This window comes from Anoplolepis gracilipes, chromosome 11 (assembly GCF_047496725.1).
Source record: "Anoplolepis gracilipes chromosome 11, ASM4749672v1, whole genome shotgun sequence".
Lineage (NCBI taxonomy): Eukaryota > Metazoa > Arthropoda > Insecta > Hymenoptera > Formicidae > Anoplolepis > Anoplolepis gracilipes.
In genome coordinates, this window is record NC_132980.1 from 5,141,631 (window position 1) to 5,211,466 (window position 69,836).

Sequence of the window (69,836 nt, forward strand, 5' to 3'; positions counted from 1 at the left end):
TTCCATTCGGTATAGATTAAGCACAGGTCGGCAACTAAGATGTGTCTTCAGAGACTCAAACGCCTCTCTTTCATCAGTATCAAAACTGAATTTGGCGTCGGCTCGTAAAAGGTTTGAAAGAGGTCGTGCGATTCTCGAATAGTTGGCAATAAATTTTCTGAAATAGCCCGTTAAGCCCAGGAAAGCTTGCACTTGTCGAATGTTCATTGGTTCAGCAAAACGTTTGACTGCCTCAATTTTTCGTTCTGACGGCTGAACAGTACCATTTTCAATGATGTGACCCAGGAACTCAACGCGTCTCTTCAGAAAACAGCACTTCTTTCAGTTGATGTTCAGACCAGCCTTGCTTGCTATCTCAAATATTATGCTTAGCCTTTTCAATCCATCTTCATGGTTGTTAGAGAGGACAATGAGATCATCCATATAGGTTAAAACTATTCCGTCTCGAATGGCGTTTCGAAAAATTGCGTTCACGTACCGTTGGAAAACTGACGGTGAGTTGCACAGACCAAAAGGAACGCGCAAAAATTCGAACTGTCCGTCGGGGATAATAAATGCTGTATACTTTATACTTGCGGGTTCAACTGGTACGTGGAAGAAACCATTTTTTAGATCAAGGGTACTGAAGACCTTCGCGCCCTGCAGCCGGTCCAGCTGATCCTCAATTAGTGGCAACGGGTACCGATCTCGGACAATCTTCTTGTTGAGGAGTCGGTAATCCACACATAATCGATGCGTTCCATCCTTCTTTTTAACGAGCACTACAGGGCTGGCATATTCAGATGTTGAGGGTCGGACGATACCTTGATTTTGCCACTCCGCGATCTGAGTGTTCACGATGTCTCTCTCGGCAGACGCAAGACGCCTTGCTTTTTGATACACCGCTGTATCGTCTTTTAATACGAGTCTCATGGTTATGGTCGTCTCTGTCGTCTTATTAGGTTTGTAATTTTCGATCCACGCCGCAATTCGCTCCTTCGTATCTTTGTCTTCGATGTGAGAAAGATCAACCTTTTCGACATCATTTTCATCAAGCACATTAATCTGTAGAATCTCGGGTAAGTCCTCGTCGTCGGAGTCAATGTAAATCATACCTTTCCTTGCGTGAAAGTTCCTCGACCCTAGAAAATCGGCTCCAATTAATAATCTTTGGCGAGATACAGCATCTGCAACAACACGTATAAGAATTGAGAAATAATGTCCGTCTATTGTAATCTTCGTCTGAAATTCTCCCATGGCTGTGTGGGCGGGTGAGCCCATTCCTGTGAATCGCACTTCGGTCGGCTGAAGGGAAGGGGAACCTATTTTTGTGTATTCATCTTTGCACATTAGGGTCAGATCGCTTCCGGTGTCAATAAGCGCTTCGATGTTCTTGTCCAAAATCGTCACTGTTTTCGAATACTTCTTGTGCGGGATGTACGCTGCTGCGCAGACTTCCTTTATTGTCTCGTTTTTCTTTGGGCATTTCGGCGCGATGTGTCCATATTCGCCACAATTGAAACATTTCGGGCCCAATCCCTTCGAGGGACATTCCGCGCTCACGTGACCTGACAATCCGCAGTTAAAGCAGCTTTTACGATTTGTCTTCTTTCCATCGTTGACAGACTCATCCTTTTCGGTCTCCGCGCGCTTTCCACCACGCATAGACTTCGTTGACATGACACTTCGTTTTTCTTGCTGTGTTGAACTCGCCGTCGGTTGCTCCCGTAATGTTATCTTGTCGAACGCATCAATTAGTGATTCTTTAGTCGTGAAGCACTGTATACGCGCCTGATTGCATAACGCTCGGTCGGGAATTCCCTCGATTAGATAATCTAACATATCGTCTTTGTCAATCGGTACGCGATTACCCATTATAACTTTATCGTGCGCATACTCTCGAAATGTTTCGCCCCTCTTCCATACTCGGGTCTCGAATCTTTTTCGTAAATCAATCTTGTTCTGTTTTGGGCGGTACATTCGTCTTAACTCGTCCATGAGTTCATCGAAAGTCATCGATAAGTGTTCTGCTCTTGAATGCAGCCACTCAAATGCTTTTTTCTTGAGCTTCATTCCGATCAACGTCTTCGCGGCATCGTCTGCTAGTTCGTATGTGGTCTTCATAAAACTCACTTATTTTTGCCACACGTCGAAATTGTCGGGCGTACCGTCGAATTCGCTTACCAATTCGGCGATTGTTTTTATGTTCATACCTGATAATGGACGCGACATCATCGCCGCCTCGCCTCTTTGCTCTTCACGTGTTTCCCGCACTCGCGACCCCCTCTCTGTCATCACTGCACATTCATTTTGTCGCAGTATCGCGATCTCGCGTCGAGCGATTTCGAGTTCGCGTTGCATCAACTCTCTTTCGCGTCTACCGAACTCGACTTCGCGTTCTCGTTTAAGAAGTTCGAGCTCTCTTTCGCGGTCGGCTAGCTCTTTCTCACGCGCACTGGGTTGAACGTCTTGCTCACATCTAACGTCTTCGGCATCTCTCACGCTGTCGTAAAACTCTCCTCCACCGCTGTCGGCTTCTCGCTCTTCATTTTCGTCGTGGCTCTCTATCCACCTGCCTGTCGGATCGTTTACCATCAATCGATTAATAAGATCGGCCTTCGTGCCGCCGATGGCTAATCCATGTGCTTTGGCTTTACTTCGTAGCTCGCTCAATGTAAAATCGGTCACCTCCGGCATGTTGAAATTTTGATCGTCTCGACTCTCTATAATTCGTCGTTAGTAGTGTTATAGTGGGGATTCTAAGCCATGGGGCGCTGAGGGGAGTGCGGGGACGGGGGTATCTGAGAGGCGCGAGGGGTCTGTTAGGGAAAGGGGGGGGGGAAGGGTCCTACACACGTTCGAAAGTAGATGTTTATCTTTGCAGTTGATTTTATAGCCGGGGGGGGGGGGGGTATTTTAGAAGTCATAAAACTGTTTTTTTTTCTAGTTTTATGATCATTTTATGAGCATTAGAATATTATGAAAAAAGAGATTTTAAGCGCCGACGTTCGGCAGCTTTGTACCCTTGCGGAAAATCTCCCATAAAACTGGAGCAAAATATCTTCCATAATTTTTAGGGAAAGAACTGCAACTGCAAGATGTTTACCTTTGTAGTTTATTTATAGTCGGGGGACATTTTAGAAGAAACCATAAAAGAGTTTTTTTTCTTTTTTTTTTCTAATTTTTTATAATCATTTTATGACCATTAGAATATTATGGAAAAAGAGATTTTAAGCGCCGACGTTCGGCAGCTTTGTACCCTTGCGGAAAATCTCCCATAAAACTGGAGCAAAATATCTTCCATAATTTTTAGGGAAAGAACTGCAACGCATCAGCGCCATTATGGAAAAAAAAAAAAAAATTTGGCCGACGCTGCGACGAACATGTCGGAACGTTTTTATAGATGCAAAAGCGTTGACGTTCGGTAGGATGTGTTAAGACAGCATTAGGCGAAATATAAGAAGAATGAGAGCCCCGTCAAACCATAGTACGATTTGAAAGGGCATAGAGGAAACTGTGGAAAAACAAAAAAAAAATTTGAGTGGTTACTGTCAGGCATTAAAATTGTTAGTGACAGTGAATAGTGAATAAATGAAAAATATTAATTTCGAAGCGATAATAGACGAGTCGTCAGACGAAGAGCATGCGTTGTCGGACGATAGTAATTATATTAGTGATTGCAGTAATACCGATTTTGACGACAACGTAGTAGAAAATGAACAACTCCGTGCGCAAAATCAACGTAAGATTTGCGCCATACACTTTTATTATTCAACGGGTGGTGCTCTAGCTCTCTGTGCTTCGTGTATGGACACCTTTCGAGATGACATCGGATTAATATACGAAATACGGAGACATAAAGTTACATCGCCCGATGAGGTGGATATGCGATGGTGCAGTAGCTGTCAAATTTTATTACATATAATAATGTCGCGTAATATGTGTTATGTTTGCACACAAAAATAGAGAGAGAAAAAATGGAAAACGTGCAGCAGAAAGAACGCGACTTGTTGGAGCGTTCCCAACAAGTCACCACATTGGGTGAATATTTTGGATGGCTGCAGCATTGCGAGGAGTTTATCGAAGAGCTTGAAGAACGCAGCCGTGTCAAGCGTCCGCGACTCTCAATCGGAAATAGACAATCTTTGGTGACAAGAATTGCGCGACTCGAGGGTGCAAAAACTCGATTGCAGAGACAGTTTATACCCAGTGGTGGTGATTATAGTAGTGAAAATAACTCGGAGAGACTCATATGGCGAGAGATTGATACGGCGTTTGAGAGCCGCATCTTGACTGGTGCGGTTATAAATTATAATCACATCGAACCTCGTCAATTTTTGGAAGATGCGAGTGACATTGTGCTCGAGCACGTGCGAGACGTTATGCAAAAACATAACAGTGTGAAAGTGAATACAGTGTTTAACGGCGAGTTTGTGGCGGGCGATAAGCATGCCAATAAATCAATCAATACGAGAAACTGTGAACTCTTACATACATCCGATTTACGCGAGTGGTATGAGCGGCGAGTCGTCGAGCCAATCCTTGCATCGCTCGAAGAATTTCAGGAACGCGATAGCGGATGGGCATTATCGCGTATACTAAATTTGACTGTAAATATAAATAAATATAATCCTATGCGCGCCGGATGTTACGTGCAATTATCGCGAAAGATAATAATGAAACGAGCAGTGGTTAACGTCTCATATTGATAGTGCGATGTTTTCGCGCGTTATATTCTGCAACGAGTCGGGATAGCGCGTCGATCCACTTGTAAGTTCCGTTCAGCGTAAACATCTTCCACATGTCGTTCTTCAGCGTGCGATTGAATCGCTCGACGACAGACGCCTTCAATACCGAATATGTGGAATAGTGATTAATGTTATGTTTCCGTATAAGCCGTTGCACATCGGTATTGTAAAATTCCTTCCCGTTATCAGTTTGTATGTTTTTCGGGCATCTCTTGCTATCTCGAATTATTTTGGCGATTGCATCAGCCGTCTCCCTTCCACCTTTACTCTTGAGTGGTGCAGCCCATGCATACTTGCTCAACACATCGATGACGGTGAGTATGTAGTGGTAACCTTTGTTGAAACGAGAATACGGACGCATCTCGACGATGTCGGCTTGCCACAGATCATCGTATCCCCGCACTATGACGTGTCTTCGGGGAAAATTTTTTCTCGCTGGCGCATGCAGTTCGTTCACCAACTGTCGTCTCTCCAAACTATGTTGATTCTTTGCTTTGTCAGTTTTTCTCGATGTCCGTTTGTTGTTCGCATTTTTTTCACTCATTTTCGTTTATCGCCTTTAATAGCCGTTCTTGACCTGTTCTTGACCTGTTCTGACCTGTTCTTGACCTGTTCTGACCTGTTCCTGACCTGTTCTGACCTGTTCTGACCTGTTCTGACCTGTTCTTGACCTGTTCTTGACCTGTTCTGACCTGTTCTTGACCTGTTCATCGCCGTCCTTCATCCATTCGAAAATCGTTCTTGACCCGTTCGCAGCCTTTTTCACAGTCGTTTTTGACTCGTTCGTAGCCGCTTCTGACCCGTTCGTAGCCTCGTTCACAGACGTCTTTTGACCGATCGTAGGAGTTCTTGAGTTGTTTGTAATCTTGAGTGTAGCCGTTAAGAACGTGTTCGTAGCCTCGTTCGAAGCTGTTGCAGCTGCTGCTAGGTCGTTCACTGCCACTGCCACTGCCACTCATTGTAGTTTAGATAGCAGTTCGATAATTCTTCGTAGCTGTTCGATAATTGTTCGCAGCCGTTCTATAATCCTTCGTAGCTGTTCGATAATCGTTTGATAGCCGCTCCTAACCCGTTCACTGATGCTCATTTAGGTTGATAGCTGTTTCTGAGTTAGCGTTAGCCGGGCGTTGAAGTTCGTTTAGCACAATCTGTATTGCTCGCACGTCCTTCTCAAGCAAAATCAGCTTCTCGTCTGATTCTTTCTGTTGATTTATTAATCTTTTAACGCAGGACTCCACGTACAGTTTGTTGACGGCATCGGTGTCAGCCTCTGGTTGCGCTACACGGCGAATCTTACGTGACCTTGCATCGAAGTCTGTAACGACGCGACACAAAGCGTTTTCGTGCACATAACTTTTTACCAATCTATCCCAAGAACCGTTTGTGCCGGTTGCATCATTTCTTGGATCAAATAATCCAAATTTGTTGATAGGCATTTTTTTTCTGATGCTTCGTAAAGTGTCACGCAACGCTGATCGACTGATTAGTTTTGTCGAGACACCATTTAATTTATAATAATTTATAATAATTCCTGCTTCACGAAGTTCCTCGATGATCGACTGGATCGTTGTCGTGAGCGTTGTGACCAGCTTGGCGCGAAGCGTTGAGCAATCGTAGCCGATCCACTAGTTTGTTGGGATCGTCCCAGTGCACGTAATCAATCATATTGTTGGTTAGCGTCATAGCGCGAGGCATAGATATCTCCCCTCCAGATTTTGTATTTTTCGATTCGAGCGACATCAACGGTGCAATTATATGTTTGTACTTGTACCCCCTGTTACCCTTCAAATGGCCCTGCGCATCATAATCGCGTCTATGCGCGTTCGTCACCAATAATATGCTCTTGTATTTTTCCAAATCGTCCCCCCTCGTGTAAAGTTCGTCATCGGGAATTCTCTTGAAGATCAACTCGTACAATCCTGGCGTTCCAATGTACCGCACGTCGTCTATGATAATAGAGTCATCTTTGTTGATGTTGAATTGTTTGTTGCCGAGTCGCAGTTCATTCTTTCTGTCAAAATAGACTCCATACACATGATCAATCTCGTGATTTTTGTCGCCACTAAACAAAGCGCCTATATACTTTTGCCCAAGTGGCCCAAAGTACTCCCGCAACGTTTCTTGAACTTCCGGCGTTTGTAACTTGTTTCGAACAAACGATGATTCGAGCATGTTGCCCGAGGTTTCGAAAACATCTTCGTTTACGCTTGTTGGTGCGGTTAACGGCGTAGAGGCTATCGACGGTTCATACAGTAAAACGTCCGATCGTTTCCTTTTTTCCGGTGTCGCATCTTCCTCTTTCTCTTTCTCTACCTCCTCATCTTTAGCTTCTTCCTTCTCATCCTCCTTGTATCGCTTGATTTTAATCTTTGCGCTACTCTCCGACTTATTTTTCACCGCGAACGAGTTGTCGATAATCTTTTGCAACGGCTCGATAATAGGTTTAAAATGGGTCTTGACCGCGATATCGTCATCGATGTTACCGGTCTTCAAAGCGCGATGTTTCTTGCGGATCGATTCGTTCGTTTTCGCAATCTCCTTCGCCATCTTTTCACGCTCGCGAATATTATCGCTCCCAGCCATATCGATAGAGAGTGTTGAACGCTCGCGTTTCACCCCTCACGACAGAATGTAGGCAACGACTAATCATTTTGTGGTATCGCAAACACGTTAAATCCGTTTCTGTATCGCCCGTTTGTAAGCAAGCTATCCTTGTCTATCACGAGAAATCCATACTTTTGCTGCCAACAAGTACGACATAACTCACTGAAATCCTCGTATGACATGTCGGTATTCACGTGATCGTTGTACACGTGTTTCAAGTTGGTGCCATCCTGTTTAAACAAGATTAGCAGGTTCGCATTGTCGCGTAAAAGATGTTTCGGTATTCTCGCGTATGTCTGGCAGAGATAGAAGCAGTCGACGTTCGAGTGGCGTCCCATTGAGAAATATTCTCTTATCGTATTTTGTTTGTCGCACGCCACGTCATCGAAAACGAAAATCGAGTTTGGACGTGCTTCGCTCGGTGGAATGACGTCACTGTTATTGGAGAATGTAAAATAGCCGATTTCATCGATCGACGTTAACAAATTCTCCAAATATTGATATTTTGGCTGTTGCAGTGACTTTGAATACACGTACACATTTTCAAAGCGGACGCCGTGCGGGCTTTCTATCAAACTAATCAACACGTTAGTTTTACCGCAATTCGAGGGGCCGCAAACGATTGCGCGTATAGTATTCGGCAGCATCGTACCGTGTCTACGCATTGTCACCCATCGAGCGTAATCTGACGTCGTAATTTGTCACGCGTATCGCGAAAGGTTGTCGCACGAATTTCATTTTCCCACTTCCGATTCGGATCGCACGCCTGTCTATTTATAGCTGCGCGGAACTACAAAGTGTTCAGTAACGAAAAAATGTTTGTCCTGCTATCAAGTCCTTACGATATTCTCGATTTGAGTGCCGAACAGCTACAGTTTGTATCTAAAGCAGTTTTATTGCGAATGTGTGGCAATCACGTCCACTACGTGTGGGACAAACTTCCGGAATACATAAAGGCGGATTCGGAGGTTCAGACCTATCGTCGCTGTTTCGAACATTACAATCAACCGTGGCAACAAACGCACATTGACGGTCCAGCGCCAATGATAAAAGATTGTCGTAAATGTCAACACAAATAAGCAGAGGTCTATTAAATCGTGCAATAAACGCGCTTCCTATCGAATTACATATTCCTGGATACCAGTTTTGCGGTCCGGGCACGCGGCTAGAAGAATGATTGGCTAGAGGTGATCGAGGTATGGATCTAAAGACGAAAACGAAGAAAAAGATGGTGAAAAAACGAATACTTCCGGTAGCGAAACGCGGGGGTGTATTACCGATTCTACCATTGTTGGGCGCTCTCGGATCTCTGATTGGTGGAGCGGCTGGTGTAGCAAAGATGGTGAACGATGGAAAAGCTACACAACATCAGTTTCAAGAAATGCTACGTCACAATCGTGCCATGGAAGGTCGCGGATTGTATCTCGCACCATACAAATACGGACGAGGAGTCTCAATGAAAAAGAAGAAAAAAAAAAAAACGTCAAAGAGACGCTAAAAATGCCAGAGGGCGTAACTACCAACGTACAATTGCTGCAACTAGCAAAACGTATGCACATTCCATATTTTAGAGGTGTTTTTATGCGTAACTCATTACCGATCGGTGGTATATATCGAAACGAGAGCGGGATTATAAATTTGGATAACGCTAAAGGCTCGGGTACTCACTGGGTAGCGTATGCAAAGAGGGGGAATTGTGCTATATATTTTGATAGTTTTGGCAATCTTCGACCGCCGAATGAATTGGTGCGATATTTAAATGTGACAAAAATAGAATATAATCACACATCCTATCAAACTTATAATCAAAGCATCTGTGGACAATTGTGCTTGCAGTTTCTCCGAACGGTCGATGCACGCGAATTTAAAGACATACATTGTGCTATTTAACTTAGTATTCGTTAAACAGTTTGGCCAACATGTCTATGACATTCACGCTGACTGGAAAGAGCAGCGTTCTCGCGGCAAACTACTTTCCTAACGTAGATTTAAGCGACGGTGAATACGAGCTTGGTCTAGCGGATTTTGAAAGTTATCACACGATATCGAACGTGAATTCCTCGAATAATAAATTTTACTTTGGCAAAGACGATGCGGAAATTACGATTCCCGAGGGATCGTACGAGCTGCAAGCGATAAATGAATTTTTGAAACATACAATTTTACGAAAACGTTCGCAACACAGAGTTCGTGATGGTGATAAAAAACACACTGACGACGACGATAACTTTGAGCCTGGAGAATGGCCTATAGTGCTCCGCGCTAATTACAATACGATGAGGAGCGAGATCAAATGCGCCTACAGATTAAATTTTAGCAAGCCTAACAATATTGGATCGCTGCTAGGATTCTCGAACCATATACTGCAGCCGCGAAAATGGTACGAGTCGGACGTGCCGATTAACATTATCAACGTGAACATTATCCGCGTCGAATGTAATGTGACCGCGGGTGCGTACAACAACGGCAAACTCGTTCATACGATACACGAATTTTCACCGAGGGTACCACCAGGATATAAGATATCGGAAACACCGGCGCACATCATTTACCTACCGATCATCGTGCGGTGCATTACGGATTTAACGTTACGCGTTGTCGACCAGGAAGGACGATTACTCGATTTTCGAGGAGAAGAGATCACCATTAGATTGCATGTACGGCGGCGGCGGTAAAATTAGCGTGTGATGCTCGTGTTGAACGGATCGAAAGACGTGAGAGACAATACAATCTTTACGACGTCAGCGACAACAACATCGACATTTGCTAATATCCAATCATCCGGCACTAAGAAAAAGAAATTGAACGCATCAAACGTTGCGTTTTTACAATCTTTGGGATTCGTGGTGCGAAACATTTAAACGATGACTGACATTCTCGACATCGCGGATGAGCCAATCTTTGACGATCGCATCGTCAAGATTGAGACTCACTCCTATAACCCATTCGCCAACACAACGTTCGGATACAGTGATGAGATAAGAATACCCATACAACAACAGGATCTGTATACATTGCCGTACGAGAGTTTCTTATACATCGAGGGAGAATTAAAGATAAAGAAGCCAGCTGGAGGATTCAATGTAGTACTGCAAAATAATTGCGTTGCATTCATGTTTGACGAGATTCGATATGAACTCGATGGTGTGGAGATTGATCGAAATAGAAACGTGGGAATAACAAGTATGCTCAAAAACTATGTAACAATATCATCCGATAGAAGCGTGATTATGAGAAATGCTGGCTGGAGTGAGCCAACTATTGTGGATGGACACTTTAATTTTTGCGTACCGCTCTACATGTTATTGGGATTTTGCGAGGATTACAGACGCATAGTAATTAACGCTCGTCACGAATTGATCTTAATACGATCGCGCAATGACAACAATTGTCTGCTTGGAGCTTCGACGCTGGAGCCTGTGATCAACATATTCAAGATACAATGGCGAATGCCACATGTGTTGTTGAGTGAAATTAAAAAGCTGTCTATGCTGCGCGCTCTGGAAAGCGGACGCTACTTCAGCATGGGTTTTCGCTCGTGGGATCTGTACGAGTTTCCGCTGTTGCAGCGTACAACCAAACATTCGTGGGCCATTAAGACCGCGACTCAGCTGGAGAAACCACGATACGTTATCTTTGCTCTGCAGACAGGCCGGAAGAATGTTATGTCCGAAGATGCGAGTAAATTCGACGACTGTAAATTAACAAACGTGAAACTCTATCTGAACTCGGAATGTTATCCGTACGATGACATGAATCTGGATTTCGATAAAAACAGATGGTCGATTCTGTACGACACGTACGCGCGTTTCTGCAAAAACTATTACGGATACGAGTACCTCGAACCGAGTCTCACTGTCTCACTGTTTCTACAGTACGGTCCGTTTGTGATCATCGATTGTTCTCGACAAAACGAATCGGTCAAGAGTGCAACCGTGGATGTGCGATTGGAATTTGAGTGTAAGGAGAATGTGGCTAATAATACGACTGCGTACTGTCTCATCATACACGATCGCGTAATCCAGTACAACCCGTTGACCAACGTTGTGCGCAAAATTACCTAAGTGTTTGCGACAATAATTTAGAGAGAGGGAAAGCTGGATATAAATCCGAGTGTTACGAGATGGTTGTCATTCTTCTTAACTGACGAAAAGAGATCTCATCATGTCTGTACCAACGTTTGTCGATCTGCAAGGATTTGTCGTTTCGAATAAATTCATCGCAAAGGAGGTGGCGGTGCTGAGAAGAGGAACTGTTCTCGCACACTACATTTTTCGGAGTCCTATACCATGGCATCTCCTTACAAAATCCGAAAAGTATCAAGCTTCATGGTTGATGGCGAATCATCATGGACTACAATGGGAGGATGGAATCGTTGCGTACAGCATGGCGAAACGATTGATTACAACAGCTGTAGTTGAAGAAGAAGATGATAAAATGCAGTGTATCGTATACGTTAAAGGATGCCAGAAATGAGAATGGCTTGCTAATATGCTCGGCGACGATGTGAGAGAAAATTTAATCATTGAGACCTTGGATGCTGATTACGACGATATCGAATCTCTAAATAATCTAGATGTTAAAAATACTATACGATGTGAAAAACATGTTAAGAATTGCGCATTACAAAATGTATTCAAAATATTTAACTGGTGGTCGCAACACCAGAAAGAATTGCAAGATTTGGAAAAATAAAATATTTAAACACTAATATGTTTTATTTCTTATTCCCCCTCCTCATTCCCTCCCTCCCTCCCTCCCTCCTTCACGAGTCATTTAAGAATTCTTTTTATCCGAGTATCGTCTCTCTCTCCCTTCTAAAAATTTCAGAGCACTAAAGTATTCTAGAATCTCCCACCACATTTACCACTAATCTCCCACTACTTTGAAAAACGGGATGTCACGTATATTTGATTCTTCATACGGTCAGTGTTGCGTTAACCGTTCGTGAAAGTGGTCCACTTTTGAAATCTGGAAATATGTACTACGTCGAAAGAAGCAGTGGCGGCCCCAGCAGAAGCGTGAATAATTACGTACCGAATCGTTATGAAACTCCATTGTTTGAGAACAAATGTGACAAGTAAGTTTTTGTTTAACTTCTTTCTATTTTTTCACAAATTGTTTTTAAACTAATTTTTTTTTTATTTTATTTTTCTACAGCATTTCGTTGAAGCGTAGTGCGATTCGTATACTAAGTAGACGATACGCATTGACAACCACGGAATTCAAATTCCTTGAAATTGGTATCAACGTGGGTACACCGAGTTACGTGGAAATTGTCATAGGAGATCATCAAGGAAAGGAACTGGTATTATCTCTCGAAACGTGGAAGGGACTCTACGAGCAACGTCGCAATATTCACGATTTACTGCGAAAGGACTCTAAAGATACCTATAATTTTATAAGCGTTGGACCGCTAACAGTGCGAGTTCATACGATTAACGATACTAAACTTATAAGTCTCGAATCTTTAAACGTACGCATGATGATGATTGAACCGACGTTACACCGTATGTTTAATCTCGATCAATGCATCGATGTAACCTTTGATCGATTGGTTAGAATCACCGAGACAGTCGATACTAAGTTTACACAATTCTCCAATATCGCGTCCACTATAACGGATAATAAAAAAGTGTCAAATGTAATATGCGCCAGCGACGCCTTCAATAAACATCAACTCGTCGATTGCGAACTGGTAGCTTTAGTTTTTAGTCACAATATGTAATAAAAAAAATATATATATATATAAAAGAGAAGAATAAAGTTTTTTTAAATTTAAATCATGATATAATTTACTCGCACGCATTTTCCATCCGTGCTTCCTCCCACCCGTAAACAGTCCCAGTTCTCATATGTAGCTCGTTGCGGGGAATGACGTCATGCTGGGAAGGGAGATGCGAAGCTAGGGACCGCGAGAGAGTAAGCGCTAGGAAAGAAAGAAATAGCGCGAGGCGAAGGAGAGCGAGAGAGTAAACGCTAGGAAAGAAAGAGATAGCGCGAGGCAAAGGAGAGCGAGAGAGTAAACGCTAGGAAAGAAAGAGATAGCGCGAGGTGAAGGAAAGCAGAGAGTAAACGCTAGGAAAGAAAGAGATAGCGCGAGGCGAAGGAGAGTGAGAGAGTAAACGCTAGGAAAGAAAGAGATAGCGCGAGGCGAAGGAGAGCGAGAGAGTAAACGCTAGGAAAGAAAGAGATAGCGCGAGGTGAAAGAAAGCGAGAACGCAAACAGTAATTATTTTTCTTTTTTCTTTTTATAATTTTTTTTCTTTTTTCTTTTTATTATTTTTTTTCCTTTTTATAATTTTTTTTCTTTTTTTTTTTTATTATTTTTTTTTCCTTTTTATTATTTTTTTCTTCCTTTTTATTATTTTTTTTTCTTTTTTTTCTTTTTATATTAAAATATTAAGTTATTATATCTAATTATATTTAGTATATGAAGGAAGAAGGATGGGATAGATGAAGGAAGCGCAAGCAAGCAATTATATGTGTTTTAACATAATTTTTTTTATTTAAAAAGTGTGTGTGTTTATTTACAAAAATCTGTGTGTGTGTGTGTGTGTGTGTGAATTTAAAAATAAAAATAAAAAGAAAAAGATAAAAAAAAAAAAAAAAAATATATAAGAGATTGCACGCCGATGGTCGAGCGGTACGGCACGACGGCGACTGCTGCTGCGAGGCGCTGGAGGGGATGACCGGGCGGTCGTGGTGGCGTCCAGGTAGGGCTCCTGCATAACAGAAAAAAAAAAAATTTATTAATATTTTCATAATTTGAAAAAGAATACTTACACATCAAGGATTACTTACAATTACTGATCAGAATCAGTATCAAAATCTGGATCATTGTCGATAACATTTTGTAGATACAACATGTTATCGATATGTTGACGGATTTCCCGATGGATTTCTTGTAACTGCTCAGGACATGCTTGCCGATTTCCGCCTGGTAAACAGCAATTCTCGCAAGGCTTTTCCCTTAGTCTGTTGTTTTCATTCGTCCATATATAACTTTGTAGTTTAAAGATCACTGTTGAGGAATTTTTTATGTCAAGTTCGCGATTTCGTTGAAACTCCACCACCGCATTCAATAGTTTTTTGGTCACCATTTTTCACAGCACTTAATCCTAGCAAATGTCTACAAAAGTTTATTGCTGCGCACAAAAACGGCACACACTACATGCTATTACTTGGCACAGTGAGTGTCCACAATTATTACACGAGTTCCAACCGTGATAAATATATTGTCCTGTTTCATGTTTATACACAATTTTACCTTGTGTATATGAATCTTGAACTTCGATGAAACATCCCGAACAAAATTTTTCACTATTTTCCTCGTCGTTGTCATACTTTTTTACTTCGTAATAAAATATGATGTTACACATTTTCTGCCGTTCAGTTATAATTCGTAAATCTTCACGCACTAACGGCACTACTTGTTCATTTAAATAGTCTTCCGGATCACTCTCATAATCAGAGTCATTCACTATTTCCACTTCTTCATCGCTGTCGTCGATGATAACCACATCTTCATTGTCTTCATTGTCTTCGATGACAATCACATCTTCTATATTCATTTTAGCACTAAATCGAAAGACACTCGACGACTGTTGAATACGTTTTAACGCGGAGACAGATTCTCAAATTCGAGCAGCCGAATGTTGGCGCTGGTGCGTTGCATTCTTTCCTTAAAAATTATGGAAGATATTTTGCTCCAGTTTTATGGGAGATTTTCCGCAAGGGTACAAAGCTGCCGAACGTCGGCGCTTAAAATCTCTTTTTCCATAATATTCTAATGGTCATAAAATGATTATAAAAAATTAGAAAAAAAACACTTTTATGGTTTCTAAAATGTCCCCCGACTATAAATAAACTACAAAGATAAACATCTTGCAGTTGCAGTTCTTTCCCTAAAAATTATGGAAGATATTTTGCTCCAGTTTTATGGGAGATTTTCCGCAAGGGTACAAAGCTGCCAAACGTCGGCGCTTAAAATCTCTTTTTTCCATAATATTCTAATGGTCATAAAATGATTATAAAAAATTAGAAAAAAAAAAGAAAAAAAACACTTTTATGGTTTCTAAAATGTCCCCCGACTATAAATAAACTACAAAGATAAACATCTTGCAGTTGCAGTTCTTTCCCTAAAAATTATGGAAGATATTTTGCTCCAGTTTTATGGGAGATTTTCCGCAAGGGTACAAAGCTGCCGAACGTCGGCGCTTAAAATCTCTTTTTTCATAATATTCTAATGGTCATAAAATGATCATAAAACTAGAAAAAAAAAACAGTTTTATGACTTCTAAAATACCCTCCCCCCCCCCCCGGCTATAAAATCAACTGCAAAGATAAACATCTACTTTCGAACGTGTGTAGGACCCTTCCCCCCCCCTTTCCCTAACAGACCCCTCGCGCCTCTCAGATACCACCGTCCCCGCACTCCCCTCAGCGCCCCATGGCTTAGAATCCCCACTATAACACTACTGTCGTTATTTTCACGTCGATGGTTAACGTACTTCTCGTTTTATATATTGCACAATGCCCCGTCTAAGCGTTGCCCAACACCGTCGTTTTTGTCGAAAAGCACAATGTCTTCGTCGTCTTTCGTCACAATGCACGAGGCCCGTTTGACTCGCGATCCCGGACGAGCCCCCAAATGTGGGATAATATTTTCTTGCTATCTATTGAATAGTTAAACTATCCCGAAAGAAAAGGGACACTAATCAAACGGAAAATTAAATCACCTCAAAAAGAAACCTCGCGATAAAACTGCACACACACTAATGTCTTAATGTCTTCTCCTGATGTGTCATAATATTTTTTTTTTTGCTATTCAATTGTCGCGGACTTATGTCGCGCTCTCATGTATGCATACGCGCGTCGCGCATTTCGCTGCCAATCATGCATCAATCATACGTACACACCAATCACGCGTACATAAAACAAATGCATCTTCTCTTTCTCTCACACACACACACTCTCTCTCACATATATGACCAATCACAATAAAGGAATCTTTATTCTTTCTTCTAATTGGTTAGTCAAATCCTTAGAAGCATTTCTGACTAAAAAGGAAATACATCCAGTCTGAAACAATTGTAAAAGAAGGTACAGACTTATGGACCATATGAGATTATCAAAGTCCTGCGCAATGATCGCTACGTGGTGCGCCGGATAGGAGAAGGCAAAGGACCCAAGCAGACCTCATCTGCCGCTGATTCCATGAAGCCTTGGACAAGCGATGACGGCGAAGACCTATACCAGAGTGAAGAAGAAGATAAAGGCAGCGGACATTCGGGGCGAGTGTCCGGTCAGAATGGCCGAGTGTGAGAGAGAGTGTGTGTGTGTGTGAGAGAAAGAGAAGATGCATTTGTTTTATGTACGCGTGATTGGTGTGTACGTATGATTGATGCATGATTGGCAGCGAAATGCGCGACGCGCGTATGCATACATGAGAGCGCGACATAAGTCCGCGACAATTGAATAGCAAAAAAAAAAAAATATTATGACACATCAGGAGAAGACATTAAGACATTAGTGTGTGTGCAGTTTTATCGCGAGGTTTCTTTTTGAGGTGATTTAATTTTCCGTTTGATTAGTGTCCCTTTTCTTTCGGGATAGTTTAACTATTTAATAGATAGCAAGAAAATATTATCCCACATATATATATGACCAATCACAATAAAGGAATTTTTATTCTTTCTTCTAATTGGTTAGTCAAATCCTTAGAAGCATTTCTGACTAAAAAGGAAATACATCCAGTCTGGAACAATTGTAAAAGAAGATACAGACTTATGCACAATGCTAGATACAGACAATAGGAACAAGGATAACAGAGGCAAGAAAAAAAGAAAAAGATTATCTTTCTCTTTCTTGTTTGTATTATTCCCTGTTCCTATTGCCTGTTACTTGATATTGTGGAAGGGCTATGAAAGTTACTGCAGAACCGTTGCAACAGTGTTAGTACACTCTGTAAGCTACAATAAACTATTTGAGCTCACGTATAAGTTATATAACGAAATTAGTGATATAAAATTAGATAAAAATCAATAAATAAACTACGTTGTGTTTTGTTAAATTTTTTTTCAATGGCGATAACACGCTTGCCCGACGAAGTGATTAAACTCATTCTAGAAGATGAAAACGTTAGCATTGAGGATGCTTTAAGTTTTAGTTCCACATGTAAAAGATTCCAGAAGATACTGACAAAGAAGTTTTGGGAAAAGAAATTTTATCAGGGGTATGTCTTTTTATTTAAAATTTTTTATAATAATATTTTTTATTTTATTATATATAATATTATATTTATAAAATATATATAAAATTATATATAATATTAATATATTTTATATTAATATTAATTTTACATTTAGTTGATGTTTTATTCAATAGATCGTTTTTAATTTACAAAGAGAGTTTTAATGCGTGAAAATTTTTAGAATATTTATTAAATAAATTAGATCGCTCGAGACAACATAAGTACAGAAGTGAGTTGATCATATTTTGATAATTTTATAAATTTTAAAATAAAATTTTGTATTATTTGCGATTAATTATACAAAAGAATCCTATACATAAAAATTATTATCAATAGATTATTATCAAAATATGATTCTCATCTCGATATTTATACGTCCGGCGTCTCGGGCGATCTAATTTTTTAAATAAATATTTTATTAATTTATTACACAGAACTTTTTGTAAAACTATTGTAGAACTCTTAAACTTTTAAAATTTAATAAGAAAAATTTAAAAAATCGTCAGAGAACAAAGTGAGGCGCAATAACTTGGTTGGTTTTAAGCTTTTTTTTATTTAATGGTCAGTACTATTTTAGTTTAATCTATAAAAAACTGTAAAGCTTGCTGCACATGATTTCTGATTTGCATTATAATTGACCAATAATAATTTCGGTTAAAAAAATTGTCAAATTATCGATGCTTGGAATGCGATCCAGCACGAAAAAGCATCGTGTGCCATAAGCTTAAAATTATTAAAAATAAAGCCAGAACTCTCAACAATTAAAAAATTTCCACGAAGATGCCAGCGTCACACACCAGTTATTGTACCTTTTTCAAACATATTTCTTAAAATTATATTTATTCTGTTTATTTAAGCATTATATAGTAACATTAACTTATTAAAAATTGAAAATAAGTTGGTAGAGAAAAATGTATCAATAAGGTTAGGTATAAAAAGAAATAAATTTTTATTACTCTTTTAATTTTACATAACAAATATATTATGTTAATATTTTCAACAAATAAGATTCATGACGTCTACTTTATGTCAATAATAATTAAGTGTAATTTATTAAACATTTTGAGACGTTAAGTTAATTTTAAATAAAATAAATACTGATTTTGATTCAAGTTTAATATTAATTTTAATTAAGTTGTATAAATAATTTTAAAAGCTTAATTTACATTAATAATATTTTAATAATACATTGTATAAGTAATATTTTACTTTAGCAATACATTTTTTAATATGTGTGTGTTACTATCTATTACTATTGTGATTATTTACAATTTGGTTAATCTTTATCTTTATTTAATAAAAAAATAATGTTATATTTATAATGTTTTTAATTTGTCACAAATATTAATATAATTAAAAAATTCATATTTGTGGTTTATAGAAAGTATATTGTTTATCGTTTATTGCTGATAATGTGATATTGAATAATATTTGAAATTTTTTTGTTTAAATGTTAGGTGTCCGTCTGTGAAATATAAGTATAATACAGAGAAACAGAAGAAACTTTTTGACAATTTAGATTTTAAACAACAAATTAAAGCAGGTTTAAAATATAGCAAAAAAATACAGCAATATGTGTCTTTAATGGTAGAAAATGGCTTATGGCTTGATGAGAAAGAAGAATTGGAATGTCTTCTGCGTTCCATAGCCGAAAATCCGAAATCTCTGATTTACTATTTTGTTGTAGATAAGTTAAATAGAATCGTTTCTACACAATCGTTACGGTAAAAATCAATAAATTAAATATTAGTATTATGAATATTAATGCAATTGTACATTCTGAATGTGTAAATATATTTTAGAGAACCCGGTTGCAATTTAACAAGTGCATTTAACTTTGGCATAATTATTCGATGTCTAAAACAATATCGATTAAGACATAAGCGAAACAAATTTATAAATATGCCAGAAAAACAGCAGGTTTTAGAACGGCTACTTACTCTTACAGTACAATATGTTACACCACAAATATCTTTCCTTATAAAAACGTGTTTAGATAGTATTACAAAAGAAGTATTATTTCTCCTTAAAGCGAAATATCCTGCGCATTCAATATTCTCGACATCTTCTGATCAATTATCTGATTGGAAAAACAATAATATCAACGACAATTTCTGGGATGAGACAGAAGCAAGGCAAATTATAAATATTCTTCAGAAATTTTTTTCTGAATTGAATCATGACAAATTAAAGCAACTATTGAGAACAGAATATCTAAATGAATCGAAAATATTTTGGGTAAGTTATTTTAAATTATGTTAAATTATGGTTATAGTTTGTTGCGCTGTGAGAACATAACTGTGTTTTATATCTTACAAAAAAATAAGTTCAATAAAACTTTATTAACATAATTTATATATTGATACAGCTTTTAACAAATTTTGGAGAGAATCTACTACTTTTTATATATCACAGTGTAGCCAGAAGGCTTGGCATACGATGCGTTCTACTAGTAGATTCAGCTGAAATAACAAATAAGATAGGTAATATAATTGTATGGAAACCAAAATAGTAAGTATAACTTTAAGTAAAAAATTTTTTAATCTTTCCAAAATATTGGTACAAATTGTTTTACTAATAATCAACAAACTCAAAGAGTTTTATTATCTATTTAGTAAATTTTGATATGTTTTCCACTAATGACATATGTCATAACGGAAATTTCAATTTATACATTTGATCCAGAACATCTTGCGTAATTCTCGCAATTGTTTCTATGATTCTATTTCTAAGAAGACATAAATTTATTTTTACAACATTTTTGACATCCCCATTGAAAAGAAAATTTATGGCCGCCAACTATAAGACGCAATTAATTTTTCTCAACGATGAATTTAGGTTTAGAAAGTTCTTTCAGGAAAAACAATTGCAAGAATTACGTCAGATGTTCTGAATTTAGATAAAATATGAAGAGTATTAAAAATTACGTAAATTACATGACGCGGTTAACAGGACATGTAAAAATTTACTATATAAAAAAACTGTTCGAATTATTAATTATTACACAAATATTTAATATCAATAATAAATAAATTTTTATAAATAATATCAATACACAGTTTGAATTATTTATAAAAATTGATTAAAACTGAAATAATCGGACATTTTATATATGTATGTACGTATATATATGTGAGATATAATGGAGAGAAAGATGTTATTAACTAAGAGAAGGATTTATTGAGGATATAGTATAATGGTGTAGGCACAGAATGACGGCTGGATACAGACTGTCCTGTGTGTGTGTGATTCATCGTACTTTCTCAATATTTTATCTGTTATAAACAATGCTAGATACTCGCACCATATGATCTAGCCGCTATCGCCTAGAACGTCGCAACAGCAAGCGCGCACATAAAACTTATCTTCTAACAACAATGCTCTGAGGAATACAGTAAATGTAATGCATTTTTAATCTTACATATACATACGTATAATTTTTTATTATTTTCAGTAATACAGAAAATTTAAATAACGCAGAGTGTTTTGTGATAGTCAATGATTTTGATTTTTATAAATTTATCGAAGGGAGGTATAACTCTTTACATAATTGTCTATTTAGGACTCTATTTAGTTATGAAAAGGTTGGTAATTTTTTACATATTGTAATTTTTATATATAGCCTTAAACTTTAATTAACAAAAATAACAATTAATTATAAATGTTAATCTAAATGATATTTTAAGTCCATGACTAAAGGAAATAATTTTAGAATTTGTCATGCAAAAATTATGAAGAAACTACAATTTTTAATTTTTTTTATGTAACTATAATGTTTAAATTATTTTTATGTCGCGATTTGAACTATGTTTGTAATTTCTTATAAATTAATGTAGAAAATTATAAATATTAGAATTTTTACGAATTTACTTTTACTTATTATAATACTCATAAAAATGTTCGTGAAAAGTTGTAGAAACGTGTAAAAATTTTGTAAATATTTTTTGAAACTTATTACAATTTCATTCAACCATGAATTCCTAATTTTTACAATTTATAATTTGTTGATAAAAATTTTTTATAAGAATACGTGAATTGTTGTAAAATTATTTTCACCAAGTGAGTCAATACATTTTATAAACAATAAGTAATAAACATATGTTTTTCTAGATAATAAACTGGACGATAAAAAGTTATATTAGTGAACAAATGCTTGTTTTCGAAAATTACTTATGGGAATTAGAAATTATAAGAAAAATAATAAATAATGAAGATGTTGATATTTTAGCACCAATAAAGGTAATTTATCGCACATCACATAATGTAAACCGTAATAATATAATAATATGTAAAATAATTATGCAAATTATAATTATCTACACTTTGCTAAAAAAAGCGATTCACTAGAAAAATAAGAAAAATTTATAAAACTTCAAATGTTTATAACATAGTTAATAATTATCTCATGCAATCGGTATTAAAAGTTTTTTTAAAATACAGATGTTTACCTTGATTTTAATTACCTTGTTACAATAATTATTAACTGTGTTATAAGCATTTGAAATTTCATAACTTTTTTTAAATTTTTCTAGTATACTGCTCCTTTATTGGCGGAGTATATAACTTGAGTCATTACATTAATTAGTTTAGAAACACCTCAACAAAATATATTAATTATATTCTGCTATTACATTTTCCACATACATGCACCCATACACGCATACGCACGCATATACACACGCATATGTACGCAGGTTAGAGCCGACATGGTAAGAAGGATACCAAAAATAAGAAGTAAAAAAATCAAATTTGCGATTGGTATGATCGTAAAACATGATGATATAAGGCCCTGGCGTGGAAGGGTTGTAAAAACTCATATTGGCGTGATAATAGGTTGGCATTTTAAGTGTAAAGGTGAATTTGTGGAAGAATCATTGAGTTCTATAGCTCCACATTTCTTCGAATGCTATAAAAACTTTCTAATGTCGCTCTGTGAGTCCACTTGTTTACGAATGTATAAATGTAGACACTTTAATCAAGTCCATTACATAATTCTCATCAATGGAAATAAAATATGTTACGTGCAACAGGGTACGAATATTAGTAGCATTCTTATGTATTATATATATTCTATTATTTTTGATTCGTACAATATAAAACATATTTTTTTTATGTTAGATGACATATCGATATGTCCACCACAGCAGATTGATAATGTAGAGATAGGACGATATTTTTCTAGATTTAAAGGCACTCATTACGTACCAAATGAAAGTCTGGCAGAAGATTATCCAGAAGATGGTCTTGCAATTCTCAACATACTTTCCAATACTAATTAATATTATCATAAAATGTACAAGTTGTAATAAAAATATTAATGATATAAAAATACTATAGTGCATAGATGTATTTTAATATTAAAATTTTTTACTATAACATTAGTTATTATAGAGATTATTAGAGATTTTAAAATTTACCGTTTTATGGTTTCGCCATAATTCTATATTCTAAAGATATTTTATTATTCGTAATATAATCTTAATATCTTTTTGAATTTTAAAATCTCTAATAATCTCTATAATAATTAATATTATAGAAAAAAATTTTAATATTAAAATACGTCTATGCACTATAATATTTTTATATAATTAATATTTTGGTAAATATATATATTATAGGGGACCCCTCGACGATGACCATGACCTTGACACATGTTGTCAAGATCGAGGTCATCGGCGAGGGGTCCCCTAATATACAAATTTACCCATAAAACTTCGGGAGCGTGTAGAGGACCGAAAAACTAAGATAAAAAATCCTTTACAGATTTACTCGTTGCAGTTAATGCTAGATGTAAGGCTTGCATTGTTGCAAGAGGGCAGCATTTTGAACAATATCTGCATTAAATAGATGATAACATGAATAAAATGTAAATAAAAAAGTAAAAAAACGAAAATTTATTTTGTTTCTTTTTTTGCGATTTTCTTTAAAATGGAGCAAAAATATCTTTTCTTTAATACAATGTAATGTACTAAATTATTCAGAAACTATAATAGCATCGACATTTCGATATTTAGAAATATTATATTAGTATAAACAATAAAGACTAAAAAGCTCACAAATTAAAATTATGGGAAAAAATGAAAGACCTGTAGAGCCAAGCACCAGATGAAGGAGCGCAAATAAAAACAACGTTTTGTAGTAAGACAAAAGCAAACTTTATCTTCAGACATTTCGATCTATTTTTGGATCATTTTCAGTGATAAAAAGAGTTTTTCTAGAGTACTATAAAGGCGCCCATGCGTTCGTAATTACATCAACTTATAAGGCTGAGTCTCCCAATGGTTTCACACTATATAATTGAAAGTAATGGTGCATGCTCAAATACACTCTCGAGGTCAATGTTATAATGGCGAGGACAAGGAAAAAGAAAAGAGAAGAAAAAACTAGAAGGAGACTCATTACAAACTATGAGCAATGCATGCAACCGTCTCACGCCATGCAGAAGTGGGCAAACTTTTATTCGAATAATAAATAACGAATAATAGAAGCAAAACATAATTTATTTATAAATGACGAATACATTTTTATTCAAATAAAAATGTATTCAATTAAATAAGTATTTAAATAAATTTTTATCTAAATAATTATTTAACCAATATGTTCGTATTATTTTTTATTCATATGAATAATACAAACAATTAAATAATTATATTGCATTAAATTAAATACATATAATAATAATCATTTAATATGAAAATAACAATTATTTATATAACTATGATAATATAAATAAAGCTGTTTACATATTTTTTATTAAGAACGTTTCATTTTAAAAAAATATTACAAAAAAGTTACTACAAAACTAACAAAAGAAATAAAAACTGAAATAAATTTATTAAAATAAATTTATCAATGAAAAAAATGAAAGAAAATCAAAGTACACATAATGCTTGCTGTTCTTTCTCTCTCTCTCTCTCTCTCTCAATTATTTTTACATTTAGGAAATTTAAATAATATTGCTATATTATAATAACAATAATGTTGTTAATATTATAATTTTATTAATTACTATTCTATAAAAACTACATAATATATAATAGATAACACAAACGGAAAGTAAAATAATATAATTCAAATAACGAATGAAGCAATAACGAATAACGCAATAACGAATAATGCAAATAATGAGTAATATAAATAATAAATAATACAAATAACAAATAAAATTTTATTCAAATAACAAACTAAATAAAAATGCATTCGAATAAATATAAGAGTTGAATTATTGCCGGGATTACGTCCCAATCCCTCAAATCGTTTTTTGTCTAACAAATAAAATCTTAAGCCGTTCACAAGGTGTGTTAAAACTCAACGACAATGGATAACCATTATCGTCCAAGATATTAATGACGAGCTTAAAATTCTTTTAGTGAAATCTTGGATGCGATAGTAAGAAACTCCTATCAATAAGTCTGAACGTCGTGCCTTTTTTTATGACAGAGAGGGTGAAAGGAGTAATAATTTAAATATCTTCCAGAAAACTTGTTTTATTACAAGACGTTGTTTTCATTTGCGCTCTTTATTTGCTAGCTTGCTTCTCTTCGTTTGACTCTACGTACCTTTCATATATTAGTATAATTTACCTTTATAAATATATTATTGATATAATATGAGCGCATACGTTTATCGCAGACGAATATTTTATTGCATATATATAATATAAATCATAATTTTATATGAAACTTAATTTATATTATGAATAATATATAAAAGACATATTTGATAAATTTACGTACGAATTTTGAAAAACACTTGAAAGCAAATACAAATGTAATATATGTATAATGTATATACATATATAATATTTTTATATAAAATCAATCAAAAACTTCAAATTTTTTAATACTTCTGTTCTTCACATATATATATTTTGCAACTTTATTTGTACCTTTATACGGGTATATTAAAATTATAAGTCGAGGATATCGACATTTAAATCTATATGCATGGTGGAAAATTTTCTAAAAATAATTTCTTGTAGTTTTCCTGACGTGTAATGTATGTAAATAACTGTAAACCGGTCTTTTGCATGACATTTAATTGTGGACTTCTTAGTAGACATGTTATTAATATAAAATAAAGGAAGAAGCAATTTTCTTTAATTTGTACTTGATTTGCATTTTATTTTTCATAATAAATAGATTCTAGGTCGATTTTACATAAATTTTAGAATTAAATTTTTCGATCGTACATATATCATATCTTTAATATAAAAAATCTTCAATATTTACTCCTGTTCCATAAAGATTTTACATAGTATTTAATACAAAACATTTGACAAATGTAATAAATCGTAACTAACATATTAACGTTTTAACCATCACCTACGATATTGCTGAATCAATTTGCCTACTATTCGTAGAAACTTACTTATAAATTTTTTTATGTATCCTGTATATATGAGTTCTTAATAGATAGGTTGCTCCTGTCTCTTCAGTCGTCGGCCACGGCAGTCTCTTTCTGTTCATCATGCGAACATGTGTGTTTTTCATCAGTTCTTCTCGCCATACGTTGGCGAACATTGATTTCGTTGTTTCTCGGGAAAAGAGCATCGTTGTCGCAATTGAATCATAACAGACAAACAACATATTTATTTTCATTCTCTCAATTCATTATTGCAGCCGTTATATATTATATTAAGAAATTACTGTCTAGAAAACCAAATTAATTTCACAAATTATTGACGATGTACGATAAAAGTTTCGAATTTTTGTGTTGTGCGCTTTTGTTCTTCGCTTCATCTACGGAGCCTCTGCGGAACTTTATAATTGACAGCAACTCGAGAAACGAACTTCACGGAAATTCCACGGAAAAAAATGACAACGGAACGATTTCCAATCGATACAGTTTGCGTAAAAATTTCACCATGGATTACGAAAATGCTCAAGATGTGTTCCGTATTAATTCTAGTGGTAACGATCGCAAAGATGATGATTTGTTTCATTATGAACCCCTCGTGCGTTATGTGAAATATCACGAAAAACGTAATCAAATGCGGAGGGAGCTTCGAATGAATTTTACAAAGATCGACAACAAAAAATATTCCATTAATGAAAATGACAATCAAAATTACGTCGTTCCGCACAAGAAATGCGACAATGTTACTTGCATTCGCCTTTGTTGTCTTCTCAGTGATCGCTATGAATATTTTCGCAATTGCAATGCTGAAGGACCTGAACATGTTTTTTCAGATGTATATAACTCCTGGATAGAAACGAATATGAAGACTGAACATAAGAAAATAGACGAAATGTTTCAACTGATTGTCCAAGATCCGTGCTCAAACGATACCGAAATCGTACGGATCAGTCTTAATGACGATAGCTTTGGTTTGAACAAATACATTTTTTTCGAAAACGGCACTTTATTTCTTCCCTACTTTGACCAATTCTTCGAATCAACATCCTATTGTCTAGCCTTTTCAAATCAAGATCAGGTTGATGCAGTTATCTGCTCCAAGACTTTAAAACAAGCCGTGAAAAAAGAAAAGGATTATTTCATTGCAGTTATTAAACCGGTTATAGGAAGAATGTACATTTTCAGCTGGATTTGCACTATAGTGTCTACGTTGTTTATGTTCATAATATTCCTGATGTACAATATACTGCCAGAGCTGCATAATATACATAGTTTCATGTTGCGTAGATACAGCAGTATGATGCTTATCTACTACATAAGTAAAATGCTGGTAGTGCTAATCGGAGAAAAAAATCTGGCGTATTCCATTTCTATTGCAAGCGGTACAGTATAGCTAAATCATGTAATAATGGAGTCAATGTATTTGCGTATACATTTGACTGATTTGTGTATACTTCTGTTAATCTTCATAAATTTTTAGGAATTTTTATAAATTCTTATAATAGAAAATTGAAGTACTTTTTTCCATACACAGAAATGCTTACTAATTATCATTTATTTTAAAGTACACTTTCTAAAACGTTATTTATTTAAAATATTCTCCATAATTGCAGGATTATTCACGTATTTCAGTGATTTATCATGTTTCTTCTGGTTAAGTGCAATGAGTTTCGATATGTGGTGGACATTTAGGTAAATGATCAAGTATGTTTTTTTATACATTATTTATAATATAAATTAAAGGTAAAGATTTAGATTAGGAGACTCAGCTTTGATTACGATGACCTTGACATATGTTGTGACGTTCAAAAGGTTTAGCCGTTGCTCATAGTTTATTGAAAAGTTATAAACAAAAAAAGTTTTGACAACATATGTCAAGGTCATCGTAATCTGCGTAATGCACGTGTAGGAGAAGGACTCTTTCCCCTGTATTCTCATCCCGAAAAAATTAAGCTAACTCAACTCATTCTGAAGAAATTGAACTTTAAATTTTCCTCACCTTTGAAAAATGGGTTGGATTTGTTCAATTGTCTCCGGAGGTGCAGAGGGAGGGAATCCCATCCTCAGCCATGCGTTTACTTAATACACAACTTACATGTATAAATAATTGATATAAACTTCATGCTCGAACAAATTCAGATTATCGCTTTAATTTTTTTAATTGTTAACATTTTCTTAACAAACAACGAGCAACTAAAACATTATACGTTACTTAGGATAACGACCTTGTCAACATCAAGGTCGTTGGAAAAGGGTTCTCTATACTAACCCGTAATATACATAGTACATAAAACAGATTTTTAAACATCTTAATAAAAAACATATTTTAATGTACATTTTCATCGACATTTTTTATGTATTACTGGTTAAATGTAAAGTCTAAACTGTTCTTTGCAGAGATTTTCGTTTGTCAACAAAAAAAGTGGAACAACAAGCCAGGAAAAAGTTCCTATACTCTATCATTGCTTGGGGAATTCCCTGCATTCTCACTACCATTTGCATCATCATGATATTTGTTCCCGGCGTGCCGAAAAACATAATTCGACCGAAATTTTATGTCACTACATGTTGGTTTCCTAGTAAGTGTCTATTAACATAATTCTACTGACATTTAATTATGATTAACATTTGAAAATTTATATTTAAATTAAAAATATGTTTTGTGTGTATTTGCATTATATAATATAATTTAAGAATGTATTTTTTATTTCAGTTGGTGCGGCTTATCTGTTGTACGATTACGGGCCTAAAGTTATTTGTACCGTTATTAGCGTTTTCTTATCCATTCAAACAGCATTGAAGATCGCACGATATGAAAAGGATACAGCTCGTTGTCTTAATAATTCAGAGAGCCGATGTTATAATGAGAACAAAAAATGGTTCGTACATAAACAACTCTATATACAGTTTCTATCTTAATATGATATATGCTATCGTTTTTATTTGTGACTGGCATTATAAAATTAATCGTTGTCGATAATTTTGTCATTTATCAATACAAGAGAAGATTGGACATTTTTCTACATGCATCAATGTGCTTTCACATTTATGAGATTTTTTTGTACAAACATATCACCGCTGTACAATCGCGCGCGCATATTTTCTCAGTAATATCTGTTATTTTCGAAAATATATGATAAACAAAAGAGATAAATTCAAGATGAATGTTTACATCTTCTAATCTTCTTAGCATAAAAATTACAATAATATTTTTTCCCGAAAAAGATACAACTTTTTCTTCTGCCGTTTCTCTCTTTTTTTTAAGCTTAAAGTTTATTTTATGAACTGTTTTCATTTAACTAAATTATTAGTATTTATCATTTAACTAAATTATTAGTATAAATTATTATATTATTTTATGTATATCTAAAAATGTAAAGTAATTACAATTTTTTCAATTATTTATCTACATAAAGCAGTAGAATGGTTATAAGCATGATTTTAAGAATTACCTATATCATAATTTTAAAATATATAATTAAAATTCTTATATTTATTTGCAGGGCCAATCTGTATCTGAAACTGTTTATAATGTTGTTTGTCATAATAGCCATGGAGTGGATTATAATAACAACGTTGGTATTTGGGCTGTTTAAGGATATTAGTTTAACAAAGACATACGTTGCATTTGGTATGTGTATATTAGAAATCATGAAAGATATCGGTATTTTCACGATATTTGTTTGTAAGAAAACAATTATGCAATTGCTATTAAAGCATTTCTGTAAGAACCACCAACATGCTTTCAAAATTTTTACATGCAGCAGTTACACTCTTAAAGATATAAATCACGGTGTCAAACACAATAATTCTATGGAAAAATATCAACAAAGCAAAAGGATGGACAAAGAATTTACCTAATAAGATCAATTTTATATACAGGATGTTCTAAATCTACCGCATCACCTGATAATAACAGATTTGTGAAGTTATTTTGAAACAAAAATCTCAATATATAATTCGCGAATATAGTTTTTGAATGACGTTTTAAGCTGACCAATCGGATTGTTAAAATTATTAAAATTATTATTGAAATTATTAAAACTACATTATAAATTTTCGACATAGCATAGTGTTTTATTTGTAAAATGTTCATAATTTTGACAGAGCGCATGAGTTTTTATGTGAAACAGATCTGGGTATGCATGACTTTCTAAATTATTATGACAAAAAGTCTTTGTGCTATTTATTTTTAAATCATCAAATTTTTATCATTATTCTTCTTAAAACATACTTTATAGATATAATAATTTTTGTATGTGTATTAAAAAAGTTTAGAATTTAGTAGATATATTATATTATAAAAAAGAAGAAACATATTTAAACGTTTATTATATACGATTTTTTATAATCAATTTTTAAGAAATCAATTCTTTTAATTTGGTTTTTTTGGTAAATCAGTTCTAGTTATTTCGATTCAAGATCGAAATAACTAGAACTGATTAGAAAATCTATTTTTTCTAAAAAATTACTAACTCATTACTAGTTATTAATATAGGTGCTGCGATAAATTTAGAACATCCTTTATATTTACCCTCGTTAAGTTCAATTTTTTCCAAACCAATTAATATATCTATTTCGATATATGTAACATACAATTAATGCAAATGTACATATATCTTTTTTCTTTATTTTAATCTGAAAACAAATTTTTTTTAAATTTGAAATGCGATGTCAGCTGCTTTGTATCATAAATATTTTTACAAAAGCAACATAACTTTTTTAACGTTAATGATACAATGCGTTTAATATTAGAGACTTTGACATTGATCAAGGTTAAAATTTTAGTTTTCTTCATAATAAAATTCTACAAAATATCTCTGCAAATATTGTACAAATTCATTGTAGAGACTTAAAATAAGCAAATTTGTGACGAGAAACATAAACTGGTTTTGAAATATGTAGGCAACTATGTTTGATCAGTCGAGTTTTTATATTGCGTGTCTGCCAGTCACCGAAATGTCACGAAAACTCGGCTGATCGATGTACTCTCGATTCTTACATAAATCCTTTAATGATAGTATTTTAGTTCTGGATTTTTTAAAAGTTCTATGGGAAAATTATAAGGTAGTTAATTATTGCTTGCTTTCGGAGTGTCTATCTACGAGAATAATTATGTTATTGCGTATGCGAATTGCTATCTCGTTTTATGTCTGAATTTTTCGTCTATAATTATTATACACTGACACATATTACATGCGATTATTTATTTCATCTCTGACTGCTTGTTTAGAATTTTAGTTTTTGACACTGATGAGACAGAAACATTTATTATTTGCGCTTTTTTATAATTTTTGTACACGTTTCTATTGTTCTTAAATAATGATTAAATTTCACATTTAATTTTTAAGTGTTAATCTTATTCATTGGTCCTTGAGCTTTTTTTTAAATTTAGTTAATTATTTTGAGAACCGTATTTTTGTATTAATCTTGACATGTATTATTAAAGTCATTATATTGGGTAACCATAATTAAATTGTAGCTATCAATTATTGTTTAATATAAAATTATAAGTAAAAAAATTCATGAATTATAGATTTCATGAAGTATTTCGAGTTCCATATATATTTAATAAAACTCTTACTTATATTAAATTTTTGATTTATTTACATGTGCAAATGCTTTGGCAGGGGTGAGGATCCCTCCCACACTTCATCCCTATCCTGAAAACTCTCAAACTGGAATATAATATATAGACGTTAATAAATTCTCGTTTTGCGTAGATAGTTAAAAACTCATGTTGAATTGCACATAAACCTTATTTCGCATTTGAAACGTTATAAGATAGATAGGGGAGACCGGGGTGGAAAGTAACATTTTTTAGTTTTGATGAAATAAATAAATTCTATATTTTTGTTAGAGATTTAATGTTTATTTATACGGATAAGTTGAAGATTTAAGATTAGTTTGATAGCGATACTGTGTCATTAAATATTTTGAAAAAATGTTATGACCCTACAAAATAACCGAGGAGAGTTGTTACTTTCTACCCCGACTTTGGGGTTGAAAGTAACGCTGGGGTAAGTTGTAACACAAATAGATACAAGCTGAATTATAAAATGAGAATTGACAAATAATTAAAAGTAACTTTAATTAATAATACTCAACATATTAAAAATAATCAACATAACATAAATTGTCTTTTCTTTAAATGACACAACAAATAGTATTTCTTAATCAGTAATCAACGTAACTTAAATTGTTTTCTTTTTACTTAGTACAACATAACATTAGCGTCTTAATGAAATCAATTAAATGCAAATAATTAATTAAAATAAATTGTTTTAGTTCTCACTCGAAGACTCATCTGAGTAACAGTTGGAACACACAAAATTAACCTTATTAGATTTTTTAATACAATGCTCATGTTTCATAATTACATAATTAGTTTGGTATGTTAATTTATACATACAATATTTCTTGTTGGAGTAAGTTGTAACATGTTACAATTTACCCCAACGGCATGTTACTTCTAACCTCAAAATACGATTCATTCTAAACTAAAGTATTTATATTAAAAACGTTTAAAATATAATAAAATGGCAACATATATTTGTCTACCGATTAACTCATAAGATAGGAAAAAAAAAATTGCTGATAAAATGTAAAATTTACGAATAAATCCAAAAAAATATCATTGAAACTTATTTACATATAGTAAATTAAAATTTAATAATTTTAATGCCTTTTTAAAGTATTATAAACTAACCTTAGGAACAGTGAAGTTGTGTATATTATATTAATCTGTTTGACATCTGTTTTTCTTTTAACGAGAAAAAGTTTTTGTTTACACTATTTGAAGAATAGCTACATGGTCATGGATATTGTATTAGCAATTGGTTTCGTCTATTCTCAAAGTTTATTAACAGGTTTTGACATGTATGTACATATCTAATAAAAAAAAAACAAAATATATTTATACATATATAGTTTATTATTTCTTTTCGTTTCTTTTCATTCCGATGAATAAATATTCCTACTGTCAAAAATATTAGATATACTCTGAGTAATATTATATAATAAATATTATATAATATATATTGTCAATAATATTACATATATCGGAAAACACTGGCGGGTGAGCCCTTCTCTTTTGCACCACCATATGGAAAAGAATAACCTAATTTAATTTATTTTTTATTTTAATTTAAAATTATAATTTAAAAAATTAGATTAGATTACAATTTTTTTAGATTGAGGATTCAGATGGAGTCACCCCCGCCCACTCTTGAAAATTGTATATAAACCTTTTTAATTAAAAATACATTATTACGATGTGTACAAACTTACTGTCAAATTTTCGTTTTGTTATATTTCTTAAACCAATGTTCTCACTTGATTCTTCCGGGAAATTATTTATAACATTATCAGAAAACTCATAAGATATGAAGAAAAAATAATTCCTGATAAAGTGTAAAATTTACGAATAAATAAAAAAAAATATCATTGAAACTTATTTACTCACATGATGTGTAGTTACCTTGTACACAACACTCGTTAATAGAGTGGCACTAGAAGCAACTATCATGATGGAAGTGTAACAGTAAACAAGTATTTGACCCGTTCTGTTTTCATAATGATATCTATTTTCTTTACAAAGTTATCAGCCGTGTTACAACCTACCCCTGTTACTTTTAACCCTGGTCTCCCCGGCGCTCAGACACTATATAGTAATTTAAGCCTAATCTACAATGTGCTCTTTGCTTCTTATTTCTTCAGAAATTAACCAATTGTAGTTGATTTTAAGAAGAATAATCGAACAGGATTGGATTAATTTCTAAGAAACAGAACACAAAGAGCACATTGAAGATTAAGCCTTAGTCATGTTTAGAGACCCTCTAATAAGAGTCTCGCCATAAGATATCCACTTTTGATTGGTCCTCTATATCTGAACAATTCCCGCTCATATTTGAATCATATTAATCTTACTATTAGCATAAACATTATATTTCAGTAACATAAATAAAAAATAAACGTTTTAGAACTAAATATTATAATCTTTTTATGTTAAACATCAAAATAATATAATAAAAATATATAATAAAAAACTGCTTATATTTAATTTTTAGTAATTAAATAAAATCCTTAATTAAATTTAATCCTTATTAATTGCATAAAAATTAACAAAATAAAATAAAAATAAACACATAAAACATGAAATAATAAATTGCTTTATTTTCATGAGAAAACTAACTGTTATCATAAGCATTATAAAAACCTAAAATATATAATATTTGTGTATCTAATGAGAAAACATAAACTACTATCACAAACATTATAACATCAGCGGTTAGCGCGTTAAAAGAGGTTAGGGTTAGGTTAGGTAAGAGAGAGAAGAATAGTGAATATATATCTTTCTCTCTCGCAGAATTTTGCCCAGATTGCCTTAAGGCGAGACTCTTATTAGAGGGTCTCTAGTCACGTTAAACTGATTGGACGCTAAAGCCAAGCCACGTGAGAACGCGTGGTATGCATATGCCTTAACAATAAAGCATATGCATATAAAGCCTTGATTCCCCCACCTTTCGATCAACCTGACAGCTCAAGAAAAGTTAAAGCATTAAGTTAATCAAAGGTTTGTCGCTTTACAATTTTTATCAAGTTAGAATTATTACGATCAGTATTTATTATAAAATTTTTATTGCTAGAAAGTACAAGTTAAAATATATTAAATATATTTCTATATTACAATAATTAAGTCACTTTTAAAAATTTATTATATTTCAAAGCTTTTTGTTCACGTTAATTGAATTAACATTAAAAAAATATTGTTTTTCTAGCAATGATAAAATATTATTTCCTTTTTAAATTTTCAATTTTCTACGTAAAGCAAGATCAAAATTAACATATATATAATATATTTATAATATATTCCAGTATAAGTGTTTTCTAGATAGAAAATTGCGAAGAAATTTATAGTATTGTATATTGATAATTATTTTTTAAATTTAATAAAATTTTTTTAATAATATAATTATTATTATATTATAATAAAAATATCATTTTAATAATACATTTTTCTTTTAGTTGTTGAATACAGCATTATAAAAGTTATAAAATAAAAAAGTTTTCTATTTTGGAAAAAAAAATTTAATAGAAATTTAAAAAAAAACATCTTTAGCAAAAAGAATGTTTCAGGTTAGAAAAATGCAGCATATTACATGAGCTAAAATGATCGTTTCTTTTTTTTTTAACTAAGTTGTTTTTATATTATCTCTGTTTGCCTACATTTCCGATTGCCAGCATTTTGCCGACAGCTTCACGTACACATACTCATGCACACACGATAATATATTTTTTCGTATAAATGCAAAATATTACATTAGTATAATTTTTCTTTAAAAATATATTATTGATATAATCTGAGCGCTAAAAACTTCAAATCTCTTAATATTTTTATTCTTCACATATATTTATTTTGCAATTTTATTTGCACTTTTATACGAGTAAATTAAAATTATAGATCGAGAATATCGACATTTGAATCTATATTTATGATGAAAAAATTACAAAAAATAATTTTGAATGCAGTTCCCTTGATGTGAAATGTAAATAACTACAAACCGGTTCTTTGCATGATATTTAATTGTGGACTTCTTTCTTCAGACATGTTATCAACGTAAAATAAAAGTAGAAGTAAATTTTAAAAAAATTTGCATTTGATTTGCATTAAATCTTTCATAATAAATAGATTCTAAATCTATTTTAGCTAAATTAGAAATAAATTTTTGGATCGTATATCATATCTTTAGTATAAATATAAAAATCTTCAATATTTATCCTTGTTTCATAAAAATTTTACATAATATTTAAAATAATATTTAATACATAACATTTTACATATGTAATAAATTGTACTTAACACGTTAACTTTTTAAATATCCCCTACGATATTGCTAAATCAATTCGCCTACTATTCGTAGAAGCTTATTTATAAATTTTTTTAAGCGTTCTGTATACAGAAGTTCTTAGTAGATAGAGCTTGTTGCTTCTTTGTCCTCATCGACAATTCGTCGACTGCGGCAGTCTTTTCCTGTTCATCGCGCGAATATGTGTGTTTTTCGCCAGTTCTTCTCGCCATATGTTCGAACATTGATTTCGTTGTTCCTCGGGAAAAAAGAGTTTGTCGCAATTAAGGATGTTTAGTACCTATTTTTAAAAATATAGGAATTTAATAAAATTTGCACAGATTGTTCTAATACATGTTCAGAGACTTATAAAAAAATCTAGAGTTGATTCACTAAAGCAATCAAAAGTTATAAGGATTTTAATTTGCAATGAATTTACCCGTCGATATTATTATAAATATAATTATTTTGTGGATCTAATTATAAGTAAAAGTATTAATATAATTATAAATATAATTATTTATATAAATAAGTGTAAATATACTTATTTCTGTCCTTTTTAACACTTAAATTGATATGATTACAGATTTTCTATCTTATAAAAAACCTGTGATCGTGTTGATTTAAGAGCTAAAATAGATAGAAATAATAATAGGAATTTATTCAAAATTTGCAAAAGTATAATTTAAATATAGAGGAAATATTTGATTATATAATATTTTATAATATTTGACATAATTTTGGTCAAGTACTGACTAGTTCAAAAGATATTGAATATAATTTTCTCAATTTCGTCCTATTATCCGAAATGACATATTATTTATTGTGAAAACGTGGCAACATAGCATTCAGCTGAGCCTTCTTTTGACATTTTAAATAATCTATCTTTTCATCTAAAGAAGCTTCTATATACAAACGTGTAAGCGAGAAGCGATTAGGCCTCATATGTCAATTTGCAATTTGACCAACTTATGAAAAATTACCATGTTGCCACATTCCTTTCTTCTCGGAGAAATGACAAACTATTAAATTTATCAAAGAAGTAGTTAAAAATCTTCTATATTTTGTCATTATTCACTATTATAATTTTTATTCTGACGTTTTAAATTACTCTGTACGAGTAAATTCTTTTATTTTTATAATTCAAATTTTGTGCTGTAATGTTGAAATCGAGGTACCGTCAATGATAAAAGTTTCTCATTATAATTTAAGAAAGACGAAAATTCTCCAAAAAAAACAACAGAAGTTCGAAAATACATTTCTACACTCTAGCTATAAATAAATGATAAGATTTTATGCAATCTTTATAATAATCATATATTAAGATATATGAGAAAAGTATATATTCGTCAATTTCGACTACTTTTTGCTGCGATTATAGGTACTAAACATCCTTAAACCATCACAGACAAATATTTATTCTCATTTCTTCAACCTATTATTGCAGTCGTTAGACATTATATTAAAAAAATCGCTGTTAAGAAAGACAAATTAATTTCACAAATCATTGACGATGTACAATAAAATTTTCAAAATTTTGTGTTGTACATTTTTGTTCTTCGCCTCATCTACGGAGCCTCTACGGAATTTTACTATTGACAACAAGCCAGACAACAACTCGAGAAACGAGCTTCACGGAAATTCCACGGAAAAAAATGACAACGGAACGATTTCCAATCGATACAGTTTGCGCAAAAATTTCACCATGGATTACGAAAATGATCAGGATGTGTTCCGTATTAATTTCAGAAGTAACGGTCGTAAAGATGATGATCTGATTCAGAATGAATCCCCCGTGCATTATGTGAGATATGAGAAACGTAATCAAGTGCCGAGGGAGTTTCAAATGAATTTTACAAAGGTCGACAACAAAAATCATTCCATTAATGAAAATAATAATGAAGATTACATTGTTTTATATGAGACATACGACAATATTACTTGCATTCGTCTATGTTGTCCACTCGGTGATCGCTATATATCTTTCAATAATTGCATTACTGAAGGACCTGAATATGTTTTCTCAGATGTATATAATTTTTGGAACGAGACAAACATGCAGACTGAATATAAGAAGGTGGACGAAATGTTTCAATTAATTATTCAAGATCCGTGCCCAAATGATAACGAAATAGAACATATCAGTCTTAATGACGATAGTCTGATGTACTTCAAATATGTTTTCTTCGACAATGGCACTCTATATCTTCCCTACTTTGATCAATTCGTCGAATCAACATCCTATTGTCTAGCCTTTTCGAATCATGCTCAGGTTGATGCGATTATCTGCTCGAAGACTTTAAAACAAGCCGTCGAAAAAAAAGTGAATTATTTTATTACAGTCATTACGCCAGTAATAGATGGAATGTACATTTTTAGCTTGTTTTGCTCTATAATGTCCATGTTATGTGCACTGATAATATTCCTGGTATACTGCATACTGCCAGAGCTTCATAATATACATAGTTTTATGTTGTGCAGATACAGCAGTATGTTATTTGTCTTATACATATATGACTTAATGCAACGGCTAATCAACCTGGAAAATCTGGCGTATGCCATCTGTATTGCAAGCGGTAAAGTATAGCCTCATATAATCATATAATAATGCACTCAATGCAGTGTATACATTTGACTGATTTGTGCCTACTTTTGTTATTCTTCAATCAAATTTTTATAAATTTTAAATAAAAAATTAAAGTTTTTTTAGACACACAGATGCAATTTGCCAATTATCATTTATTTTAAAGAAAACATTGTATAAATATTGTTCATTTCAAATATTCTTCATATATGCAGGTTTGGTCAGATATTTCAGCTCTTTAGCAAGTTACATCTGGTTAAGTGTGATGAGTTTCGATATGTGGTGGACATTTAGGTAAATATATCAAGTATGTTTTTTATATTATACATTATTTATTAATATAAATTAAATTTCATATAAAATTTGGGTTTATATTATACAATCGAAAGCGACAGATTAAAATATTTTTTTGTGATATAGGGGAACGTGGGATAGAACGGCACCGCGGGGTACAATTGTACAAAGTCGATATCTTTTTACAGAGATGCTACCATGTCATGAAATATATTGTAATTATTGCTATTAGGTGTCTTTTTCTGCGTGCTGTTATCAGGGTCGCAATATTTTTAGTTTAAAGTTATTATAAATTATTTAATGCACTCCGCCACTGAGTTGTAATTCTTCCATATATTTACATAAGGTAAACAATGATAAAATTCTATTTTTTATTACCGTAAATACATTTATGTTTTAAAATTATCTTTTCTTATTAATTTCATACTGTATCTATGTAAATATTGATTAATTATAATTTTTTATATGATCAAAAGTAAATAAATACATTTTGAGGCTTAATGAAATATTAGCTCACGAAATGTACTTTTTATTTTTATACTAGAGAAAGAAAGAGAGTATACATAGATGCTGTCTTCCAAAATTAATACCAAAAATTATTACATTAAAGGATATTTTTCCATGTTTTAAAGAGAAAAATATTTATTATAACAAGAGAATTGTTTTTATTTATTAATTTATAGTTATCATTTAAAGATACAAATCTATATTCTTATGTTCTATATATTATATTATAATATACAACTTTTAAAAAGTTTTAGACATAAATGCTAATGAAATAAACAAGTTTTGGAGGTAGTCCATTATACCCCGCATGAAAAGCATATCGAAAATCTAGGTTTTTACTAAATCAATAATCTCGTCTACTTTAAACTATTATTTTAGAATAAACTTGTTTTTTCTTATAGTGGATATTCCAAAGAATATTTTTAGTAAAAAATGGATCAATTTATTTTTTTTTAATATGTTGAAAACTTGCTCAATGATTACGTTGGCCGTTCTACCCCACGTTCCCCTACATATATACATATTTGTTGAAATTTAATCTACGATAATAAATTGATAAAAAAAAGCTTTTTATGGTATTTTGCATGCGAAAAAGTATTTTATCGTGTCGTCTGTAAATGTGTGCTGATTGATATTATAAAAACAACTACTTGGTTCTATTATAACATGATAATTTTTGTTTATGAATACGACATGGATAAATTTGGATATTGAAAATCCCCTTCCAATGACTTTGACATATTTTGTCAAGATCATAACTCTGAGTAACGTTCAAAAGATTTTAATTTGTTGTTTGTTAAAAAATTAATAAAAAGAGTTTACCAAAAAAAAAAACATGATTTGTTGACCATATACATTCGATAAAAGTGAATTTTAATACATTTGTTTATTTACGTGTAATAATAAATTAAACGCGCTGGAGGGGGAGAGCCTCTTTGCCTGAATTCTCATCTCTGAAAAATTAACTTAATTCAATGTATTCTGAGGAAGTTAAATTTTTAATTTTCTTTATCTTTAGAAAATGGGTTGGACATAATCGGGGGTGCAAAGAAAGGGGAGACGCCTCAGCCATGCGGTCATATAATACAAATTACATGTATATAACTGAAATAATCTTTATGATCAAGCAAATTCATATAATCGCATTGATTTTTTTAATTGTTAATATTTTTTTAATTACAACGAGCAACGGCTAGAAACATTTGTACGTTACTTAGATTCATAACTTTGACAACATATGTAAAGATCAAGGTCAATGAAGAAGAGTGCCTTAATATGCATACTTACCTTTACATAAAATGATATAAAAAAGATTTTTAAGCATCTTAATTAAAGGCATATTTATTTTTATGTACATTTGTATCCATATTTTTTTTTTATTACTGGTTAAATGTAAAGTGTAAACTTGCAGAAATTTTCGCTCGTTAACAAAAAAAGCGCAACAACAAGATAAGAAAAAGTTCTTATATTCTATTATTGCTTGGGGAATTCCCTTTATTTTCATTATCATTTGTATCATCATGGAAATTGTTCCCAGCGTGCCAAAAAGCTTCCGACCGAGATTTGACGTCGATACATGTTGGTTTGGTCGTAAGTACACATATCACTGTTAACATAATTTTATTGATGAAACATTTAATTATGATTAACCCCTCTTAAAGCTTTATATTAAAAATAAAAATATGCTTTGTGTATACTTGCAATATATAATATATAATTTGAGAAGCTTTATTTTTTATTTCAGATGGTGTGCCGGAACATTTGTATAGTTACGGGCCCAAAACTATTTGTACTACTATTAGCATTTCCTTATCCATTCATACAGCATTGAAGATTATAAGCTATGAGAAGGACACAGCTCATTGTCTTAGAGGTTCAGAGAGCCGATGTTATAATGAAAACAAGAAATGGTTCGTACATAAACATCTCTATATTGATATATAGCCTTTATCTTGTTAAAAAGTTATATGCCGCAGCATTCATTTGTGAATGGCATTGCAAAATTGATAGTTTTTTTTATCATCTTTGACATTTGTTGATGCAAGAGAAGGTTAAACATGTTTAAATTCTTCTACTTGCGACAATGTGCTTTCACATTTATGAATTTTTGTTTGTAAAAATATAACACCGTTCTATTGCGCGTACATTCTCTCAATAGTATCTGTTTTTTTTTTAAATATATCATAAACAATGAGAATACATTCATGATGAATATTTATATCTATTAGTAGTATTTATAATATTGTTTTCATGTATATCTAAAAATGTAAAGTGATTACGATTTTTAAATTATTTTAATGTTTATAAGCATGATATTTATATAATCACCTATATCATAATTTTAAAATATACACATAAAAAAATTTTTATATATTTATTTGCAGGGCCAAACTGTATCTAAAACTGTTTATAATGTTGTTTGTCATAATGGCCATAGAGTGGATTATAATGACGACGTGGAATTTTTGGCTGATTAAGGAAGCTACTTTAGCAACGATTTACGTCACATATAGTCTTTATGTCTTTAGAACCATAACAAATATTGGTACTTTTATGCTATTTGTGTGTAAGAAAACAATTATGCAATTGCTATTAAAGCATTTCTGCCAGAATCGCCGATATAGTTTGAAAATTTTTACACGTAGGGGTTGTTATAGCCTTGAACATGTGCATCACCATATCAAACACAATTATCCTATGGAAAAATATAACCTATGGCAAAGTGAAAAGATGGACAAAGAGTTTTTATAATGAAATCAATTTTATATATATATAAAATGTCTCAAACCTATGACATCACCTGATAATAATTGACTTTTGAAGTTATTTGGAAACAAAAATTTTAATATTTTAACTTCACGACTATAGTAGTCTTGAAATGACGTCTAAAGCAGCTCAAATGGATTGTTAAAATTATTAAAATTATTATTGAAATTATTAAAACTACGTTATAAGGTCTCAGCAAAGCATGCATTTTAATTATAAAATGTAATTTTGATACAACGTGAGAATTTTCAATATTTCGGTTAATCATCTTTAAATGCTTCTAATTCAATAATGTATTTCAATACTGTAAAATTTGTTAATACCATAGATGATGCGGGGTAAGTTTGGGACATTCTGTATATTTTTTCTTAGATATTTAGTAAGCATATCTAATTTGATACACGTAACATTGTGCAAATATATGTATATTTAATGTTTTGTGTTTTTTTTTAATCTTAATCTGAAAACAATTAAACAAAATTTTATTTTAATTTAAAATGCGATGTCGGCTGTTCTGCTCCATAAACATCTTTACAAAAAACAACATAATTTTTTTAACGTTAATGATACAATTAATATTAACGTTTAATATTATAGACTTTGACATTGATTATTCTCAAAATTTTAATTCTATTCACAATAAAATCTTGCAAAATTGTTCTGCAAATATTGCATAAATTCAAATTCAAAGTAAATGTTTATTAGTTACTTGACTTTTAAGATGCAAAAGATTTTTTTAGTAAATTTTTTTTATTTGAAAGGAATCCCTTTACAAAATTTGAACCAAATCAAAGTATAGTCATTTTCAGAAAAACAGTCATAGAACAAGTAATTTTTTAATAATAGTAAATATGTTAAAATCAAATAATAAATAGTGTAACAATTATTAACAAGCTCATTTGGTAAACAATATTGAGAAATTATGTAATAGGATTCTACGAGCAAGCTATGGGTGTTTTTTTTCGATTTATTATTATATACATTAATTTATCAAATGATATAAAAATGAAAGAAAAAAGAGTACGTTTCAACAAGAACTTTTATCTCTTCAGCCATTATAAAATTAACATCCAATATACAAAAAAAATTATATGTACAATTATAATAGTTTTAAATATAACCAACAGACAAATACCAAGCTCTATGGAAATTTATGCATGGAGATTAACTTAAAAACAAAACAAGTCTACTACAACAACAGTACGACATCTGCGAACCATATTAACATTTATGACATTACTTTGTGTTTAATTTATGTAAGTCTGATGTTTTGCAACTTTTAATTAATTTTATAATGGCTGAAGAGACAAAAGTTATTGTCGAAATGTCTCATTATTTCTTTCATTTTTATGTCATTTGATAAATTAATGTATTTATAATAATAAATAAAAAAATAGCTTGCTCGTAGAAGCCTATTTCTTAATATTATAAAAATCAATATAAAAAATAATGTTTGTTCAAAAACATCTTTTCATTAATATGATGTAATGTACCAAAGTATGCATCAGAAACTATAACAGCATCGACATTTCGATATTTAGAATTTTTATTTACAAATAAAATAAGAAAAATCTATCATTAATTAATGTATGTATAAATTGAAATATTAAAATTATAACTATATATTAAAAAAAAATATGTGTATGTGTATTACATGTGTGTGTAAAAATCTTGATATTAATCTGATAACCTCACTTTAGAAATATAAAAATTATTTTGATTAAATTTTGATTATATTAATCGGTAATTAATTTTGCAAAATCAAATTATACATTTTTTTACAATAATAAAAAGCTAATAATTCTATTTATATTAACAATGTTTTATTACTTGAAAAGTTAATCAAAGGTTTGTCAAAATCGCCTTAAAATTTTTATCAAACTACAATTATTACGGTCAGTAATTACTCTAAAATTTTTATTGCTAGTAAGTGCATATTAATTAAATTTACAAATTGAATTTAAAAAGAATACTTTTTTAGCAGCGAAAATAGTACTTCATTACACAAGCTAAAATTCATATTCATTAAATGCATTAAACTATTTACATTATATATCATTTCAATCATAGACGTCATATGACACGTATTTCTGAAGGCACTACTTTACTTTTAAGAGAAGTGTCTGATGTAGATGCTGAAGAATTGTCAGATACAGAAAATGAATCATATATAAATCAAATAATATCAATGATTTAAAAGGCCATAGCCGGATAAGCATACAAAAAGTGCCGCCGACGAGTTTTCAAATAATACTTGGCCTGTCATTTCTTTATTGTAAAAAAAATTCCTCAAAATGTCAGCTCCTTAACTTTATTATTTCCTAAGTTATCGAGAAAAATGTCATTTTCAGTTTTTATTTTTCTTTTCTGCAAATATTTGAAATGACTTCATATCGAATATTTATCAAACGAAAGATACAAAAGAAATATATTTTTATTAATCTCGAATAAAAACTCGATTTAAAAAAGAAGCTAAAATTAAAAAATAATTTTTTTAACATGTTCCTTTCAAGGTTCAATCATCAAATTTTTAGAGAATATTCTTTTTATATGTTTCAATACTCTTAAATTTTTTCAATTTTAAATTGCCGCTAATTGACAAATTATATCTATGTATATAAAAGAAATTTTAATTTTTTACATTACAAATTTATAACAAAAAAATAATATAATTAATAAATATATACACTTATTAAATTAAATAAAGATTTGATTTGAAAAACAGATGCAAAAATTTAATATTATCAAAAAAATATTTTAACTAAAATTTATTTTACATTAAGTACATAAAAATATCTTTATATTTTGCGCAAAATATTAATGTACTCTGTAATATTTTTATTGGCAATCAATATATTATAAAGAGAGAATTTTATTTTGCCAAGTAAATTTCAAAAAAATGTTATTCATAAGTCGCTAAAATACTCGAGGTACATTAGTTAAATCAAATGCCGTTCTTTTTTTTTATTCAAAGGGTGTTAAAAAAAGTATATTTTGCAGAAAATTCCGCTACTTTTACATGATAAAATTTATGTCGCAAGTCGAAACTGCTAAAAGATTTTTATCTCGCAAGCTAACTAATTAATCGTCTATAAGAAAACTAGAAAATTTATTTTTTACCATAATTTTATTAAGCTCATGGTAATAATTTGTATATATAAGCAAATTATTTATACATTTGTTGCTAAAATAACTTTAAAAAATATTTATGCTGCAAATCAATCAAAATAGAGATTAAGAAAAAAGATACATGATACGAAATGCGATGAATATAAATATATATTTGAATATTTGCATTATATTACATGCATCAATTTAGATATGCTAACTGACGATGAGAGTTCGGAGAGTTTTATTCGTAAATTTTATACTTTATCAGCAATTTTTTTTTCTTCATATCTTATGAGTTAATCGGTAGACAAATATATGTTGCCATTTTATTATATATTTTAAACGTTTTTAATATAAATACTTTAGTTTAGAATGTATCGTATTTTGGGGTTAGAAGTAACATGCCGTTGGGGTAAATTGTAACATGTTACAACTTACTCCAACACGAAATATTGTATGTATAAATTAACATACCTAACTAATTATGTAATTATGAGACATGAGCATTGTATTAAAAAATCTGATAAAGTTAATTTTGTGTGTTCCAACTGTTACTCAGATGAGTCTTCGAGTGAGAACTAAAACAATTTATTTTAATTATTTGCATTTAATTAATTATTTGCATTTAATTGATTTCATTAAAACGCTAATGTTATGTTGTGCTAAGTAAAAAGAAAACAATTTATGTTACGTTGATTACTGATTAAGAAATATTATTTATGTTGTGTCATTTAAAGAAAAGACAATTTATGTTATGTTGATTATTTTTAATATGTTGAGTATTATTAATTAAAGTTACTTTTAATTATTTGTCAATTCTCATTTTATAATTCAGCTTGTATCTATTTGTGTTACAACTTACCCCAGCGTTGTTACTTTCAACCCCAAACTCAAGTAAAAAGTTTAGAAATTTGTTTAATATAAGTTTCCATTTTATAAAACTATTCAAGTCTCTTACATAGGCATTTGCTAAAGTCTCCGAGCAGATAAACGCATTAAATTCCTAATTACCATCTACAACGGCCAAACAATAATCTTTTATATCGACAAATTCGTCGAAAACAGAGAGGTACAGAGTGCCGTTTTCAAGAAAATCATATTCGAGGTATTTATAAAGCGGGAATTTTATCGTTTCGTTTGTATTGTTTTTGCACGGATCTTGAACAATCAGTTGAAACATTTCGTCCATCTTATTTTCATTCTGCACCAAACCGCTCAAGTAGTCACGTACATTTGGGAAAATATATTCAGCTTCTTCAGCAATGCAATCGTCGTGAACCAAACGATTACCGAAAGGACAACAAACATTGCCGTGATTTACGAATCGCCGATAATGATAAAGAAGCTGTTGCATCTGCCAAGGATTCATATACACAAGATGTTTCAAGATATACTTAATTTTAACAAGGAGGATTTTGTTTTATCAGTATTAAGAATATGATTGAAGTATTTAACTCGAAACATAATTAAAAAATCAACTACTGAATAAAATGTTTTTATTATTTTCTATTATCTCTTACATCAAATAATGTGTCAGTTAAGATAGATGTTGACAATGAAATATTATGCAAAGCATCCGGTTGTAGTCATTTACATAGCGCGCATCAAACTTCATGAACGATAATGATATTCAAATTGCGTCGACATATTTATTCTCAGTACATAATCTTAATTTTACTCTTCGAAAGAAAAAACGGACAAATCCAAGTTATGAATATGTGAAAAACAAAGATATGCTAAATGAGTGATTTGAGGTTCGCAGTTGATTTTATTACGTCAATCGTTTGGTAATTACACAGATATAAGGAAACATTATCTCATTAATTGTCAGTTTTGTTATCAAAGTCATCATTCTGAGTAATGTTGTGACAGTTTTAATCAGCGCTCGTTATTTCTTGAAAAGTTATTAATAAAATAAGTATAATGAATTGTATGTAATTCTGTAACACTGTATGCAAATTATATGTTTTTCAATATTTTATTGTAAAATCAATATTTGATTTTGTAAAATAAAATCCATATGAAATGAGTATCTATAGAAAACATGTGGACGTGGAAGAAGAAGCTCCTTATTACTTAAAATGTTCATAAGTATGATGTTAATTAATTGTATCATACAACTGAGTATTAATGTCATACTTATGAACATTCTAAGTAATACTCCATAAAAATAAATAATTCGAAAAATTATAATTGTTTTACATTTTTAGATATATATACATAGAAACAATATAATAAATACTATTAATTTAATTAAATAAAAATAAGATAATTAAGGAAATTTTAAGCTTAAGAGAAGAAAGAGAAACAAAGAGAAAAAAAGTTGTACCTTTTTTGAAAAAATATTTCTAAAAAAGCAGTTTTTATGCTAAGAGCATTAATAAACATAAATATCATCTTAATTTTATTTCTATAGTTTATCATATATTTTCGAAAATATCAGACATTGTTGAAAAAATATGGTCGCGATTGAACAGCGATGATATGTTTTTACAAAAAATATCATAAATGTGAAACACACATTGTCCCAAGTAGAAGAATCCAAAAATGTTCAAGTCTCTCTTGCATTAATAAATGTCCAAAATGACAAAAAAACGATTAATTTTACAATTTACAAATAAATACGGTGGCATATATTTTATTAAGAAAATAACAAGACTGTATATCAAGATAAGTTTGTTTATGTAACCAACTATTTGTTATTTTCTATTTGATAAGCACGATAATTTCTGTTAAAATAGACTGTTTTCTACCATTTCTACTACTTCAGTTGATTTCAAGATATTACCATAAAAAATTTTTAATACTTTTCAATTCTTAAATAATTTTAATTAAGTTAAAAAATTAAATTAAAGAAAATTTACATTTTAATTTTTAGATTAATTTTATTTTTTGATATTTTAATTGTTATTATAATCCAAACATACTTATTTGAGTTTTTTTAACAATATGATAAGAAATTCTATTTCTTTTATTTTGATAAAAATTTTTTATTTCTATTGTATAGAGCAAATCCTTAATAACATTACGTTAATAATAATATATACTCACATTGAATCAAACATAATGTCAAATGACAGATTTCGGCACGCTGACAAATTCTATGATGATACGGATAATAGTGAGAATAAAAAGACTTTGCCAGACGAAGATGAAATATATAAACTTTTTTTTCGTTGATGTTTAACATTTTTTTGGACCAAGAGAAAATCTTTATCACAATATATTTACACTTAGGTAGTAACAAATAAAAAAGTTAGGATGTAGATGTATATTAAAAAAAATACGATTTTAAAAAAAGTGCTTAAAAACAGTATAGAACTCTATAAACATAAGTAACTATATAATTATAAAAAATAATTTACGTTACGTTTACAATCGACAAGATAAACTACTACATTACTTACATATAATATTGATATTTAATCTGATCTTCAATTTTGATTTAGCAAAGGATTTGATTGAAAAATTAAATTTGTACTACTGTATGAAAAATGAAGAAAAATTAATATAATACTGATTTAAACTTTTATAAGATAAAAAAAAATTACAAGAAAGTTTATAATATTATATATTGTTAATTATTATATAATATAATAAAATTTTATTAATAATTTAAAATACTTTTTAATAATACAGTATTTTACTTTTAGTTATTGAATATAGAATTATAAAAATTATAAAATAAAAAAAAGTTTTTTTGTTTTGGAAAAAAATTTAATAGAAATATCTTCAACGAAAGAATATATATGTTTCAGTTTAGAAATGTAGACATTACATTGTCTGTTTTTAAATTAATATAAATAGTTATATTTATATTATTGATCAGCAAGTGCACACAAACACACATACACACCCGAAAATATTTTTTGTATAAATGCAAAATATTATAGTAGTATATCTTATTTTTATAAATATATTGTTGTTAAATATGAACGCATATGTTTATATATCACAGACAAACATTTTATTTATATTTTTGTATATTAAAATATACATCATAATTTTATATCAAACTTAATTTACATTATAAATAATGTATAATATAAAAGACTTGTAAATTTACCTACGATTGAAGAATTTCAAAACAATTATAATTAAATGCACATGTAAAAAAATTTTATAGAATATTTTTATATAAAATCAACTAAAAGCATTAAACCTTTTACTTAACAGTCTTATTTTTCACATATTTATACTTTGCAATTTTATTTGCATCTTTTACGAGTAAATTGAAATAGAAGATAAGAGAATGTCGATAATTTAAATTTATATCCTCGAGAATAAAAAGTTTCTTAAAAGGATTTCTTAATGTGGCTTCCTTGATGTATGATGAAAACAACTACAAACAGGTATTTTTGCATAATATCTCATTGTCGATTCCCAACTGAACAGACATATTATGAATTTAAATAAAGGAAAAAGTATAGTTTTTTAATTTATATTTGATTTCAATGGTTTTTAATAATAAATAAATTCTAGACTTATTGTAGATAAATTTTGAAAATGAATTCTCCAACCATATCATATCTTAAACACTTACGGTACATACATTCCACTACACACGATACACAGGGGGTCGTGGTGACCCCGATCGGTTTTTTGCTATAACTTCACTTAAAATTAATTTTTTTGATATTTATCATCCATGAATTGAAAGTTTAGACCTTAACGAGTGTGCTCATAAAAAGTTCATTGGTGTAAATGTTAGTTTTTAATTAAGGAAGCCTAGAAGTAAGCATTCGGAATAACGTCGAAAAAATGTCATTTTTTACATTAATTTTATATTCTATATAGGGTATTGTAACAGAAAAAAATATGATACAATTTTAAAATAGAAGTTTCATACTCTATATGAAAAAAATTATTATAACTTTGTGCATAGCAAAAAGTTGAAATATTCAAAAGAATCAAAGTGATATACTCTTCTTGATTGAATTACTTACAAATAATTTTAAGTAATTGAAATTTTTCTTTATATAATAAAATGTTTACATTTTTATAAAAAAACGATAAATGTTTGGAAAAACTTTAAAAACTCATAATAAATTTTATAAAAAAAAATATAAATAATTTAAGAAGCTTTAAAAAATCTTTAAACATTGACAAAAAACTTAAAAAAAATCCAAAAACTACTTATATTTCAAAATAGTTAATATACATGGCGTATATACCGACCCCAAAACACACGTTAAACACGTTTACTCATTGTCAGTAGCTAGCGGCAGACTAACTATGAAACAGATGCACTGCAGACTCTTGTAGGCACGTTACTTAAGTATATTTCTGCTAGATAGCGCAAAATCTAGACTCAATTTTTTTTTTAAGTACAGCATGAAAAAGTAAAAAATAAAATCGGAATCTATCTCTGTATACCGTAAGTATTAATGCAGATCAAGTAATCATCATTATTTACCCGTTGTCTTGCTTCATAAAAATTTTATATAACATTTTCCAAAGTTTAATATAAATATTAATTAAAACATTAGCTTCTAAACATTTTTACGATATCGCTAAGTTAATTCGTCTACTATCTGTAGAAGTATATTAATAAAATTTTTTTAAACATCCTATTAAATGACTTATAAGTAAGTAAATTACTTCTTTATTATAATCGATAATGCATCAATCACGGCAGTCTTCTCCTATTTATAGCGCGAATATGTACGTTTAACGCCAGTTCTTCTCGTTGTACATTCGTGAGCATTGATTTCGTTGTCTCTCGGGAAAAGAGCATCGTTGTCGTAATTAAAACATCACAGACAAACAACATACGTACTCTCGTGTCCGCAATTTATTATTGCAGCCGTTAGATATTAAATTAAAAAATTACTGTCAAAAAAGCAAATTAATTTCACAAATTATTGACAATGTACGGTAAAAGTTTTAAATTTTGGTGTTGTGCACTTTTGTTCTTCGTTTCATCTACAAAACCTCTGCAGAATTTTACAATTGACAATAAGCAAGATAACAATTTGGTGGTGAGATACGAACTTCACGTGAATTCCACTGAGAGAAATGGCAACGAGACAATATTCAATCGACATAATTTGCGTAAAAATTTCATCATGGATTACGAAGATGCTCAGGATGTGTTCCGTATTAATTCCAGAAGTAACAGTCGTAAAGATGTTGATTGGATTCAGAATGAATTTCTCATGCATTATGTGAAATATCCTGAGAAACGTAATCGATTGCCGAGGGAGATTCGAGCAAACTTTACAAAGGTCGGCAACAAAAATCATATCAATAATGAAAATGACAATGAAGATTACATTGTTCCATATGAGACATGCGATAATGGAACTTGTATTCGCCTTTGCTGTCCTCTCGGCGATCGGTATAACTTATTATTTCGCAATTGCACTGAAGAAAGCCCTAAATATGTTTTCTCAGATGTATATAAATTCTGGAACGAAACAAACATGCAAACTGAATATAAGAAAATAGACGAAATGTTTCAATTGATTGTTCAGAATCCGTGCCCAGAACCTATGAAATTTGTACGCATCAATCTTAATGACAATGGTTGGGCATATTACGAATACGTTTTTTTCGAAAACGGTACTCTATATCTTTCTTACCTTGGCCAATTCGTCGAATCAACATCCTATTGCCTAGCCTTTTTGAATCATGATGAGGTTATTGCAATTACTTGTACGGAGACTTTAACAAAAATTATGGAAGAAAGAAATAATTATATCACTACAGTCCTTCGACCGCTGATGGATGATGTGTTAAACAAAATCATTTTTATTTGCATTCTAATGAATTTGCTATGTATGCTGATGTTATTCTTGGTTTACACTATACTACCAGAGCTTCAAAATATACATGGTTTCATGTTGCGTCAATACAGCAGTATAGTGTTTATCCTTTACTTGAATAACATCTTACTAAAGATAATCAATCGGAGTAATCTGGCGTATTCTGTCTGTATTGCAACCGGTATAGTATAGCCTCAATAATGCGGTTAATGCAATATTTACTATATACATTTGACTGACTTGTGTATACTTCTGTTATTCTTCATAAATTTTAATAAATTCTTAATGAAAAATTAAAGTTTTTTTTTAAACATGTAATTTATCAATTATCATTCATTTTAAAGTACCCTCTCTAAATGTTGTTCATTTAAAATATTCTAAATAATTGCAGGTTTACTTAGCTATTTCAGCTCTGTAGCATGTTACTTCTGGTTATGTGTAATGAGTTTCGATATGTGGTGGACATTTAGGTAAGTAACCAAATTTCTCATACATTATTTATAATATAAATTAAATTTCATAAAATTAGAATGTACATACACTGCTCTCCATAAGTTTAGAAACACTCTATAACAATATTTAATATAAAGGAAATACATAATAAAATCGATTTATTATTGTTTGTATATATTAAAACTATCTTGAGTCGTGATTCATACGGAATCTGGGGCGTCAGGGTCATTTTCAGTGATAGTGATTAATTTTATAAATTGTACAAAAATTTAAATTAAATTGCACTTAAAAATGACATCTTATCACCCTGACGTGTAGTTATAATTCGCGCACGCATTACAGGCGCCACTACATCTAATAAGCTGTAATAGTTCTAGTTATAGCAGAGTACGTGCTATAACTGAGCAGCATGCGCAATTCAACTTCGAATTCTCTGGTATTACAAAATAATCACCGATATATTTTCGGCATGTATAAGTGTTCCAAATGTTCTAGATGGAAATATTTGTTGTCGTATGATACATTTATATCACAAACCTGCATAGATCACTATCGTACAACTGCTTATCTGTTTCCCAATTTATGGAGGGCAGTGTATATAATACAATCAAACGCGACAGAATGAAATCTCATTTGTGACATATAAACCCATTTGTTGAGATTAAATCTATGACAATATATTTATAAATATAAAACATACTGTTATAATATTTTGCATTGCATTACGAGAAGATACTTTATCGTGTCGCGTGTGTATATGTGTGCTGATTGATATTATAAACAATTACCCGGTTCTTTAATAAAATGATATTTTTAGTGTAAGTGGGTAAATATGGATATTAAAAGATCCGCTTTCAATTACTGACTTTGACATATTTTGTTAAAGTTCTAATACTGATTAACGTTCAAAAGTTTCTAAATCGTTTATTAAAAAATTATTAACAAAAAAGTTTATCAAGTAGAATACAAATTTTAATACGTTTGTTTATTTAAGTATAATTAATCAAATGCACTTGTAGGGTGGGACTGCGATCCATCCCCTGTATTCTCATCCTGAAAAAATTAAGCTAACCCAACCCATTCTGAGGAAGTTGAATTTTTAACTTTCTTCACCTCTAAAAAATAAATTGAATTTGGTCAGTTGTCTTCGTAAGTGCAGAGGGAGAGGAGAAGGGGCCGCACCCACAGCTATACGTTCACTTAATAAACAATGCAACTTAAATATATATAACTAATGTAAACTTCATGCTTGAACAAACTCAGATGATTGCATTAATTTTTTTAATTGTTAATATTTTCTTAATAAGCAACGAGCCACGTCTAAAACATTATACGTTACTTAGAATAATGACATTGACAACGTATGTCAGGATCGTTGTCATTGGAAAAGGGTGCCCTATATTTACCTTTCATATACATATTTACGAAAGACAGATTTTTAAACTTCTTAATCAAAAACATATTTCTTTTAATGTGCATTTGCATCCAAACTTTTTATTTATTACCGGTTAAATGTAAAGTGTAACTGCTCTTTGCAGAAATTTCAGCTCGTTAAAAAAGAAAGCGAACCAACAAGAAAACAACAGGAAAAAACTTTTATATTCTATCTTTGTTTGGGGAGTTTCCTTCTTTTTGGTTATTATCTGTATCATCATGGATTTCGTTCCTAGCGTGCCGAAAAGCATGATCAGACCGAGATTTCAGGTCCACACATGTTGGTTTCGATGTAAGTGTATCTTAGCGTTAACATAATTCTATTGACAATATATTTAATTATGGATAACCCATTTGAAAATTTATTTTAAAAGTAGAGCATGTTTTATATACTTGCAATATATGATACCATTTGAAAAGCTTTATTTTATATTTTAGTTGGTGCGTCGGATCAGTTATACAATTTCACGCCCAAATTTAGTTCTACTGTTATTAGCATAATTTTATCCATTCATACAGCACTGAAGATTATGCGCTATGAGAAGGATACAGCTCATCGTCTTCAAGGTGCAGAGAGCCGATGTTATAATGAAAACAAGAAATGGTTCGTACGAAAATAACTCTATATTGATACACAGTTCCTATTTTAGTTAATAAAATATATGTCATCGTATTCATTTGTGGACGGCATTGCAAAATTGATAGTTTTCAGTCATTTTTTACATTTATCGACACAAGAATGAATTAAACATTTTTAGATTCTTCTGCTTGCGGCAATGTGCTTTATCATTTATGAGATTTTTTTTGTACAAATTTATTACCGCTATTCAATTACGCGAGAATTTTCTCAGCAGTATCTGTTATTTTCGAAAAAATATGATAAACAAAAAGAATAAATTTAAGATAAATATTTATATCTATTAATCCTCTGAGCATGAAAATTACTTTCATTGATATTTTTTTTCGAAACAAATACAACTATTCCTCTTTCTACTTCTCTCTCTTCTTATAAGTTTAAAGTTTATTTTATTAACTCATTTTTATTTAATGAAATTAATAGTATTTATTATTGTATATTGTATATCATATTTAATATTTCTAATATAAGGCTCTTATTATTCACAAACAAGCAGTTATCAATTCGGTGAATAAGAGCCGTACGCAGATATTAATGCGTAAATTTCTTAGAAATTAAAATTTTACTTGGTGTATTTACCAAGAAATAGATTCTCATTTTTGAGATTTCTATACCCCCTTTACTCCCCTAAAGAGACGTAGGTGAGAAATATGTGCCCTGTGCACGTTTCAAATTTCGCGGAAGAAAATTAAATTCTAAGAAATTTACGCATTAACATCTGCGTACGGCTCTTATTCGCTAGGTTGATAGTTGTTTGTTTGTATATTATATTGTTTCTATGTAATCTAAAAATGTAAAGTTATTACAAATTTTTGAATTATTTATCTTCATAAAGCATTAGAATGTTCATCAGCATGCTTTTAATAATTACTTATATCGTAATTTTAAAGTATAAAATAAAAATTTGTATATTTATTTGCAGGGCCAATCTGTATCTAAAATTGTTTATAATGTTATTTATTATAATAGCCATAGAGGCTATTATGACGGCAGCTTTGGATTTTTGGGTGGTTAAGGATTACACTAATTTAACAATATTTTTCATTGTGTTAAGTATTTTTATACTGGAATTAATTAAAGGAATTGGTATTTTTATCTTATTTGTGTGTAAGAAAACAATTATACAAATGCTGTTAAAGCATTTTCGTCAGAATCGCCGATATAGGTTCAAAATTTTTAAACGTAAAGGTTTTTACAATTTTGAGCATGTACGTCACAATATCGAACATATGAATTCTGTGGAAAAATATAAACTATTGCAAAACGAAAGCATAAACAAAGAATTTATCCAATGAGATCAATTTTATATATAGGATGTCCCAAACTTACCGCATCACTTGATAGTAACAGATCTGTGAAGTTATTTAAAGACAGAAATCTTAATATTTAAACGACTAGCTGAGTAATTACCAACCATAGAATTGGACTAATGTAGAAATATTAGATGTCGAAAAGTTTTGTAATAAAAGATTTTTATCGGAAATGATTTACATTAATAATCAAAAAATAGTCTTAATTTGCAGACAGATACTGATTGTTTAGACGCTACTTATAAGGACATGATAAACAATCTATCAAAAATTTGATGGGTTTATTGTTATATTAAGGTTAGTTTTGTCCCGACGGTTGATCACTAAACATCACATTAGAAGTAATTGTAATCGTCAAGTATTGGGTACTGACAGCCTTGGATATTAAGGTATTAACAATTTTATTTGTTTGACATATTACCTACCAGACTCAATTTATAATTCCATCTTATATACAGGGTGGACCATTTTAATCCATCCAGTCGAATATCTCGAAAACCAAGCTCGGGAGAGAAAAATGTTTCAGACAAAAGTTGTATGGTTTCGAGAAGGCCATAAGGTGGTACCATTAGTTTGACCTTGAAAAGTCATTTGAAGGTCACGTGAAGGTCACTTTAAGTTTTTTAAATGGAACACCCTATATATTTTTACATATTCTTGTAGCTCATCTCGAGAACTTGTCAAAATACTTATGACAAAGTATTTTTCATTAAGTATTTTTTGAGTTATAAGGCTTTAAAGTTGCAGTATTTTGACATAAAATACAAGATATCTCGTAACATATTCATTTTTTGATTATCTTACTCTAATACTTTTATGCACAGAATAACGAGACGAATCAATTGGTGTAAAGAAAACACATAATTATGTTAAAGTAAAAATCTGAATTTCCAACTAACAGTTACACATTTTTTCGGTTTTTAATTTTCACCTTTATGGTTGTTAGTGTCTAATCAATATGGTAATATAATTGAATTAATTTTAATTGTACTGTGTCAAGTATGTTGCGTTTTTACTTTTAGTTATATATAATTTGCGCTGAAGCTGGTCAAACAATTGACCGAAACATTCGCATCTGTAGTTAGATGGCTAGAAAAGCAAATATTTAATAATAAAAATAAATAAACTTGTATGCTCACTAATAACTGACCTTGGGCCCTCATTGGCCAATTTGTAAATTGTTTGTATTTGACCATAGAGGACGGCCTTAATTTAGTTATTATTTTAATATTTAAAGTTTGCAACTTTAGTAGTCGGCGTTTAAAACTGACCAACTGGATTGTTAAAATTATTAAAATTATTATTGAAATTGTTATAAATTCTTTCAACATTACATGTTTATAAAATGTTTTGATATATTGCGCGAGTTTTGAACAATTCAATTAGTTCAAACATTTCTCATTTAAAAATGACTGTAGTATCTGCTATTAATAAGTGCTATTAATAGGTTAGGAACACCTTGTATATTTGCCCTTGTTAAGTTTATCTCATTTTTTTCGAGGCATCCAGTTAACATATCTAATTTGATACATGTAACATAATGCAAATATATGTATATTTTGCGTCTGACGTTTTTTTTAATTTTAATCTAAAAATGATTAAGCAAAATTTCATCTAAATTTAAAATATCTTGCACCATAAACATTTTTACAGAAAACAAGACAATTTTTTTAATGTTAATAATACAATGCGTTTAATATTAATAATTTAATATTTATCAGGATTGAAATTTCAATTGTATTTATAATAAAATTCTAACAAAATACCTATGTAAACCTTGTACAAATGTAAACTTAAAATAAGGAAATTTATGAGGAGAAACAGAATCTGGTTTCGAAATAAAATGTAGACGACTATGTTCGATAAAAGTTTTCATATTGTGTGCCTGTGCGTCACCGAGATGTTACGAAAATTCGGCTGATCGATTTACTCTCGATTTCTTACATGAGTCCTTTGATGACGGCATTTTGATTCTAGATTTCTTTTTGTCGCAAGTTTTTGCAAAACTATCTGATGATTAACCGAAATTAATCGTCGCTCGTTTTTTAAGTATCTGTATCTATGAAAATAATTATTATTGCGCATGCAATTACCAAATTATCATTCCGTTTTATGTCTGCATCTTTCGCCTATAATTGATTAGTTTTATACACGAGACATTACATGCGATTATTTACCTCACTTCTGATTGTTTGTTTTTAATTTTTTTTTAGTTTTTGACATTGATGAACGTCTAGACAAAGATAAAAACATTTGTTATTTGCACTTTTTTTATAATATTTGTACAATCTTTTATTGTTCTTTACTTTACTTCTAACTATCTATTATTTTTAAGTAAAGTATTTAATATACATGTTGACGAATTATCAGATGTGGAAAATAAATCAGATAAATCAAAGAAATTTAATATCAATGATTTGTAATTACAAGTATTTTCAAATCAAAAAATCGTAAAATGAAAGATTGTTAACAAACATAATTATAAATAGCAAACTTGTATTGTAAATATATTTTTTGAGATTCGCAAATACCTAAACTTATAAATCATATTTTCACAGAAAGATAAGATCTATCATTGTATGATTCTATAGGTTTAACTTACCACACTGAGCGAATTCCACACTTTTTGTTCGCTGTAATCAGTGCGAAACAGTGACTGTTACTGCATAGTTCCACATGAGTTTTCAACTTTTTATGCGAAGTAAGATCACAATTATTAACATACTTAAAACATATAGGTGTTTTGCAGATAGAAAATTGCAAGAAAGTTTATAGTATTGTGGGGTAATAAAAAAAAATGTAAATTTAATATTAATAAATAATTTGAATACATTTAAAACACAGTTCTTGTACAAGGCTAACTAAACGCCGTCGCTTGTCACAATTATTTCTCTACCGTCCGCACATAGCGTCCAACGTTTTCTGTCTGTTCAACCGGTATCTTTTTGTCTCGTGATTAACCTCTCTCTCTCGTCAACAATAATATAGGTAAAGAAAAGAAAGGAAAGAAAACAATAACATGCAATTTTGAAACATAACCGAAGCTAACATAACGTAGATTATTATTAAATTGTTATTACTCTTTATTAATATTATTAGATCCCTACAGTATTGTATATATATATTGTATATATTGTTAATTTTTTTATAATTTAATAAAATTTTAATTTATTAATATAATATTTCCCTTTTAGTTAATGAATACAGCAATATAAAAGTTATATAATTTATATTTTGGAAAAAGAAAATTTAATAGAAATCTTTAACAAAACTTTTTTAACAAAAAAAGTGTAGGAGAACGTAAAGTAGAACGGCCAACGTAAGCATTGAGCAAGTTTTCAACATATTAAAAAAAATAAATCAATCTTTTTTTTACTAAAAATATTCTTTGGAATATCCACTATAAGAAAAAACAAGTTTATTATAAAATAATAGTTTAAATAGACGAGATTATTGATTTAGTAAAAGCCTAGATTTTCGTGATACGCTTTTCATGCGGGGTATAATGGACTACCTCCAAAACTTGTTTATTTCATTAACATTTATGTCTAAAACTTTTTAAAAGTTGTATATTATAATATAATATATAGAACATAAGAATATAGATTTGTATCTTTAAATGATAACTATAAATTAATAAATAAAAACTATTCTCTTGTTATAATATATATTTTTCTCTTTAAAACATGGAAAAATATCTCTTAATTTAATAATTTTTGATATTAATTTTGAAAAACAGCATCATGTATACTCTTTTTCTTTCTCTAATATAAAAATATAATAAAAAGTATAACATTTCATTGGCTAATATTTCATTAAACTTCAAAACGTATTTATTTACTTTTGATCATATAAAAAATTATAATTAATCAATATTTACATAGATACATTATAAAATGAATAAGAAAAGATCATTTTAAAAGATAAATGTATTTACGGTAATAAAAAATAGAATTTTATCATTGTTTACCTTATGTAAATATATCGAAGAATTACAACTCAGTGGCGGAGAGCACAGCAAGTGCATTAAATAATTTATAACAACTTTAAACTAAAAATATTGCGACCAATGATAACAGCACGCAGAAAGAGACACCTAATAACAATAATTGCAACATATTTTATGACATGGTAACATTTCTGTAAAAAGATATCGACTCTGCATCATTGTATCCCGCGGTGCCATTCTACCCCATGTACTCTTATATGTTTCAGTTTAGAAAAATGCACCATGAGCTAAAATTATAGTTTAAAAAAATCATTATTTACCTGTAGTCCATAAAGATTTTACATAATATTTTCAAAAATGTAATAAATCATAATTAACATATTAACTTTTTAAACATTTTTTACGATATCGCCAAATTGACTCGCCCAGTATTTGTAGAAACTTATCAATAAGATTTTTTAAACATTTTGTGCGTTCTTACAGTTGTTAGTAGGTAATTTGTTACTTTACCATCATTGATAATTTGTCGACCATGGCAGTCTCTTTCCATTCATCGCGCAACATGTGTATTTTTCGCTAATTTTTCTCGCCATACGTTTGGGAACATTGATTTCGTTGTTTCTTAAAAAAAGAGCATTGTTGTCGCAATCATCACAAATAATGTCAAAATGAATATTTATGTGTATTAATACTCTTATTATGGTTAGCATGAAAATTACTTTCATTGAAATTTTTTCCTAAAAAGGTACAAATTTAGAACATATACAGAAATATATACAGGATGCTTAAAAAATACTTCATTAATTTCAAAAAGAAAACGCATTTATTCAGCGATATGCAAAAAGACAATTTGTTACCAAGATTATACATTGCATGTAAGAACATTTTCACGGAGCAAGTAAATGACGAATTTTTTTTATCTGTATTAAGCATATGATACAATTGAAGTATTTAACTCGAAACATAATTAAAAAGTCAAATATTGAATAAAAAGTTTTAATTTTTTTTTATTATCTCTTACATCAAATAATGTGTCAGTTAAAATAAATGTTGACAATGAAATATTATTCAAAACATCCGGTTTGTAGTTATTTACATAGCGCGCATCAAACTTCATGAAAGATAATGATATTCAAATGACGTCGATATATTTGTTCTCAGTTAAAATCTTAATTTTATTTTTAAAAAGAAAAAACGTACAAATCCAAGTTATGAATATGTGAAAAACAAAGATATGCTAAATGAGTGATTAAAATTCGCAGTTGATTTTATTACGTACATCGTTTGATAATTACAGATATAAGGAAACACTGCCTCATTAATCGGCAATTATACTATCAAAGTTTTAATTAACAATCGTTATATTTTAAAAAGTTATTAATAAAAAAAATATAATAAATAGTGTGTACTTCTGTGATACTGTATCTAAATTATACGTTTTTCAATATTTTATTGTAAAATCAATATTCGATTTTGTAAAATAAAATCCATATCAAATGGGTATTCATAGAATACATGTGGACGTGGAAGAAAGAGCTCCTTATTAGGGTAAGATGGCTATAGTTTTTTAAAATGCAAAAAACATACTTTTATTTTTGTTATTTTTTAATAGTGTTTGACACATTATTTACACTGTAGCTTAAATTACTTAATAATACTGAAATTAAAATGAAAATATTTAATAGAAATTTTATATTATCAAAATAGCACAACATAAACATTTGCCGTCTTACCCAACTTTTAAGAAAAAGATGACCATAGTGGCGGAAAAATGGCTATAATATTTAAAAAAATAGTGAAAACAAAAATAAAAATTATAGGTCATATAACAATTTACACATCTTTATAATATGTGTAACGTCGATTACGATAACTGTCATTTATTCGACGTTATAAGTTTTTAGTGGACAAATGAAAAACTTTGCAGGCAATCAAAAATAAAAATATGATATAAGATTCATAATATCGTTATTTCGAACAATGTATGTACATAAACTACTGTAAATATCGATTATCTTTGATAATCACTAAAAGAACGCACTATGTAGCGATTATTGAAAACATTACAGCCATCCTTTTCTTACGGCCATCAAACCCTAGTGTATGACACAATTGATTATTAATATCATACTTATAAGCATTCTGTAATAATACTCCGTGAAAATAAATAATTCGAAAATTATAATTGTTTTACATTTTTTTATATATACACATAAAAACAATATAATAAATACTATTAATTTAATTAAATGAAAATAAGATAATTAAAGAAATTTTAAGCTTAAGAAAAGAAAGAGAAACAAAAAGAAAAAAAGTTGTACCTTTTTTGAAAAAATATTTCTAAAAAAGCAGTTTTTATGCTAAGAGAATTAATAAACATAAATATCATCTTAATTTTATTTCTATAGTTTATCATATATTTTTGCATATATCAGACACTGTTGAAAAAATGTGTGCGCGATTGAACAGCGGTGATATGTTTTTAAAACAATCTCATAAATGTGAAACACACATTGTCCCAAGTAAAAGAATCCAAAAATGTTCAAGCCTCTCTTGCATTAATAAATGTAAAAAATGATCAAAAACGATTAATTTTGCAATTCACAAATAAATACGGTGGTATATATTTTATTATCAAAATAACATAACTGAATATCAATATAGGTTTGTTATGTAGCATTTGTTATTTTCTATTTGATAAGCATGATAATTTCTGCTAAAATAGACTACCCTACTATTTTTACTCTATTTCAGTTTATTTTAAGACATTACCATAAACACATTTTAATACTTTTTAATTCTTAAACAATTTTAATCTAAATTAAAAAATTAAATTAAAGAAAATTTACATTTTAATTTTTAGATTAATTTTATTTTTTGATATTTTAATTGTTATTATAATCCAAACATACTTATTTGAGTTTTTTTAACAATATGATAAGAAATTCTATTTCTTTTATTTTGATAAAAATTTTTTATTTCTATTGTATAGAGCAAATCCTTAATAACATTACGTTAATAATATATAGGTACTCACAATGAATCAAACACAATGCCGAATGACGGATTTCGGCACGCTGACAAATTCTATGATGATACGGATAATAGTGAGAATAAAAATACTTTTCCAAGCAAAGATGAAATGCATAACTTTTTTTTTTCGTTGATGTTTAACATTTTTTTGGAGCAATTGTAAGCGAAAATCTTTGCAAAACGCAATTTACATTTAGATATTAACAAATAAAAAGTTGGGATATAAATGTATATAAAAAAAATACGATTTAAAAAAAAGTCCTTAAAACATTATATAACTCTGTAAATTTATTTAATTACATAATTAAATAAAATAATTTACGTTACGTTTACAATTGATAAAATAAACTATTACATATTTACATATAATATTGATATTTAATCTGATCATCAATTTTGATTTAGCAAAGCATTTGATTGAGAAATTAAACTTTTACTACTGTATGAAAGAGAAAGAAAAATTAATATAATACTGGTTTAAACATTTATAAAGTCGAGAAAAAGAAAATTACAATAAAGTTTATAGTATTATATATTGCTAAATATTATATAATAAAATTTTATTAATAATTTAAAATACATTTTAATAATACATTATTTTACTTTTAGTTATTAAATTATTAAATTAGTTAATAGAATTATAAAAATTATAAAATAAAAAAAATTTTTTTGTTTTGAAAAAAAATTTAATAGAAATATCTTTAACAAAAGAATATATACGTATCAGTTTAGAAATGTAGCACATCACACTTATGAGCTAAAATTATTGTCTGTTTTTAAACTAATATAAGTAGTTATTTTTATATTATCGATCACCAAGTGCATACACACACACACACACACACACACATACACACGATAAAATATTTTTTGTATAAATGCAAAATATTCTAGTAGTATATCTTACCTTTATAAATATATTGTTGTCTAAAGAGCCTAAACGCATATGTTTAGATTCTTCAGACAACAATTGGTGATCAATAATATAAAAATAACTACTATGTTTATACATATATCACAGACGAATATATTAATGTGGATTTTGTATATAATGTAATATAAATCATAATTTTATATGTCAAACTTAATTTACATTATAAATAATATAAACTATGAAAAACTTGTAAATTTACCTACGATTGAAGAATTTCGAAACTAAAATCAAAGAATTTCAAAATTAAAATCAAACACAAATGTAAAAAAATTTTATAGAATATTTTTATATAAAATCAACTAAAAGCTTCAAATCTCTTACTTAACAATTTTATTCTTCACATATTTATACTTTGCAATTTTATTTGCATCTATTACGAGTAAATTGAAATTAAAAGATAAGAAAATATTGATAATTTGAATTTATATCCTTGATGAAAGATTTCTTAAAAGCAATTCTTAATGCTGCTTCCTTGATGTATGATGTAAACTACAAACAGGTATTTTTGCATAATATTTCATTGTCGATTTTTATCCTAACAGATATATTATGAATATAAATAAAAGAAAAAGTATATTTTTTTATTTATATTTGATTTCAATTGTTTTTAATAATGAATAAATTCTAGATTTATGGTAGATAAATTCTGAAAATGAACTCTTTGACCGTATCATATCTTTAACACTTACAAAACACACATTCCACAACACACAATACACACGGGGTCGTTTGTGACTCTAATCGGTTTTTTTACTATAACTTTACTTAATTTTTTGACATTAATTATACATAAATTGAAAATTTAGACCTTAACGAGTGTGCTCATAAAAAGTTTATTGATGTAAAAGTTATAGTTTTCATGTAAGGAAGCCTAGAAGTAAGCATTCGGAATAACGGCGAAAAAATGTTATTTTTTACATTAATTTTATATTCTATATAGGGTATTGTAACAGGAAAAAATATGATACAATTTTAAAATAGAAGTTTCATACTCTATATGAAAAAAATTAGTATAACTTCGTTTATTGCAAAAAATTGAATTAATCAAAACAATCAAAGTGACATATTTTTGTTACTTCTTTTCTTGCAAATTATTTATAAATAATTTTAAATATTTGAAATTTTTCTTTTTATAATAAAATGTTTACATTTTTATAAAAAAACGATAAATGTTTGAAAAAACTTTAAAAACTCATAAATTTTATTAAAAAAGTTAGAATAATTTTAGAAGTCTTCAAAAATCTATAAATATTGACAAAAAAACTTAAAAAAAATCAATAAACTACTAATATTTCGAAACAATTAATACGCATAAAATATATACCGACCCAACAACACACGTTTAAATACGTTTTACTCATTGTCAGTAGTTAGCGCCAGACTAACTATGGGATAGATGCACTGCAGACTCTTGTAGGCACGTTACTTAAGTATATTTCTGCTAGATAGCGCGAAATCTAAACTCAAATTTTTCTGAAGACACAGCATGAAAAAGTAAAAAATAAAATCGGAATCTATCCCTGTATACCGTAATTATTAATGCAGATCAAATAATTATCATTATTTACCCGTTGTCTTGCTCCATAAAAATTTTATATAATATTTTTTAAAATTTAATATAAATATTAATTGAAACATTAGCTTCTAAACAGTTTTTACGATATCGCTAAATTGATTCGTCTACTTTCTGTAGAAGTATATTAACAAAATTTCTTTAAACATCCTCTTACATGACTTATTAGTAGGTAAATTGCTTCTTTATTATAATCGACAAGGCATCAATCACGGCAGTCTTCTCCTATTTATAGCGCGAATATGTATGTTTTACGTTAGTTCTTCTCGTCGTACATTCGCGAGCATTGATTTCGTTGTCTCTCGGAAAAAGAGCATCGTTGTCGTAATCGAAACATCACACACAAACAACATACGTATTCTTATTTTTGCAATTTATTATTGCAGCCGTTAGATATTAAATTAAAAAATTACTGTCAAAAAAGCAAATTAATTTCACAAATTATTGACAATGTACCGTAAAAGTTTTGAATTTTGGTGTTGTGCACTTTTGTTCTTCGTTTCATCTACAAAACCTTTGCAGAATTTTACAATTGATAATAAGCAGGATAACAATTTGGTGGTGAGATACGAACTTCACGTGAATTCCACTGAGAGAAATGGCAACGAGACGATTTTCAATCGACATAATTTGCGTAAAAATTTCACCATGGATTACGAAGATGCTCAGGATGTGTTCCGTATTAATTTTAGAAGTAACAGTCGTAAAGATGTTGATTGGATTCAGAATGAATTTCTCATGCATTATGTGAAATATCCTGAGAAACGTAATCGATTGCCGAGGGAGATTCGAGCAAACTTTACAAAGGTCGGCAACAAAAATCATATCAATAATGAAAATAACAATGAAAATTACATTGTCCCATATGAGACATGCGACAATAGAACCTGTATTCGCCTTTGTTGTCCTCTCGGCAATCGGTATAACTTATTACTTCGCAATTGCACTGAAGAAAGCCCTAAATATGTTTTTTCAGATGTATATAAATTCTGGAACGAAACAAACATGCAAACTGAATATAAGAAAATAGACGAAATGTTTCAATTGATTGTTCAGAATCCGTGCCCAGAACCTATGAAATTTGTACGCATCAATCTTAATGACGATTATTGGGCATATTACAAATACGTTTTTTTCGAAAACGGCACTCTATATCTTTCTTACCTTGGCCAATTCGTCGAATCAACATCCTATTGCCTAGCCTTTTTGAATCATGATGAGGTTATTGCAATTACTTGTACGGAGACTTTAACAAAAATTATGGAAGAAAGAAATAATTATACCACTACAGTCCTTCGACCGCTGATGGATGATGTGTTACACAAAAAAATTGGTTTTATTTGCGTTGTAGTGCCTTTTCTATGTATGCTGATGTTACTCTTGGTTTACACTATACTACCAGAGCTTCATAATATACATGGTTTCATGTTGCGTCAATACAGCAGTATAGTGTCTATCCTTTACTTGAATCACCTCTTTCTAAAGATAGTCAAAACGAGTAATCTAGCATATTCCATCTGTATTGCAAGTGGTATAGTATAGCCTTAATAATGCAGTTAATGCAATATATCCTATATACATTTGACTGATTTGTATACCTCTGTTATTCTTCATTAAATTTCAATAAATTCTTAATTTCTTTCTAACAAACAATTGAAGTTTTTTTTTAATGTAATTTGCCAATTATCATTCATTTTAAAATAACTTTTCAAAATGTTATTTGTTTCCAATATTCTGAATTGCAGGTTTAGTTGGCTATTTCAGCTCTGTAGCATGTAATTTCTGGTTATGTGTAATGAGTTTCGATATGTGGTGGACATTTAGGTAAATAACCAAGTTTGTCATACATTATTTATAATATAAATTAAATTTCATAAAATTAGAATGTATATACACTGCTCTCCATAAGTTTGGAAACACTCTATAACAATATTTAATATAAAGGAAATACATAATAAAATCGATTAATTTTTGTTTGTATATATTAAAACTATCTTGAGTCGTGATTCATACGCAATCTGGGGTGTCAGAATTCCAAATGTTCTAGATAAAAATATTTGTTGTATGATATATTTATATCACAAACCTGCATAGATCACTATCGTACAACTGGTTATCTGTTTCCTAATTTATGGAGAGCAGTGTATATAATACAATCAAAACCGACAGAATGAAATTTCATTTGTGACGTATAAATCCATTTGTTGAGATTAAATCTATGACAAGATATTTATAAATATAAAACATACTGTTATAATATTTTGCATTGCATTACGAGAAAATACTTCATCGTCTCGCGCGTGTATATGTGTGCTGATTGATATTATAAACAATTACCCGGTTCTTTAATAAAATGATAATATTTTTAGTGTAAGTGAATAAATATGGATATTAAGAGACCCGCTTTTAATGACTGACTGTGACATATTTTGTTAAAAATGTTTCTAAATCGTTGATTAAAAAATTATTTAAAAAAAGTTTATCAAGTAGAATATGAATTTTAATACGTTTGTTTATTTAAGTATTACTAATCAAATGCACTTGTGGGGTAAGACTGCGATCCATCCCCTGTATTCTCATCCTGAAAAAATTAAGCTAACCCAACCCATTCTGAGGAAGTTAAATTTTTAACTTTTTTTTCATCTCTAAAAAATAAATTGAATTTGGTCAGTTGTCTTCAGGGGTGCAGAGGGAGAGGAGAAGGAGCCGCACCTACAGCCATACGTTCACTTAATAAACAATACAACTTAAATATACATAAGTGACGTAAACTTCATGCTTGAACAAACTCAGAAGATTGCATTAATTTTTTTAATTATTAATATCTTTTTAACAAGCAACGAGCCACTAAACCATTATACGTCTAAAACATTATACGTTACTTAGAGTAGTGACATTGATAACGTATGTCAGGATCGTTTTTATTGGAAAAGGGTGCCTTATATTTATCTTTCATATACATATTTACGAAAGACAGATTTTTAAACATCTTAATCAAAAACATATTTTATTTAATGTGCATTTGCATCCAACTTTTTATTTATTACTGGTTAAATGTAAAGTGTAAACTGCTCTTTGCAGAAATTTCAGCTCGTTAAAAAAGAAAGCGAACCAACAAGAAAACAACAGAAAAAAAGTCCTATATTCTATCTTTGTTTGGGGAATTTCCTTCTTTTTCGTTATTATCTGTATCATCATGGATTTCGTTCCTAGCGTGCCGAAAAGCATGATCAGACCGAGATTTCAGCTCCACACATGTTGGTTTCGATGTAAGTGTATCTTAGCGTTAACATAATTCTATTGACAGTATATTTAATTATGATTAACCTATTTGAAAATTTATTTTAAAAGTAAAGCATGTTTTATGTACTTGCGATATATGATATCATTTGAGAAGCTTTATTTTATATTTCAGTTGGTGCGTCGGATAAGTTATACAATTTCGTGCCCAAATTTAGTTCTAATGTTATTAGCATAATTTTATCCATTCATACAGCACTGAAGATCATGCGCTATGAGAAGGACACTGTTAATCGTCTTCAAGGTGCAGAGAGTCGATGTTATAATGAAAACAAGAAATGGTTCGTACAAAAACAATTCTATATTGATCCACAGTTCCTATTTTAGTTAATAAAATATATGTCACTGTATTCATTTGTGGACGGCATTGCAAAATTGATAGTTTTCAATCATTTTTTATATTTATCGACTCAAGAAAAAATTAAACATTTATAGATTCTTCTGCTTACGGCAATGTGCTTTATCATTTACGAGATCTTTTGTACAAATCTATTACCACTATTCAATTGCGCGTGTATTTTCTCAGCAGTATCTGTTATTTTCGAAAATATATGATAACAAGAAGAATAAATTTAAGATGAATATTTATCGAAAAAATCTATTAATACTCTTAGCATGAAAATTACTGATATATTTTTCCGAAAAAAATACAACTATTCCTCTTTCCATTTCTCTCTCTTCTTATTATTTTAAAGTTTATTTTATTAACTCATTTTTATTTAATTAAATTAATAGTATTTATTATATTGTATATCATATTTAATATTACAAATATAAGGCTCTTATTATTTACAAGCAAGCAATTATCAATCTGGCGAATAAGAGCCGTACGCAGATGTTAATGCGTAAATTTCTTAGAAATTTATTTTTTTCCGCGAAAATTGAAACATGCACGTTTTCGCGGAAGAAAATTAAATTCTAAGAAATTTACGCATTAACATCTGCGTACGGCTTTTATTCGCTAGGTTGATAGTTGTTTGTTTGTATATTATATTGTTTCTATGTAATCTAAAAATGTAAAGTTATTATGAATTATTGAATTATTTATCTTCATAAAGCATTAGAATGTTCATCAGCATGCTTTTAATAATTACTTATATCGTAATTTTAAAGTATAAAATAGAAACTTTTGTATTTATTTGCAGGGCCAATCTGTATCTAAAATTGTTTATAATGTTATTTATTATAATAGCCATGGAGATTATTATGGCGACAGTTTTGGATTTTTGGATTAGGGATTACACTAATTTAACAATATTTTTCATTGTGTTAAGTATTTTTATACTGAAATCAGTTAAAGGAATTGGTATTTTCATCTTATTTGTGTGTAAGAAAACAATTATACAAATGCTGTTAAAGCGTTTTCGTCAGAATCGCCGATATAGGTTCAAA

The 69,836-nt window shown here is 30.2% G+C and overlaps 5 protein-coding genes across 7 annotated transcripts in view; all 5 read left to right on the forward strand.

Annotated features, from left to right (window-relative positions):
* Positions 1-19,225: 19,225 nt before the first annotated feature.
* Positions 19,226-22,865, forward strand: LOC140670847 (uncharacterized). Its single transcript, XM_072901632.1, has 6 exons — positions 19,226-19,310; positions 19,389-19,824; positions 19,955-20,097; positions 21,041-21,170; positions 21,697-21,825; positions 22,281-22,865. The coding sequence occupies exons 2-6, from the start codon at positions 19,489-19,491 to the stop codon at positions 22,863-22,865; spliced, it is 1,323 nt and encodes a 440-aa protein (XP_072757733.1). The 5' UTR covers positions 19,226-19,310; positions 19,389-19,488.
* A 3,166-nt stretch (positions 22,866-26,031) lies between these two features.
* Positions 26,032-30,095, forward strand: LOC140671044 (G-protein coupled receptor Mth2-like). The gene is made up of 5 exons (XM_072902065.1): positions 26,032-27,326; positions 27,558-27,636; positions 28,342-28,523; positions 28,658-28,823; positions 29,448-30,095. The coding sequence occupies exons 1-5, from the start codon at positions 26,273-26,275 to the stop codon at positions 29,803-29,805; spliced, it is 1,839 nt and encodes a 612-aa protein (XP_072758166.1). The 5' UTR covers positions 26,032-26,272; the 3' UTR covers positions 29,806-30,095.
* A 6,935-nt stretch (positions 30,096-37,030) lies between these two features.
* LOC140670848 (G-protein coupled receptor Mth-like) lies at positions 37,031-41,928 on the forward strand. Its single transcript, XM_072901633.1, has 5 exons — positions 37,031-38,368; positions 38,592-38,670; positions 40,589-40,767; positions 40,922-41,087; positions 41,562-41,928. The coding sequence occupies exons 1-5, from the start codon at positions 37,306-37,308 to the stop codon at positions 41,926-41,928; spliced, it is 1,854 nt and encodes a 617-aa protein (XP_072757734.1). The 5' UTR covers positions 37,031-37,305.
* Positions 41,929-50,720: 8,792 nt separating this feature from the next.
* Positions 50,721-57,511, forward strand: LOC140671011 (probable G-protein coupled receptor Mth-like 3). 2 transcript variants are annotated; one of them, XR_012047659.1, is made up of 6 exons: positions 50,721-52,002; positions 52,213-52,291; positions 53,813-54,000; positions 54,147-54,312; positions 55,268-56,044; positions 56,114-57,511. XR_012047659.1 is itself a non-coding variant. In XM_072901989.1 (5 exons), the coding sequence occupies exons 1-5, from the start codon at positions 50,925-50,927 to the stop codon at positions 55,638-55,640; spliced, it is 1,884 nt and encodes a 627-aa protein (XP_072758090.1). In that variant the 5' UTR covers positions 50,721-50,924; the 3' UTR covers positions 55,641-57,511. The 2 variants fall into 2 exon arrangements, 1 of the variants encoding a protein (XP_072758090.1); XM_072901989.1 differs by having other exon boundaries at positions 55,268-57,511.
* Positions 57,512-65,395: 7,884 nt separating this feature from the next.
* The window catches only part of LOC140671012 (probable G-protein coupled receptor Mth-like 3), a 5,758-nt gene continuing 1,317 nt past the window's right edge, over positions 65,396-69,836 (forward strand). Inside the window, exons 1-6 of one of the 2 annotated variants that reach the window (XM_072901991.1) lie at positions 65,819-65,951; positions 66,121-66,675; positions 66,890-66,968; positions 68,226-68,413; positions 68,560-68,725; positions 69,590-69,836. The exon at positions 69,590-69,836 is cut by the window's right edge and continues 1,317 nt beyond it. In XM_072901991.1, coding sequence (XP_072758092.1) covers positions 66,150-66,675; positions 66,890-66,968; positions 68,226-68,413; positions 68,560-68,725; positions 69,590-69,836 — 1,206 coding nt within the window. In that variant the 5' untranslated portion in view covers positions 65,819-65,951; positions 66,121-66,149. Of the gene's footprint in view, positions 66,676-66,889; positions 66,969-68,225; positions 68,414-68,559; positions 68,726-69,589 lie in introns of both variants that reach the window. The other variant, XM_072901990.1, reaches the window with a different exon arrangement.

What these genes read in the sequence shown, in the direction of transcription:
- LOC140670847 (XM_072901632.1), top strand. Translation starts at nt 19,489, where the DNA reads ATGCCAGAAAAACAGCAGGTTTTAGAACGGCTACTTACTCTTACAGTA. An exon ending in ATTGTATGGAAACCAAAATA is followed by an intron (nt 20,098 to 21,040) that starts GTAAGTATAACT and finishes TATTATTTTCAG; the next exon opens with TAATACAGAAAATTTAAATA. An exon ending in ATATTTTAGCACCAATAAAG is followed by an intron (nt 21,826 to 22,280) that starts GTAATTTATCGC and finishes ATATGTACGCAG; the next exon opens with GTTAGAGCCGACATGGTAAG.
- LOC140671044 (XM_072902065.1), top strand. Translation starts at nt 26,273, where the DNA reads ATGTACGATAAAAGTTTCGAATTTTTGTGTTGTGCGCTTTTGTTCTTC. An exon ending in GATATGTGGTGGACATTTAG is followed by an intron (nt 27,637 to 28,341) that starts GTAAATGATCAA and finishes TGTTCTTTGCAG; the next exon opens with AGATTTTCGTTTGTCAACAA. An exon ending in CACTACATGTTGGTTTCCTA is followed by an intron (nt 28,524 to 28,657) that starts GTAAGTGTCTAT and finishes TTTTTATTTCAG; the next exon opens with TTGGTGCGGCTTATCTGTTG.
- LOC140670848 (XM_072901633.1), top strand. Translation starts at nt 37,306, where the DNA reads ATGTACAATAAAATTTTCAAAATTTTGTGTTGTACATTTTTGTTCTTC. An exon ending in GATATGTGGTGGACATTTAG is followed by an intron (nt 38,671 to 40,588) that starts GTAAATATATCA and finishes GTAAACTTGCAG; the next exon opens with AAATTTTCGCTCGTTAACAA. An exon ending in TATAATGAAAACAAGAAATG is followed by an intron (nt 41,088 to 41,561) that starts GTTCGTACATAA and finishes ATTTATTTGCAG; the next exon opens with GGCCAAACTGTATCTAAAAC.
- LOC140671011 (XM_072901989.1), top strand. Translation starts at nt 50,925, where the DNA reads ATGTACGGTAAAAGTTTTAAATTTTGGTGTTGTGCACTTTTGTTCTTC. An exon ending in TTCTGTCTGTATTGCAACCG is followed by an intron (nt 52,003 to 52,212) that starts GTATAGTATAGC and finishes AAATAATTGCAG; the next exon opens with GTTTACTTAGCTATTTCAGC. An exon ending in TATAATGAAAACAAGAAATG is followed by an intron (nt 54,313 to 55,267) that starts GTTCGTACGAAA and finishes ATTTATTTGCAG; the next exon opens with GGCCAATCTGTATCTAAAAT.